Below are 72,089 nucleotides of genomic sequence, written 5' to 3'. Positions count from 1 at the left end.
AAATGTCAAACTGAATGTTATGACATTTATCTCTGACAACTGATACTGAATTATAGACTGGTTGGTCTTTCTGTTACAGTTCAGCATTTAGTACAGTCTGTTTTTCAGGAGAATAACAGACCTAGCATATGGCCTATGTTCTGGACGTCAAACTGAATGTTATGACATTCATTCCTGACAGCATATGCTAAAGTGTAGGATAGTTAGTTTTTCTGTTTCAGTATTTTTCTCAGGCTATTTTTCAGGAATCTAACAGCTGAGCTAAAATCCAGGAAACTAACAACTGAGCTACAATTAATGAACCTAACAAATAGCCTATTTGTTAGCACCCTAATATGTGGAAATTAGGTTAACTTGCTTAACCTTAATTTTAGGAAATACAAGTACAAGGCCCAAGTGCTGCAATATAAAAGGATGGTAATCCTACTTTCAGCAACTCAGGGGTTTTAAGCGTGAAGCATTCATTGTACCATCATACTTCACTACTGTATTTTTATTTGTGTCTTGTATTAGGTTGTACTTATGAGCCAAGCAATTATCACCTAGATGATTGCATTGGACTAGGGTGTTCATTGAGTTGTAAGTGTTGTGTCACTCTAAGCTTTTAAGCGTGAGTGTTGTGTATCTTGATTAAAGCTGTTAAGCACAATCAAGAGTTGTTTGAAGTATAACTTCACCATTTAACTTTAAACTAGTTAAAGGTTGTGTCCCAACCTGAAAAATACAGTGTGCGAAAAAACAACCGGCGAAAGAAAATGACAGAAGAGTCGCCACCGTGCGTTATTTATCCCAAGGGAGGGAAAGGAAACGCTCGAAGTAAACCTGAAAAGAGGAAAGGAAAAGACAAGGTCTCGCAACCAAATCTTGGGTTCGGGAGTCGGTTATGCGAAGGGAAGGTATTAGCACCCCTACACATCCGTAGTACTCTACGGGATCCACTTTTGTAGTTCTTGTCTAAAGGGTGTGAGTTTATCTTGTGTTGTTTACTAAAAAAGGGGGTTAAATGAAAATGACTCGCGCGGATGTCGCATCCACTGCATACGTATCTCATCTGAATATGAGAATCAGAGTCTTCGTAGCTCGGCTGACCTATGGGTTGTGGGGATGTGTGCTCGCTAAGACATCGCGTCTTATGCATACGTATCTCATCTGGAATGAGAATAAGAGCAAGCCGTAGTTCGGCTAACTACGGGGTTATGGATCGGGTTTTGGACGAACGACGTTACTATGCAATCTACCGGATGCTCGACCTTTGGAGACTTACTCACCTGTAGTAGAAGGAGTAAACGTGTGTTTAGGAGAAGAAAAATCAATGAAGGGTTAGGGTTTGGGATGCTCATGCAAAAAGAGTCCTGGACGAAGGAACCTGTAAAAAAAATACACAAAAACATTGCCTCCTATCGAGGTCTCCCAGCTAGGAAAGCAGTAAAATGCGGGAAAAATGTAAAAGTACCACGCGGATAAAGATCCGAAGTAACAACAATTAGAGGAATGGGAAACCCAGGGATCCTTCCAAGCTAAACACCATCAAAGAAAGTGAGTCAGTACAGGTAATCGGAATGAAACCTCCAGGCGGTATCCCACAAATAAAGTGGAACACCACGCAAGTTATCCCTGCAAAAGTCATGTGAGCCCTCACAAAAACTCAACAAACAGGTTAGAGACAAAAAAATAGGGTAATCAAGGGTTGCCCCCAAATCAAAATGTAACCACATGAATCATGCCATTAAAATTCACAAAAAAGACATGCATCAAAAGGGTATCAAATTCACCCATAATACCTCAAACATTCAGAGTATTCAAATTCAAAGCTCAAAGGTAATGGGAATAAGGGCAAACCTGATTGGAGAGCTTGATTGAAATTGAGTTGCACCCGTGAGGTTTACAAAATAATCTTTAGGGTTTATGTGAGGCAGAGGTGATTCTGTGCAGTTGAATTCCCTTCAGGGTTTGGAGGTTGCTCTGAACTTTGTTAGCTCTTCTCTCACTATCTTTTTCCTCCAATCAGGGTAATAGGAATAAAATGAAATTTTGTTTCACTGAAACTCTGAATTTATAACCTGATTTTTGTGGACCTGTGGGCTCAAATGAGAGAGGTCCAAGTCCAAGATTTTTTCTTTTATTTATTTATTTATTTATTTTATTTTTTTTCGTTTTTTTTTTCGTTTTTTTTTTAAAAAAAAAACACGTGGGCTTCGCCTAGCGAGCATGACAGCTCATGAACAAACCTTTGCTCCTTTAAGATTAACATTTTGACTGACGAATAGACCTCTGTTGGCAGTAACTCAAGTCTTTCCCTTGTGTTGACTGATCATCTAAATAGAGCCCACAAAGTGTCCTGGATGATGTTCAAGCTTCTTGGATCCGATTCCGATTGCCATGATGAAATGCAAATGCTAAATGACCTAAAAAATGAATGCATGCATGAGGTGTAAAGCGTATGCTTCCAGGAAAAATGAAGGGTAAATTTTGGGGTATTACAGCTGCCCCTATTCAATCAACTGGAGACCTGGAAAGAAGATAGCAGCGACTTTCGTGCTTTCGAGGTATCAAGGGATTGAATACAATAAAAGCCCGAAAATTTGCAACTGAAGTGAAGTGAAGTAACAATGCCTGTCAGAATCGACAAAGAGGTGGTCTTGAAAGAAGAATCCGTCTGGTACGGTGAGAGTCAGTCTGAATACCGAAAAAGAATGTTAACCTGGATACCAAAATAAATGGTAACACAGAAATAACCATGGCCTGAATGCCGCTCATCAGTCTGAATACCGAAAAAGAATGTTAACCTGGATACCAAAATAAATGGTAACACAGAAATAACCATGGCCTGAATGCCGCTCATCAGTCTGAATACTGGAAATGACTTCGATCTGAACATCGGGAGATATGAGATTATTAATATCAGTCTGAACACCGAGAGGCTGGCCTGAATGCCACAAGTTGCGTCGACCTGAACGTCGAAAACTTCTTCGATCTGAACATCGGAAAATTGGCCTGAATGCCACAAGTTGCATCGACCTAAACGTCGGAAACTTCTTCGATCTGAACGTCAGAAAATTGGCCTGAATGCCACAAGTTGCATCGACCTGAATGTCGGAAACTTCTTCTATCTGAACATCGGAAAACTGGCCTGAACGCCACAAGTTGCATCGACCTGAATGTCGGAAACTTCTTCGATCTGAACATCGGAAAACTGGCCTGAACGCCACTTCGGTCTGAATACCGGAAAAACTTCATGCCTGTCAGCATAGGCAGAAATAGGGAAAGATAATAGAGGTGGCGCATGGGCCAATGACACTTGCTGGGGATAACAAAGGTAAGTCATGAACAATCTTCAGTTTGAGTACTAGAAACAACTTCTGGCTTATCACTTGGGATACCGAGAATGTTTTTATGCTTACATGCGTATGTTTGAATTTTTCAATGGCGTAATGCTCCGTGAAAATGGAAATGCTACGCGATTTGGGAGGATGCAATGCAATATGATTCTACATGCAGGGATGCGAGATGCTGGGTAGAATGCCAAGCCAAGGCAAGGGGATCTGCTGGGGAAATGATCACCATCTTCTGGACCCTGGCAAGGCTGCTGGAGATACACAGCGCAAAGAATTCTGTGGGGAAATGACCCACCACACGGTGTTCTAGCAATGACGAAATACCGAGACTCTGATTGGGGAGAGAACGACACTGAAAACCTGCTGTTAGGGAAAGCGATAGTGGTTCTGGCAACCACGATCTGCGAGAGATGACTCAGCAGGGGAAACAAACACCGATACGGTACCGAGGTTCTGCTTCAAGGAAAGAAACCATGGATCTGGCATCGAACCCAGAGGAGCAGCCGCTTCTGTTGGGAAGATACAGTATGGCACTGTCAACTCCGCTGGGGGTATATAGTCTGACACTGTCAACTCTACTGGGGAGTGTATAATCTGAAACCACCGCTTGGGGGGAGGTACAGTGGTGAGAACCTGCTGGGGATTGAAGAATCCAACGCTCTGATTAGCTCTGGGATAAGATACCGAATTCGTTTGTTGGTGATATTCATTCACGATCATCTGCAGGGGATTTTAAGGAAATGCCCCGAGGGTACCTGTTCTGAATAGACGATCCAAAGCACTTAAAATTTACAGCAATTTTAAATGTTTATTAAGCATGTACCTGTAAAGCTCTTATGTGTCATGATGCAATGTTTATCAAAAATTTTGGACGTCATTTTTGCAAACAAAACAAAAAAATGAAAATGAAAACAGAGATATACTGAATAACATGATTTTATTGATTGAACGGCCTCTGAATAGGCATTTACATCAGGAAGCAATCCCTGGAAAGAGGTAATCGTACAAAAGATAAAATCAGAAATTAATCTAATGGCAATGTGAAATGGATTTCTATTGAGTTCCAATTCTGCTATGACTTGCTCGTCTTTAAGATCCTCCAGATGATCAGCTTTCTGAAAAGAGTGATTGGACTGTTTCCTATCCTTCAAAAGTTTCTAGTCATTGACACGACATGAGATTCAGAACTACTCAAATCGCAGTCATTCGTTTAATCCCTAACTTTTGCTTGGATCACCCTTATCGGGTTTTCAATCCACCGGGATACCCATTTTTGCCTAAGTTGACTTTTCAGGTTTTCAACTTACTGGGTGTACAATCTTTTCACTTTTAATCCCTAATTTTTGCCTGAACCTTTTTCATTTTCTTGGTTCGCCGAGATGCCCATTTTTGCCTGGACTACTCTTTTTATTGTCCAGCGGGTCTATTTCATGCGAAGTATTTTTTAACTGCGTCTGAGTTCATCGGGGAAGTGAAGTTTTCACCATCCATCATTGCAAGCATTAAGGCCCCACCATCAAAAACCTCGGTGACAATATACGGTCCATCATAGTTAGGAGTCCACTTGCCCCTGTGATCTGTCTGAGGAGGAAGGATCCTTTTCAACACTAAATCTCCAACTTGGAAACATCGAGGACGCACTTTCTGATCAAAGGCTCTCTTCATCCGACTTTGATACAACTGCCCATGACAAATGGATGCCATTCGCTTCTCTTCGATAAGACTCAACTCATTGAACTTTGTCCGAATCCATTCAGCTTCGTCTAACTTGACATCCAACAGGACTCTTAGAGAAGGAATCTCCATTTTAACAGGTAGGACTGCTTCCATACCATACACAAGGGAGTAAGGGGTTGCCCCGGTCGATGTACGTACTGAAGTACGGTACCCATGTAAGGAGAAGGGTAGCATCTCATGCCAATCTCTATACGTAACGACCATCTTCTGCAAAATCTTCTTTATGTTCTTATTTGCCGCTTCAACAACACCGTTCATCTTAGGGCGGTAAGGGGAAGAATTTTGATGCTGAATGTTGAAGTTCTGGCACAACTCCTTCATCATTTTGTTGTTGAGATTAGAACCATTATCAGTAATGATTCTTTCGGGAATCCCATAGCGACAAATGATTTCTTTCTTGATGAATCGGGCAACCACATGTCTGGTGACATTCACAAACGACGCTGCTTCGACCCACTTGGTGAAATAGTCGATGGCAACAAGGATGAAGCAATGCCCATTGGAGGCGGTCGGCTCAATCTTTCCAATCATATCAATGCCCCACATAGCAAAAGGCCACGGCGAAGACATCACATTCAAAGGATTCGGTGACACATGTACCTTATCAGCATAAATCTGGCATTTATGGCACTTCCGAGCATATTTGAAACAATCAGATTCCATGGTCATCCAGTAATAACCTGCTCTCAACAATTTCTTAGCCATTGCATGTCCGCCGGCATGAGTGTCGAAGGAGCCTTCATGAACTTCCTGCATTAACATGTCTGCTTCGTGTATGTCCACGCATCTGAGCAAAACCATGTCGAAATTCCTCTTATACAACACATCATCTTTGTTCAAGAAGAAACTTCCTGCCAATCTCCTCAAAGTCTTCCTATCATTGTTGGATGCCCCTGCAGGGTACTCTTGATTCTTTAGAAAGCGCTTGATGTCGTGATACCAGGGCTTGTCGTCAACTACCAGTTCAGCAGCAAACACATACACGGCCCTGTCGAGGCACATCACATCGATCCTGGGAGCGTGGTTCCACCGAATCACGTTGATCATGGAGGATAGAGTGGCAAGAGCATCTGCCATATGGTTCTCATCACGAGGTATGTGATACAGCTTTGCTGTTGTGAAGAAAGTCAATAGTCTTCTCGTGTAATCTCTGTAAGGGACCAGATTGGGCTGGAGAGTGTTCCAATCACCATTCACTTGATTGATTACCAGAGTTGAATCTCAAAAGATGTCCAAAGTCTTGATTCTCAAATCAATGGCTTGCTCAATACCCAAGATACAGGCTTCATACTCAGCTTCATTATTTGTGCACTCAAAAGTCAGATGAGCGGTGAAAGGCATGTGGGCACCTTTCGGAGTTGCAATGACAGCACCAATTCCACTTCCTCTGGCGTTGACGGCCCCATCAAACATTAAAGTCCACTTTTCTTCTGGATCAGGTCCCTCTTCAACAACTGGCTCTTCACAGTCTTTAATCTTGAGGAACATGATGTCTTCATCTGGAAAATCAAACTTCATCGACTCATAATCTTCAACCAGCTGTTGAGCAAGATAGTCTGACAGAATACTCCCCTTGATGGCTTTCTGGGAAGTATACTGAATGTCGTACTCTGTCAGTACCATTTGCCAACGAGCAACTCTTCCGGTGAGAGCTGGCTTCTCAAATATATACTTGACTGGATCCATTTTGGAGATCAGTAAGGTTGTGTGAGACAGCATGTATTGTCTCAATCGCTTAGTAGCCCATGCAAGTGCACAACATGTTTTTTCAAGCATTTAGTATCTCGACTCGCAATCTGTGAATTTCTTACTCAGGTAGTAGATGGCATGCTCTTTCCTACCTGTCTCGTCATGTTGGCCGAGAATACAACCCATAGAATTGTCTAGTACTGTCAAGTACATAATCAGCGGTCTCCCTGGGACCGGAGGCACAAGGATAGGAGGATTCTGCAAATACTCTTTTATCTTCTCGAACGCCCTTTGACAATCATCATTCCACCTGATAGCCTGATCTTTTCTCAACAATTTGAATATTGGCTCACACGTGGCTGTTAAGTGAGAGATGAACCTCGCAATGTAGTTCAACCTCCCTAAGAAACCACGGACTTGTTTCTCTGTTCTTGGCTCAGGCATTTCCTGTATCGCTTTCACTTTGGCCGGATCCACCTCAATCCCTTTTCCGCTAACAACAAAACCCAGTAGTTTTCCAGATCTCCCCCCAAAAATACACTTGTTCGGATTAAGTCTCAGCTTGAATTTCCTCAAACGCTCAAACAGTTTCTGCAAGTTCACCAAATGTTCTTCTTCTGTCTGAGATTTGGCAATCATATCATCAACATAAACCTCGATTTCATGATGAATCATATCATGGAACAGAGTCACCATCGCTCGCTGATATGTTGCTCCGACATTTTTCAGACCAAACGACATCACCTTGTAGCAGAAGGTGCCCCATGGGGTTATGAATGTTGTCTTCTCCATGTCTTATGGTGCCATCTTAATTTGATTATAGCCAGAAAAGCCATCCATGAAGGAGAATACCGAGAACTGAGCCGTGTTGTCCACCAAAACGTTAATGTGAGGTAAGGGGAAATCATCTTTAGGACTAGCTCTGTTCAGATCCCGGTAGTCAACACACATCCGTACCTTTCCATCCTTCTTAGGTACTGGAACGATATTTGCAACCCATGGCGGATAATTTGTGACTGCTAGAAACCCTGCATCCAACTGTTTTTGCACTTCTTCCTTTATCTTGACAGCCATCTCTGGTCTTGTTCTTCTGAGCTTCTGCTTGACCGGAGGACAACCTTCTTTGAGCGGCAAGCGATGTACCACGATGCCTATTATTACGCGAAAAACCAGCGGGAAAACAAGAACAACAGAGCGGCCACTGTGCGTTATTTATCCCAAAAGAGGGAAAGGAAACGCTCAGAGTAAACCTGGAAAAAGCATGGTCTCGCGACCAAAGAGAATGGGATCGGGAGTCGGTTATGCGAAGGGAAGGTATTAGCACCCCTACGCATCCGTCGTACTCGACGGGATCCACGCACAATAGGAAGGAAAATGGTTGCTAAAACACTGCTCATAAACACACAAACTGGCTGAAAGAGACACAAGAAAACAAACAAGACTGACTCGGCAGGATATCGCATCCTGGGCCTACTTAGTCTATCAGGCATAGACATCAGAGTCAAAGTAGTTTGAACTGGGGAAAACACATGCTCGCTAGGATATCGCATCCTATGCATACGTATCTTCTCGGACGAAGAAGAATCAGAGCATTCGTAGCTCGGCTAACACACACAAAACCACAAAGGCAAACGTGGAATCTGAATGCCAATCGCTGGACTTACATCAGCTTCCGAACCAAACACACCCACACTGGAAACTAGATGCCACTTGATGGACTTATACCGGACTCCAAGCACACAACAAGAGGATGTGGAATGCCAATCGCTGGGCTTACATCCATCTCCTGACACACACAACACAAAACAAAACAGGCGCCCGGAGAGATCTGCTCATCTCCTGCCTACGTACCTCATCTGGTATGAGGATCAGGGCGACGTAGTTCCCCTACGAAGGGACACAGGGCTAGCCTAACCAGATAACAAAGGGAGACACAACTAGGGAGACTAACTCGAGCCTAGATGTTATCATGCAAAATCATCCCTAAGTCAAGGTTTCTATCTAACTTGCACAGGGAGCAAGCCTATCTTAATCAGCTCAAATAGCAAAGCAAACAATCACAAATAGCACACACTATATACACACAAGTGGGGCTCAATCAAGGGGTTAGGCTGCAAGAGCAAGCCATCTGTATCTGGGTGATGTTAGCTCTTAACCTTGACATTGAGAGTCAAGGTGAAGCCAGATGAAAGGTGAGTGAAGATTAGACTTCACAGCTCTTATCCCTGGTCAGGGAGAGCTTCAGACAATGAAGTGTGGGTCCAGAAAGTGGGAACCCTTCTACACTTATGACACTGACTCAACTGATCTTGGGTTAATGTCCACAAGGCATCAACATGTGATGTGAGCCAAGGGACGACTCAACAGAATAACAGAAGGTGGACTACACACCTTTTGTGTCTGCCAATTGCCTTAACAAAGGTCTTTTCCTGCTTGGGGACAAAAATAAACAAGCACAAACATTGCCTCTTAAGGAGGACTTCAGACAGGTGCCTGGCTAGGTAACAAGCCAGGTCTTCCAGACTACATGAAGAAGAAGGTGCTATACCTCAATGCAATTGCTATCAAGCAAAGCAATGCAAGTTCTCAAAGAACTATTAGCAACTAATGTACCTGAAATCAATCAAATATAGTCAGTATACCAATCACAAAGTCAAAACAAGCAAATAAGAATCAACAGTCAACACTATCAATCACATGTGCAAAGCACAAGCCCAAAGCAAGTGAGCTAAGCATCCTACAAAATAGAACAAGTTAGTTCATAACAATCAACCAAACTCAATCAACTTGCATTAATCTCCTTAAAGCATTTGCTTCCTAACCTGAAAAGCAAACTCAAACATGAGAAACAAGACCACTAGGACAAGCCTAGGGTCAAAAGGAGGTGAAAAATTCAAAACAGCAAGTGAAAATTATCCAAAATCAAGATCAAACAATTAAGAATCCAACCCAAGTGGTTTCACATTCATATCATTCATCATTATCATTTCATGAAGGAAAAGGCACAAAACACGCAATCTAGAACCTCAAAGGACCAAACAGAATGATCACAACCAAATCAATACCAAAACATTTCAATAGATCCTCAAAAAATTCATGATCAAACAACATTCATGACATGTCAATCATGCCAAATTTCAGCTCATTTGGATCAAGGGAAGCAAGTCAATGAAATTCATAAAGTCTAGACAAGTTCATACAAGCTCATACAAAGCATCAAAACATGCATCCACTTCAACCAATCATAAAACAGCAATCAAACATGATAAATGAATGGGACTAAAACCATGGCAAACCTCAAGATGTCTAAAATACACATTCCAAATTTCAAATCCATCCGATTAATAACTAGAATTTCACAAATCAAATACAAACATGTCTCACAAATGGTCAACAATTGGTCAAGCAGGGGAAAAAATCTCAATCAAATAGAAAATGCACTCAACAAATCCAGAAAAATTCACATGTATTCTCAACATTCATAAGATCAATCATGTAAAAATCCAGCTCAATTCAAGTTCAATAAGAATAGAAAATAAAATCAAGAAGTTGCACAAAGCATGGCATGGCATAAAATGTAACACCTCCAAAGATTATATCATAACTCTCAATCTAGGAACTCAAAAATTACAAACCACATATCAAAATGACTAGGAATGAGTCTAGTTTAAGCACAAAAAATTTCATGAATTTCTAATGAAGCATCAAGATTTTATGATCAAAAGAGTGAGCATAGTGCACAAAAGCATACATGATCAAAACCATTAGACCAAATTAAGAAACAGCCGTGCACAACTTGTGTTATCATCTCTATAAAAAACTAGATGAAAAATGGAGATGAATGCAAAAATTTCCAACCAATTTGGATCAAGAATGAATTATTTATGATTTTTTGAAGTTTGATTATGAAATGAAATAAACATTTGAAAACAAAATGAAATGAAAATGAAATTAAATCTGAAAATGGCAAAAGCGTAATTATGAAGCAGCAAGAGTGAAACGCTGCGTTTCATTTTATGCAGTGGTAGCGTGTGATTGGTAGCCTGGCGCGGTAAACATGAATTTGAAAATGCAGCCAAGCAAAACGGATTAAAACACCTTCTGGACGTGTTCTTGAGCAAAACTCATACAGTTCATCACCAGAAATCACTCAAGAACAAACATGCATGAAAATTGGCAAACTATACATCATTAAACACGTCTCATCAAGCACAACAACAATCTCAACATGATTTAATCTAAATCTCAATATCCAGCACGAATCGATCAAAAGAAAATTTAACATCAAACATTCAAATCCAGATTTCTCACTCAAAACCTAATGAAATTCAAAACTACAAGTTGTATGCTACTCTGCAGTCCAAGATCTACATAAGCCATATGTTAATTTCAAGAATTAGAAGATTTGAAATCTCACCTTATGAATGTGCAGATGCTGCTATCGTGCTTTTCAAACCTCCAACTGCCAAAACAGATCGCCTATGGTGTTGTAGAAGATGAATGCAAGTGGTAGTTTAGCCCAACAATGCTCCAACTTCAAGAAATTTCAAACTGCCATGAACATGAGCTTGCTTCGACAGTGGTGATTCAGCATGGATTTTGCCACGATCTTGTGTAACAGATGCTCAATTTACCTGCAAATGATGAATGGAACAAAGAGGAAGCAAAAGGACTCAAAGAATTCGATGAAAAAGTGAAAAAAGATTGAGAGAGTTTTGAGAGGATTGAGATGATTTTTCTGTTTGGATCTGAAAGAATGAATGTGATTATGTGAAACAGTTACAATTAATGCTTTATATGATGTACTAATCCAATTTGTTAATCAAGATTAAGCAAATTCAAGTGGATTAGCAAAATGCAATTTCATGTAATTTGGCCAAAATGACCTTTTCCAAATGCAGCCAATGTAACAGTGCAAATGCAATTGAGACAAGTCACATTTTCTGTTTATGATGTTTTAGAAATGGTTTGGAGCAAAAATTACATGTATTTTTCAAAAACACTTTTTTCCCACCAAAATGCAAATTGGTTCACTTGAAAAATGTCATTTTGATGTGTTGATTTTTGATGAAATGTGATGATGCATCATGAAAGTACATGTCAAATGTGACTTTCCCAAAAAAGAATCACCCAATTTGGCCTTTCCATTCAAAAGTTATGCTACTTTGAATTTCAACATTTTCTGAAAATGATTTGATCATAACTTGCCAACCACACATGAGAAATGAATGTTCTTGGACTTTTTGGAAAGGTGAGAACAAGATCTTCAACTTTCATGTTTGACAAAATTCCATTTGAAGCTTGTATGATGATGTAAATTTGAGGAGAAGAACTTTCCATTTTTGGCAGTTTCCAATTACAGGTCACCTGCTATTTTTGGAAACTTTTGATCTGACTTTATTTTCTTCAACCTTGATCTTTGATATGTCAAATGAGACTTGTATGGACATGAATGAAGCCTTTCAAACCATCTCCCACCTTCAAATCCATAAAATCAGGCACAGTTGACCACAATTGACTTTCTAGGGTTTCAGATGAAATTCAGCTTGACTGTTGAGCTTTTGATCATCCAATCTTTGGCCAATCCACTTCAAAATGATCACATAATCATATGAACTTGATAAACCAACCCTAGGGCTTTGTTTCCTTGACCATTGCACTTGCTTGCTTGATTGACTGATCTCCTGATCATCTTGACCTAATCTTGTCTGAGGACTTGCACTTGGGCAAAGGACAATGCAATGCTATGCAGTGGACCATGTTATGTTAATGACCTAATGTGAAAATGTATGTACAAAAGGTAGGTGCAAATTTGAGGTGCTACAGCTGCCCCTATTCAATCAACTGGGAACCCGAAGGGATGAGAGCAACGACTGTTAGACTTTCAGGGTAAACAGGGATTGAATACCAAGAACCGTAGAAATTTGCACACTGCTGGAATCCACCAACATAGATGTCCACTATGATCTGATATTTATTACTGGGTATTTGATTTTTCTTCTTCCAAAGGGTAAAGTCACCTCCAGACATCACAACGCGATAAATGGGAAAGGGAATCACAACTAGATGCCAACGGACAACTAGGAAAAACTCAACGTTTACCACGACCAACAGAGAGGTAAATCTACTGGGGACGACCAGGACGGGATACAACCACATGTCAGCGGACATAGTGGGAAAAACTCAACGTTTACCAAAACCAACGGAGAGGTAACCAGACATCAACGGACGACGGATGAACTGGGAAGACTCGACCAGACGTCAACGGACGAACGGGAGAAGCTCGACGTTTATCGACACCAACGGAGAAGGAGAATCAACTGGGGACGACCAGGAAAACTCGACCAGACGTCAACGGACGAACGGGAGAAGCTCGACATTTATCGACACCAACGGAGAAGGAGAATCAACTGGGGACGACCAGGAAAACTCGACCAGACGTCAACGGACGAATGGGAGAAGCTCGACGTTTATCGACACCAACGGAGAAGGAGAATCAACTGGGGACGACCAGGAAAACTCGACCAGACGTCAACGGACGAAAGGGAGAAGCCACTTCACGGAGGAAGGGTACAACAATCTGAAACCAAATAGGACGTCACTGACGACTCTACTGGGGATTCTGGCTGGGAATCAACCAGACATTAACGAATGACTGGGAGTAGGGTATACAATCAAACGTCAACGGACGAATGAGAAAAACTCAACGTTTATCGAAACCAACGGAGAGGTAAATCCGCATGGGGAAGGGTCAACTAGACGTCATAAGACGAATAGGAAAAACTCGACGTTTATCGACACCAACGGAGAGGAGGACTCTGAGGGGAATCATCAGGCAATGCCAAATGATCTGTGGGGAGTAAGCAACTATACGTCATCGGACGCACAGGAAAAACTCGACGTTTATCGACACCAACGGAGAGGAGGATTCTTCTGGGGATAATGAACACAACCAAATCATCAACGGATGATCGGGAAAAACTCGACGTTTATCGACACCAACGGAGAGGAGGAAACTCTTCACTAGGGAAGAAAAACGACGTTACGAACATCGAAAGATGATGTTTACCGACATCAAAAGAAGACCAGACACTACGCATGACTGGGAAATCACCGAAAGATGGTGTTTACCGACACCAAGGAAGACCAGACACTTACGCATGACTGGGAAATCACCGAAAGATGGTGTTTACCGACACCAAAGAAGACCAGACACACGCGGGTGCTGATGACACTGATCAACATCACAAGATGACATCTACATATGTCGGGGCATGGCTGAACACTTGCAGGGGTCTCACTGGGGAGAAACTTCCTTTCACCAACGGATGAGGAAATAAACCTCTGTGGGGTATCAATCCTGAATGTTGTCAGGAGCAACTGTAGCAAACGTGCTGTACAAATGTTGAATAATAATCCGCCTCTGCCGGGGATCCGGTCTGATGGGTTTCAAACACATGGATGCATATGTTTGAATTTTTCTATGGCGTAATGCTCCATATGGAATGGAAATGCTACGCATTTGAGGATGCAATGATCACTATATGCAAAATGCAAAATGAACTCCGGCTGGGAAGCCAGACTGATCAGATACTCCGACTCCGCGGGGAGACTCTTATCGGGGGAAACTCTGCGGGGAGAGCACCGACTTCTCACTCATGATGGAGAAATAACACTGCTGGGGAGAGAATAGACTCTGTTGTGGAACATCTTTCTCAGGACCCAATCCACTCGGGGACTCCGCTTGGGGAAGCAATCAATACAATTCTGCTGAGGAATAAACAGGCGACTTTACTGGGGGAAGCCAACCAATCCACAAATAGGATAAACTCTGCTATGGGGGAATAAACGCTACTCCGCTGGGGACGACCCGATCCCATCCACCGGTAGGATAGACTCAGCTGGGGAATGCAAACATCATTCTGCTACGGAAAACTTATCCAATCCACAGGTAGGATAGCTGCTGGAGATATATTCGTTTAAACCCGCTCCACTCGGGGACTAGCTGGGGAAAATCTCTGTTGGGGATAAAACACCTCTCTGCTGAGGAAGAGCCAAAATTCTGGTGGGTAAAAACACACATCAGACCCTGTGTTGGGAAGAAACAATCACAACCCTGCTGGGAAACAAGCGCTCACGACCATGCTGGGGATGGCAATACTATTTCAAACCCGACTACTGGGGAACTACACTCCACTGACAAACTCCGCTGGGGAACTCCCCTGGGGAAAATACCCACTGGGAAATCTGCAAACACAGGCCCGCTAGGGATAGGCAATCCTTAGATCCGCTGGGAAAGAAGGCACTATCCACGAACACCTCTGCGGGGGAACATGGCTCTGATAGCTCCCAAACTTGATTGGAGAGAAAATATCTTCTGGGGAAACGTCCTCACAGATAACAACCTGCAAAACAGCACAACAACATGCCCCAGGGATACACGGACAAGATACGCTCGAGTGTCCTCAACATTCAAAATGATTTTCAAATGTTTTATCTTTCTGCAAGTTATTGTTAAGCCTTCATGTTTTTATATGCAATGTTTATAAAAAATTCGGACGTCTTTGCAAACAAAACAGTAAAATAAAAACAAGAGAGCTAATTATCTAAATAACGACTTTTATTGATTGAAAATGCGCCTGAAAAGGCGAATACATTGGGAAGCAATTCCTAGAAAGAGGTAATTGCGCACAAAAGGAAAAAATCTATCCTAATGGCAATGTGAACACGACATCCACTATTTCCCAATCCTGTTATAAATCATAGATCATCAGTTTTCCTCCCAACTTCCTTGCTTTCTGAGAAGAATGACTGGACCGATCACATCTTTGGAGATGGCAGACGACGGAGCGCAATGAAGTACAGAGAACTCGGACTGTAGTCTTCGCTATAATCCCTCTTTTGGCTGGATCGCCCTTTCGGGTTTTCAATCCACCGGGATACCCTTTTTTGCCTAAGCCGCCCTTGCGGGTTTTCGACTTACCGGGTGTACAATTCCTTTTCATTTTTATCCCTAATTTTTTCCCGAACCTTTTCTTTCTGTTTTTTTGGTTCGCCGGGATGCCCTTTTTTGCCTGGACTCTTTTATTCTTTTTGTCCAACGGGTCAATTTATGCGAAGTATTTTTTGACTACATCTGAGTTAACAGGGGACGGGAAATCTTCACCATTCATAGTTGTAAGCATCAAGGCTCCACCGGAGAAGACCTTCTTCACAACATATGGACCTTCATAATTAGGAGTCCACTTGCCCCTGTTATCTGTACCGGGAGGAAGGATCCTCTTCAGAACTAAATCACCGATCTGATAGCTCCGAGGATGCACTTTCTGATCAAAGGCTCGCTTCATCCTTCTCTGATATAACTGCCCGTGGCACACAGCCGCTAGCCGTCTCTCTTCAATAAGGCTTAACTCGTTAAACCTCGTTCGAATCCACTCGGCTTCGTCCAACTTGACATCTAACAAAACCCTCAGAGAAGGGATCTCCACTTCAACTGGTAGGACTGCTTCCATACCATACACAAGGGAGTACGGGGTTGCCCCGGTCGACGTACGTACTGAGATACGGTACCCATGCAAAGCAAAAGGCAACATCTCATGCCAATCCTTGTACGTAACAACCATCTTCTGCACAATCTTCTTGATATTCTTGTTAGCCGCCTCTACAACACCATTCATCTTCGGTCTGTAAGGAGAAGAATTGTGATGTTCAATCCTGAAATCTTTGCAAAGCTCTTTCATCATCTTGTTATTGAGATTCGAACCATTTTCAGTGATGATTCTCTCGGGAACTCCATAACGACAGATGATTTCTTTCTTGATGAACCGGGCAACCACTAGTTTGGTAACATTGGCATAGGAAGCTGCTTCCACCCATTTGGTGAAGTAATCAATCGCAACCAGGATGAAGCGATGTCCATTCGAAGCAGTAGGCTCAATCTTACCAATCATGTCAATGCCCCACATGGCGAACGGCCAAGGCGAGTTCATGACATTCAACGGGCTTGGTGGTACATGCACCTTATCAGCATAAATTTGACACTTATGGCACTTCCGAGCATACTTGAAGCAATCGGATTCCATAGTCATCCAGTAATAACCGGCTCTCAACAGTTTCTTCGACATTGCATGACCACCAGCATGGGTACCAAACGAACCTTCATGCACTTCTTGCATCAACATGTCTGCTTCGTGTCTATCCACGCATCTGAGCAAGACCATGTCAAAATTCCTCTTATACAGCACATCATCCTGATTCAAGTAAAAGCTTCCAGCTAGCCTTCTTAGGGTTTTCTTGTCATTCTTTGACGCACCTTCAGGATACTCCTGAGTCTTGAGGAAGTTCTTGATGTCATAGTACCATGGCTTCTCATCAATCACAACAGACTCGGCTGCGAACACATACGCAGGCCTCTCGAGTCGATTCACCGCAACATGTGGCACATGATTCCACCAATGAACTTTTATCATAGAGGATAAAGTAGCCAAGGCATCAGCCATTTGATTCTCATCCCGCGGGACATGATACAACTTCACCTTCTTGAAGAACGTCAGTATTCTTCTGGTGTAATCTCTATAGGGAATCAAATGCGGCTGGTTAGTATTCCAATCTCCATTGACCTGATTAATCACTAGAGCAGAATCTCCATAAATGTCAAGAGTTTTGATTCTCAAATTAATGGCCTCTTCTATCCCCATGATACAAGCCTCATACTCAGCTTCGTTGTTGGTGACATCAAAAGTCAATCTGGCAGAAAAGGGTATATGAGCACCTTTCGAATTGATCAACACTGCACCAACACCATTACCATTCACATTCACTGCCCCATCAAACATCAATGTCCACTTGTCATCAGGATCCGGTCCTTCCTCAACAAGAGGCTCTTCATAATCTTTCATCTTAAGATACATGATGTCTTCATCAGGGAATTCAAACATCATAGGCTGATAATCACCAATCGGTTGTTCGGCGAGATAGTCGGACAAAACACTACCTTTGATAGCCTTCTGCGACGTGTACTGGATATCATACTCTGTTAAGATCATCTGCCAACGGGCAACACGTCCGGTGAGAGCCGGCTTCTCAAAGATGTACTTCACTGGATCCATCTTAGAAATCAATAAGGTAGTATGGTTCAACATATACTGCCTCAGTCGGCGAGCAGCCCAGGCCAAAGCACAACAAGTTTTCTCAAGCTGTGAATATTTGATTTCACAGTCGGTAAACTTTTTGCTAAGGTAGTATATAGCATGCTCTTTTCGACCAGACTCGTCATGCTGTCCCAATACACACCCCATCGAAGTCTCGGTGACTGACAGGTACATTATCAGTGGTCTCCCTGGAACTGGAGGAATCAGGATTGGAGGTTTCTGTAAATACTCTTTTATCTTTTCAAAAGCCTTCTGATAGTCATCATTCCACCTGATTGCCTGATTCTTTCTTAACAATTTGAATATCGGTTCACACGTGGCAGTTAGGTGAGATACAAACCTTGCAATGTAGTTCAATCTCCCTAAAAACCCACGAACCTGCTTTTCTGTTTTCGGTTCAGGCATTTCTTGAATAGCTTTGACTTTTGCTGGATCAACCTCAATCCCTTTCTCACTGACAATAAAGCCTAACAGCTTCCCTGATCTCACCCCAAACGTACACTTGTTTGGATTCAGCCTTAGTTTGAACTTGACCAATCTGTCAAACAACTTCTGCAAATTAACCAGGTGCTCCTCTTCTGTCTGCGACTTCGCAATCATATCATCCACGTACACTTCAATCTCTTTGTGCATCATGTCATGAAAGAGAGTCGTCATTGCCCTCTGATAGGTAGCACCGGCATTCTTCAGCCCAAATGGCATCACCTTATAGCAGAACGTGCCCCAAGGTGTAATGAATGTCGTCTTTTCCATGTCCTTTGGCGCCATCTTAATCTGATTATAGCCCGAGAAACCATCCATGAAAGAGAATACCGAGGATTGAGCCATATTATCAACCAATACATCAATGTGAGGTAATGGGAAATCATCTTTCGGACTCGCCCTGTTCAGATCCCGGTAATCGACACACATTCTGACTTTGCCATCCTTCTTCGGCACGAGAACGATGTTGGCTACCCACGGTGGGTACGTTGTCACTGACAAGAAACCCGCATCGAACTGCTTCTGAACCTCTTCTTTGATTTTCACTGCCATATCAGGACTCGTTCTACGAAGCTTCTGCTTGACCGAAGGACAATCATCTCTGAGAGGTAGTCTATGAACCACAATATCAGTATCCAGCCCAGGCATATCTTGATAAGACCATACGAATATCTCCACATACTCTCTCAGCATCTCAATCAATCTGCTCTTGACCTCTGGCTTCAAAGCAACCCCGATCTTGATATCCCTTCTGGCGTCCTCAGTACCAAGATTAACAATCTCCAACTCCTCCTGATGAGGTTGGATGACCCTTTCCTCTTGCTTCAACAATCTAACCAATTCTTTCGGGAGTTCACTGTCTTCATCACTCTCCTCTTCAGCTTGGTAGATGGGATTGTCGAAATCATGATGAGCCATAACAGATTTGTTCATAGTGGATGCCATAAGGTCACTTCTGCATGTTTAATGCTTTGTTTTAGAAAAAGATTTCAATAAAGTCACAAAAACAAAAACATTGCCATTTTATATTTTTTGAAAGAGTGAAAAACAAAATAGAAAGACAGGGATCACAAAATTGTTTGCAAAATGTCCTTTATTCATGATAAAGATTGAAAACATGATGTGGCCCTACAATGAACCACTACGTCTTGGGCAGAACGTAGGGTTTTGTGCAGAATGAAAAAACAAAAGAAAATTACTCTGTTTGAAGAGTAACTTGGACTATATCCTCTGCAGTCCAATTGTTGATCTGCTCCCCTGGCGCACTCGGGCGAACCCAACAGTCGAGATCAATATCATTATCACTGTCTTCAACATCAGCTGCAAAGACGTCACCGTGATTCATCAGCCCAGCACTGGTGAAGGTACTCGGACCCGTCTGCACACTCTGCTCTGCTTGGAGAGGCTCATAGCCAATGCCAAATTTATCTTCTTTGACCGGCAAATCCACCATCTTGCCCCAGCCTTGATCAAACTCTCAGTCCTTTCACCACAAATGACCACATCAGAAAAGCTTCCGAATGGGCAACTCCCCATTCGGTCCATGAAAACACCCTGAAGTGTGCCAATAAACATATCTGTCAACTCCCTTTCCAGCATAGGGGGTTGAACTCTCGCAGCAAGTTCACGCCACCTCTGGGCGTACTCCTTGAAGCTTTCATTGTTTTTCTGACACAGACTCTGCTGCTGAGTCCGGCTCGGTGCCATATCCATGTTGTGCTTGTATTGTCTGAGGAAAGCTTCTCCCAGATCCCTCCAGCATCGGATCGAATCTCTCTTGAGCTCCATGTACCAATCCAAAGAAGCCCCAGATAGACTATCTTGGAAAAAATACATCCACATTTTCTCATCGTCTGTATACGCAGAGATCTTCCGATAGTATGCCTGCACGTGAGTGCGAGGGCAAGAAGTGTCGTTGTACTTGTCAAAAGTGGGCGCCTTGAACTTATGGGGAATTCTCAGACCTTCCACCAACCCCAAATTAGTCACGTCAAAACCAAGAGAGTTTTGACACTCCATTGCACAGATCTTTTCAGCCAGGGCATCGACCTTACGATCCCTATCTTCAACTCTGACAACATCCTCATCCTCACTCAGCAATGTGAACATGTCCTCCTGTCTGTCGACAATAGGAGCTGGATGACGAACCGGAGCCCGGGTAGCTCTGGCATTGACCTCTGCAGCAAGAGGTTGTCCATTGATTCTTATTCCTCTGAGTTCATCTCCCACAACATAGTCATGAACGGGAGCAGCAGCAACATTGATATTCTCAGGCTCAGGAATACCAGCAGGTGAACCACGGTTAGACGCCTGAATAACCGTCTCTTGTCTCTGAACCAAAGCGCGGAGCTCCTCCTGACCCTGAGCAACCCCTTGCATCATGGTCATGAACTGGGCCATGTTCGCCCTCATCTCAGCCAACTCATTCTGAACCTGATCCATGCTTCTTTGTTGATTGAGTCTGGTAGAATACCGGTGCGGTCTTCGATCAGCTATCCTGCCTGACACAGGAACCAGAGTGAGAAGTCCGAACTAGAACACTTGTTATGCAATATGATATAAGTATGAGTATGATGCTAATGCATATGATGCACATGATATGATCATTTCTCAGGCATTCAAAGAGCCTGATTCATCTTCAAAAGATGGCAACCTGCAGCAAGAACAACACAGGAGATACAGGAACAACATACAAAGAAAGCACTGAGTACAGAGAAACAACAATCTCATCTATAAATGAGCAACAGGATCATACAACACAGATCCAAATATCCAATCACAGTACAACAAATGAATCCCACCCAACAGGCCTAGGGGTGATTCTCAACACAAACATCAGAAAAATACAAGCTAAGACAAGCGGCTTCCCGGAATGAGCGTCTTCAAGTAGTGACACTGGTCTATCAACAGTTCACACTCTGAACATTCTGGCAAGGGAGTGATCTTCTCCTTCAACTGTCTTCTAAGCTCGACAACTTCTGACCCAAGTCGGTCTTCTGATGCAAGTCTCTGGTCGACTTCCCTCTTCAACTGGATATCTTTGTCTCTGAGTTGCTTCTCCAAGTCTCTGATCTTCTTCAGATAACCGGCCTCAACTCTCTGCAATCTCAAACACTCTCTGTGTTCTGCATCCAACAAATTCTCCATCTCTGAATAAGATCTCTTCTTGCTCCTCATCCCACCAACACCTGCACTCCGGGCATCTCTGAGTTGATGAGTCAGGTTCAACCTATCAGCTTTGGCTTGATACAACTCCATCTGGGCATCCTGCTCTTTCTCTTTCAGACGGCGATTCTCCATCAAGGCTTGCTTGTACTGCTCAGCAGGTACACTCTCAGCAAGAATCAAGGGTGGTTGCACTTGCAACGGATTCATCCTATCATAGGGCAACAGCAAAGTTTCCACTCTCTTCTTAACCCAATCAGTGAAATCAGGCATAGCAATGGCAAACTTCTTCCCTAAGACAGATCCATCCTTAACACCAATAGACCTCCAAGCTCTCCCAATCTGCTCCAATCTAACAGGGTCGCTTCGCTTCTCGAAATACGCACTCTCAGCTATCTCAGCTTCAAGTGGCCTTCCACTCATCATGAACCCTAACTGGCGAAGAGAAAGAACTGGGTTGTAATTGATGCAACCCCTGGTCCCCACAAGTGGCACGTTCCGGAATTCCCCACAACTCATAATAACATCCCGCACGTCCATCCGGTATGACTGCCATCTGATGTCATATGAAGTGAGATACATGACCCTCTGAGTCCACCTATAAGTGCTCTGAGCATCAACAAACGGTCCGCTGACTGGCAGGAGAGGCATGAACCATCTGAACAACAGTGGGAGACAGCACCTGATAGCTCCACCCTTACCATGCCTACTGTGAATAGCATAATAAGTGTCAGCTAACAGAGTAGGAACCGGATTCCTTCCGATGAAGATACTGACTACAGCATAATCAACAAAATTGGGCATACTCGGAAACAAGACGATCCCATAGATCATAACAGCAATCTGAGCATGAAAAGCTTCCCAATTCCCCTTATCTGCTTCTTCTCTAGCCACCCTCATCAGAAACTTCAACGGTAAACCCACAACGTCCCCACTGGTCTTCCAACCATCACTGACTTCCTTGACACCTAAACGGAGAGCTCTAGCAACAACCCTGAAATCAACTTCTTTTGGTACGTCCAAAAAAGGAACCTGATGCTGAATCGGGACACTCAACAGAATGGAGTACTCCTCGAGAGTAGGCGCCAACTGATAATCCTGAAAAGTGAAGCAACGAAGCTCAGGGTCATAGAACTGAAGGAGAGTCTGCAACGGCACCGGATCAACTACCATCTTCAACAGCGTCCAAATATCCCCATACCGATCCACAAACCCCTTCAGATGATCACTGGTCACAAGGCTACTCAACTCAATCAGCGACGTCAAAGGCTCACGGTGAAAGCTGTAGGAACAAGTCTTCCGCTTCGGCTCTAGGACTGTTGCCATCTCTATCAGTGAACAAACTCTGGAATGTACCTGAGAAATGATATGCATGCAGAGATTAGTTTTTTCTTTTCTTTTCTTTTTTCTCTTCAAATTTTTTTTATTGCGTTTCTTTTGAAAATAAACATGCTATGATGCAGATGATGCAGACAAGACTGGCAGGCTGTGCGTCTCAGAACACAGGATCGAAGCTTCGGTTTAAACTCAGAACAACAATTCATCTGAAACCCAAAGTCAACTGATAAACTGTGATCTGAACCCAATCTGAGAAAACCGAGTCACCAACAGGACCATAAGTCACCAACCGGTCACCAACTGTACCTGTTATAATGATCATTCCCTCCCCTCTCACGGGTGTCATCTAGGCCAGGGTAAGGTCGAGAGAAACGCAACATAAATAACCTTTCGCAGAATATCATCATATACACACCCGAAGTATGTAACGATAATATCCCACCAGGGTCTGAACTGCTCGTGATATCGATGTTCCGCTAAGTGGCGCATACCACCCGCTTTCCATGAATCACTCTATTCCTAGGTTTCCTAGATTGCACTCATAGCCTGGGTATTGGGCCTTTTACCTCGAGTAACTCCCACTCCCAAACAGAGAAACACAGCCAGCACAGCAGATGAATATGAATGAATGCAAACATTAATGCACACATAAATGCAAACAATAAACAATGAATGCAATAAATAACAGCACAAAGCAACCAAGACCCTAACCTAGAGAGCGCTAGGAGAGACTCGCTTAGGGAAGATGGACCAGCAAGAGGTCAACTTCTATATTCCCCAGCAGAGTCGCCAGCTGTCGCATTACGCGAAAAACCGGCGGGAAAACAAGAACAACAAAGCCGCCACCGTGCGTTATTTATCCCAAAAGAGGGAAAGGAAACGCTCAGAGTAAACCTGGAAAAAGCATGGTCTCGCGACCAAAGAGAATGGGATCGGGAGTCGGTTATGCGAAGGGAAGGTATTAGCACCCCTACGCATCCGTCGTACTCGACGGGATCCACGCACAATAGGAAGGAAAATGGTTGCTAAAACACTGCTCATAAACACACAAACTGGCTGAAAGAGACACAAGAAAACAAACAAGACTGACTCGGCAGGATATCGCATCCTGGGCCTACTTAGTCTATCAGGCATAGACATCAGAGTTAAAGTAGTTCAAACTGGGGATAACACATGCTCGCTAGGATATCGCATCCTATGCATACGTATCTTCTCGGACGAAGAAGAATCAGAGCATTCGTAGCTCGGCTAACACACACAAAACCACAAAGGCAAACGTGGAATCTGAATGCCAATCGCTAGACTTACATCAGCTTCCGAACCAAACACACCCACACTGGAAACCAGATGCCACTTGATGGACTTATACCGGACTCCAAGCACACAACAAGAGGATGTGGAATGCCAATCGCTAGGCTTACATCCATCTCCTGACACACACAACACAAAACAAAACAGGCGCCCGGAGAGATCTGCTCATCTCCTTCCTACGTACCTCATCTGGTATGAGGATCAGGGCGACGTAGTTCCCCTACGAAGGGACATAGGGCTAGCCTAACCAGATAACAAAGGGAGACACAACTAGGGAGACTAACTCGAGCCTAGATGTTATCATGCAAAATCATCCCTAAGTCAAGGTTTCTAGCTAACTTGCACAGGGAGCAAGCCTATCTTAATTAGCTCAAACAGCAAAGCAAACAATCACAAATAGCACACACTATATACACACAAGTGGGGCTCAATCAAGGGGTTAGGCTGCAAGAGCAAGCCATCTGTATCTGGGTGATGTTAGCTCTTAACCTTGACATTGAGAGTCAAGGTGAAGCCAGATGAAAGGTGAGTGAAGATTAGACTTCACAGCTCTTATCCCTGGTCAGGGAGAGCTTCAGACAATGAAGTGTGGGTCCAGAAAGTGGGAACCCTTTTACACTTATGACACTGACTCAACTGATCTTGGGTTAATGTCCACAAGGCATCAACATGTGATGTGAGCCAAGGGACGACTCAACAGAATAGCAGGAGGTGGACTACACACCTCTTGTGTCTGCCAATTGCCTTAACAAAGGTCTTTTCCTGCTTGGGGATAAAAATAAACAAGCACAAACATTGCCTCTTAAGGAGGACTTCAGACAGGTGTCTGGCTAGGTAACAAGCCAGGTCTTCCAGACTACATGAAGAAGAAGGTGTTATACCTCAATGCAATTGCTATCAAGCAAAGCAATGCAAGTTCTCAAAGAACTATTAGCAACTAATGTACCTGAAATCAATCAAATACAGTCAGTATACCAATCACAAAGTCAAAACAAGCAAATAAGAATCAACAGTCAACACTATCAATCACATGTGCAAAGCACAAGCCCAAAGCAAGTGAGCTAAGCATCCTACAAAATAGAACAAGTTAGTTCATAACAATCCACCAAACTCAATCAACTTGCATTAATCTCCTTAAAGCATTTGCTTCCTAACCTGAAAAGCAAACTCAAACATGAGAAACAAGACCACTAGGACAAGCCTAGGGTCAAAAGGAGGTGAAAAATTCAAAACAGCAAGTGAAAATTATCCAAAATCAAGATCAAACAATTAAGAATCCAACCCAAGTGGTTTCACATTCATATCATTCATCATTATCATTTCATGAAGGAAAAGGCACAAAACATGCAATCTAGAACCTCAAACAAATCATGATCAAACAGCACTCATAACATGTCAATCATACCAAATTTCAGCTCATTTGGATCAAGGGAAGCAAGTCAATGAAATTCATAAAGTCCAGACAAGTTCATACAAGCTCATACAAAGCATCAAAACATGCATCCACTTCAACCAATCATAAAACAGCAATCAAACATGATAAATGAATGGGACTAAAACCATGGCAAACCTCAAGATGTCTACAATATACATGCCAAATTTCAAATCCATCCAATTAATAACTAGAATTTCACAAATCAAATACAAACATGTCTCACAAATGGTCAACAATTGGTCAAGCAGGGGAAAAAATCTCAATCAAATAGAAAATTCACTCAACAAATCCAGAAAAATTCACATGTATTCTCAACATTCATAAGATCAATCATGTAAAAATTCAGCTCAATTCAAGTTCAATAAGAATAGAAAATAAAATCAAGAAGTTGCACAAAGCATGGCATGGCATAAAATGTAACACCTCCAAAGATTATATCATAACTCTCAATCCAGGAACTCAAAATTTACAAACCACATATCAAAATGACCAGGAATGAGTCTATTTGAAGCACAAAAAGTTTCATGAATTTCTAATGAAGCATCAAGATTTTATGATCAAAAGAGTGAGCATAGTGCACAAAAGCATACATGATCAAAACCATTAGACCAAATTAAGAAACAGTCGTGCACAACTTGTGTTATCATGTCTATAAAAAACTAGATGAAAAATGGAGATGAATGCAAAAATTCCCAACCAATTTGGATCAAGAATGAATTATTTATGATTTTTTGAAGTTTGATTATGAAATGAAATAAACATTTGAAAACAAAATGAAATGAAAATGAAATTAAATCTGAAAATGGCAAAAGCGTAATTATGAAGCAGCAAGAGTGAAACGCTGCGTTTCATTTTATGCAGTGGTAGCGTGTGATTGGTAGCCTGGCGCGGTAAACATGAATTTGGAAATGCAGCCAAGCAAAACGGATTAAAACACCTTCTGGACGTGTTCTTGAGCAAAACTCATACAGTTCATCACCAGAAATCACTCAAGAACAAACATGCATGAAAATTGGCAAACTATACATCATTAAACGTGTCTCATCAAGCACAACAACAATCTCAACATGATTTAATCTAAATCTCAATATCCAGCACGAATCGATCAAAAGAAAATTTAACATCAAACATTCAAATCCAGATTTCTCACTCAAAACCTAATGAAATTCAAAACTACAAGTTGTATGCTACTCTACAATCCAAGATCTACATAAGCCATATGTTAATTTCAAGAATTAGAAGATTTGAAATCTCACCTTATGAATGTGCAGATGTTGCTATCGTGCTTTTCAAACCTCCAACTACCAAAACAGATCGCCTATGGTGTTGTAGAAGATGAATGCAAGTGGTAGTTTAGCTCAACAATGCTCCAACTTCAAGAAATCTCAAACTGCCATGAACATGAGCTTGCTTCGACAGTGGTGATTCGGCATGGATTTTGCCACGATCTTGTGTAACAGATGCTCAATTTACCTGCAAATGATGAATGGAACAAAGAGGAAGCAAAAGGACTCAAAGAATTCGATGAAAAAGTGAAAAAAGATTGAGAGAGTTTTGAGAGGATTGAGATGATTTTTCTGTTTGGATTTGAAAGAATGAATGTGATTATGTGAAACAGTTACAATTAATGCTTTATATGATGTACTAATCCAATTTGTTAATCAAGATTAAGCAAATTCAAGTGGATTAGCAAAATGCAATTTCATGTAATTTGGCCAAAATGACCTTTTCCAAATGCAGCCAATGTAATAGTGCAAATGCAATTGAGACAAGTCACATTTTCTGTTTATGATGTGTTAGAAATGGTTTGGAGCAAAAATTACATGTATTTTTCAAAAACACTTTTTTCCCACCAAAATGCAAATTGGTTCACTTGAAAAATGCCATTTTGATGTGTTGATTTTTGATGAAATGTGATGATGCATCATGAAAGTACATGTCAAATGTGACTTGCCCAAAAAAGAATCACCCAATTTGGCCTTTCCATTCAAAAGTTATGCTACTTTGAATTTCAACATTTTCTGAAAATGATTTGATCATAACTTGCCAACCACACATGAGAAATGAATGTTCCTGGACTTTTTGGAAAGGTGAGAACAAGATCTTCAACTTTCATGTTGGACAAAATTCCATTTGAAGCTTGTATGATGATGTAAATTTGAGGATAAGAACTTTCCATTTTTGGCAGTTTCCAATTACAGGTCACCTGCTATTTTTGGAAACTTTAGATCTGACTTTATTTTCTTCAACCTTGATCTTTGATATGTCAAATGAGACTTGTATGGACATGAATGAAGCCTTTCAAACCATCTCCCACCTCAAATCCATAAAATCAGGCACAGTTGACCACAGTTGACTTTCTAGGGTTTCAGATGAAATTCAGCTTGACTGTTGAGCTTTTGATCATCCAATATTTAGCCAATCCACTTCAAAATGATCACATAATCATATGAACTTGATAAACCAACCCTAGGGATTTGTTTCCTTGACCATTGCACTTGCTTGCTTGATTGACTGATCTCCTGATCATCTTGACCTAATCTTGTCTGAGGACTTGCACTTGGGCAAAGGACAATGCAATGCTATGCAGTGGACCATGTTATGTTAATGACCAAATGTGAAAATGTATGTACAAAAGGTAGGTGCAAATTTGAGGTGCTACACCTATGTCAAGCCCTGGCATGTCCTGATAAGACCAAGCGAAGATGTCAACATACTCTTGCAGCAATTCAATCAACCCCTTCTTCACATTGTCTTCCAAAGAAGCCCCTATCTTGATTTCTCTCTTGGCGTCCTCGGTGCCGAGATTAATCACTTCAACAGACTCTTGATGCGGTTGAATGACCATTTCCTCTTGTTTTAATAACCTAGTAAGTTCTTCAGGGAGTTCACAGTCTTCATCACCCTCTTCTTCAGCTTGAAAGATTGGATTTTCAAAATCGAAGCGAGCCATAGCAGAACCCTTATCAATAGGATCCGGTGATGTGCATCTGCATGAGTGATGGTATGTGCTTATGAATGTGAACAAGGAATGAAAACTAAACAAAACATTGCCAAATATTTTTTGATTTTTGAAAACTGCAAAAATAGAAAGACAGTGAACAAAATATTTGAATGCAAAATAAGACGTCCTTTATTTATGATAAAAAAAAATGCAAGTGTCACATAGATGAGCCCTACAATGAGTCATTACGCCCTGGCGGAACGTAAGACTTGGATATGCATGAATAAACAAAGAAAATTACTCCTCCAGACAAGTGGCTTGGACAATCTCCTCAGAAGACCAATTGTTGAGAACTTCACCTGGGATCCTCGGACGCACCCAGTTATCAATGTCGCAATCACTATCCCCATCTTCAGTGTTGACCGCAGAGACTAATTTGACTTCTCCTTCAACCATGTTAACGTTGGCTCCACCATGATGGGGCATGGGATTGTTGACGACATTAGGAGCTGGTGCAAAGTTAACGGCCTTCGAATCAATGAGGTCCTGAACTACGTGCTTAAAAGCTTTGCAGTTCTCAATATTGTGGCCAGGTGCCCTAGAGTGGAAGCTACACCTAGCGTGGGCGTCATAACCCACCGGAAGCCTACCAACGGGAGGAGCCAGAGTGCGTAACTGCACAAGTTGTAGTTGTTGAAGACTAGAAAGCAACTGAGCGTACGACATTGGAAGAGTGTCGAAACGTTGGTCCATCGTCCTTGGCCTCGGTTGATAGGCGGGTCTGTTACCCGGTTGTTGTGGTTGGTACTGAGCTGGTTGACATTGTGGTTGTTGTTGTTGTAGTGGTGCTGTAGCTGGAATGGTCACAGCCGCAACATACGGTTGCTGATGATAGTTCTGAAAGTTATTCCTCCGGTTATCCCTGTTCTGATAAGAAGATATGGCACTTGCATCCCCTTCTCTCCTCTTCTGTCCCTGAATGAACGACTTCTTCACCCCTGATGAGGATCCACCTTCACTCTGGGTCTTGTATGTCCTCAGGTAATTCTCCACCCTCTCTCCGGTAGAGACTACATCAGCAAAATTGGAGGCATTGCAACCCACCAGGCGCTCCAAATAAGGTCCTGGCAGAGTGTTCATGAACATGTTAGCCATTTCCTTCTCCAACATAGGAGGTTGAACACGGGAAGCTGTTTCTCTCCAGTGTTGAGCGTATTCTCTGAAGCACTCATCGCTTTTAAGAGACAGATTTTGAAGTTGAGTTCTGTCCGGAGCCATGTCTGCATTATACTGATACTGCTTCACGAAAGCCTCAGCCAAATCCCTCCAGCAACGGATGTGGGCTCTGTCCAGCCTCATATACCATTTTGGGGATGCCCCAGCTAGGTTGTCTTGGAAAAAGTACATAAGCAAGTTTTCGTCATCGGAGTATGCAACCATTTTACGGAAATAGGTTTGCACATGGGTCTTCGGGCAAGAGTTGCCATTGTATTTGTCAAATATCGGGACCTTGAATTTCGGTGGCACTCTCACACCTGGGACCAGCCCCAAGTCAGCAACATCTACTCCCAGAGGATTCTGTCCTTCCACTGCCTTCAACCTCTCTTCCAATCTTCTAAACATGGGGTCCACACCATGACCCATACCAAAGTCTTCCTGCAGCAGGGGGAACTGATCGTCCTGATCATCATGAACGGGCTGTTAACCGGAGGTGACATGTAGGATTGGGATAGCCCCTGGTCCATTGGGTCCATTAGCCTCTCCAGCTGGAGGATCAGTCACCGTCTCTGGTTGAGTAGGGGGATTCCTCTGTATCATCTGCCTGAGCTCTTGCTGTCCCTGAGCCACCCCTTGAACCACATTCATGAATTGATTCATGCGGATTTTCATCTCGACGAACTCTGCCTGTAGGCTCTCCATTACTCTCTGTTGGTTTCTGAGGGTACCGTACCGGTGAATGCCTGGGTCAGCTATCCTGTCGATGGAACACCAAACAAACTGAGAACACTGTGGCGGTACCTGTTATACAAGACATGCTAATGAATATGTAAATACAATGACATGTTTATCAATTCCAAAGGTATTCTACCCCCTTGATTCCAGTCTCTCAATAGATAAATGATGTAAAAAAAAAGACTAAGCCGTTGATGAGAACCAAGAAAATTCCGACTAGAATCAAGTAGAAGATATAAACCCCACAGAAATGGATAAACATGTGTGAATGATTATGAATGCAAAATGATGTGATGCAAAATGATGTGAATGCAGTGCAGTGGCATGGGAATTAGGATCGTTGTATTTGCTTGAACATCTGTTAGGTTGCACTGTCTGGAGAGAAATTAAGAGCACACCAAACAAAGGTCATGGGATGGATCATGTTATCCTTAATATCAACCACCCATTTTGGTGGATTATGGTTTACACCTTATCAACACCCAAGTTTCATTGATATTAAGGATACCTGATCGGATCAACCATGAATCAAGGGTTTGTTGCAAGTCACGAGCATGGAGTTTAGGTTAAGAACCACCCAAAAGGAGTGTACTAAGGTTTAAACCTGCCAAACATGTTCTACAAAAGGTTCCCATAGTCATAATCCCATCTTTCGGATATTATCGGAGGAACGACTACTCGTATGCCAAAAATATTCTCAAGAGAGACTCTTATGAGTGTAGTATCGCGTAACAATCGTATCAAATCTTACACTTGAACGACTTTCGCACTACGTCCTACGAATAGGCCAAGATGGGTTAGGTAAACTAAGGTCCTAGGCTTCTAAGGTCTATATTGGAAAAAGTAATGTCTAACCACAACTTACTTGTGTGACATTATTGATCTCAACATGACCTCCGCCAAGTGAATGGGCTTGCAAGTCAACTTGTTAAGGAATAACTCCACACAAGTAGACAAGACTATGCCATTCTCCTATCCTAAGTGCACTCGAGTTCGGGTATAGAACTCATCTCACAAAGATCACCAAGCAGCCATAGCCAGCCAACAGATACAACAATGGTATGTACACAATGCAATAAGGTAAAGCAGGTAAATAAATAACTGTACAAAAGCATGAACACCCAATAAACAAACAAACTACAAAAGCTAGGAAGGACTCGCTTAAGGAAACCGGGTCCCCAGCAGAGTCGCCACCTGTCCCAACCTGAAAAATACAGTGTGCGAAAAAACAACCGGCGAAAGAAAATGACAGAAGAGTCGCCACCGTGCGTTATTTATCCCAAAGGAGGGAAAGGAAACGCTCGAAGTAAAACTGAAAAGAGGAAAGGAAAAGACAAGGTCTCGCAACCAAATCTTGGGTTTGGGAGTCGGTGATGCGAAGGGAAGGTATTAGCACCCCTACGCATCCGTAGTACTCTACGGGATCCACTTTTGTAGTTCTTGTCTAAAGGGTGTGAATTTATCTTGTGTTGTTTACTAAAAAAGGGGGTTAAATGAAAATGACTCGCGCGGATGTCGCATCCACTGCATACGTATCTCATCTGAATATGAGAATCAAAGTCTTCGTAGCTCGGCTGACCTATGGGTTGGGGGGATGTGTGCTCGCTAAGATCGCGTCTTATGCCTACGTATCTCATTTGGAATGAGAATCAAAGCAAGCCGTAGTTCGGCTAACTACGGGGTTATGGATTGAGTTTTGGACGAACGACGTTACTACGCAATCTATCGGATGCTCGACCTTTGGAGACTTACTCACCTGTAGTAGAAGGAGTAAACGTGTGTTTAGGAGAAGAAAAATCAATAAAGGGTTAGGGTTTGGGATGCTCATGCAAAAAGAGTCCTGGACGAAGGAACCTGTAAAAAAAAAGTACACAAAAACATTGCCTCCTATCGAGGTCTCCCAGCTAGGAAAGCAGTAAAATGCGGGAAAAATGTAAAAGTACCACGCGGCTAAAGATCCGAAGTAACATCAATTAGAGGAATGGGAAACCCAGGGATCCTTCCAAGCTAAACACCATCAAAGAAAGTGAGTCAGTACAGGTAATCAGAATGAAACCTTCAGGCGGTTTCCCACAAATAAAGTGGAACACCACGCAAGTTATCCCTGCAAAAGTCATGTGAGCCCTCACAAAAACTCAACAAATAGGTTAGAGACAAAAAAATAGGGTAATCAAGGGTTGCCCCCAAATCAAAATATAACCACATGAATCATGCCATTAAAATTCAAAAAAAAGACATGCATCAAAAAGGTATCAAATTCACCCATAATACCTCAAACATTCAGAGTATTCAAATTCAAAGCTCAAAGGTAATGGGAATAAAGGCAAACCTGATTGGAGAGCTTGATTGAAATTGAGTTGCACCCGTGAGGTTTACAAAATAATCTTTAGGGTTTATGTGAGGCAGAGGTGATTCTGTGCAGTTGAGTTCCCTTCAGGGTTTGGAGGTTGCTCTGAACTTTGTTAGCTCTTATCTCACTATCTTTTTCCTCCAGTCAGGGTAATAGGAATAAAATGAAATTTTGTTTCACTGAAACTCTGAATTTATAACCTGATTTTTGTGGACCTGTGGGCTCAAATGAGAGAGGTCCAAGTCCAAGATTTTTTCTTTTATTTATTTATTTTGTTTTTTTTCGTTTTTTTTTTCGTTTTTTTTTCTTTCTAAAAACACGTGGGCTTCGCCTAGCGAGCATGACAGCTCATGAACAAACCTTTGCTCCTTTAAGATTAACGTTTTGACTGACGAATAGACCTCTGTGTGCAGTAACTCAAGTCTTTCCCTTATGTTGACTGATCATCTAAATAGAGCCCACAAAGTGTCCTGGATGATGTTCAAGCTTCTTGGATCCGATTCCGATTGCCATGATGAAATGCAAATACTAAATGACCTAAAAAATGAATGCATGCATAAGGTGTAAAGCGTATGCTTCCAGGAAAAATGAAGGGTAAATTTTGGGGTATTACAGGTTGTAATCACTGTGGTGATTGAGGGTGAGTGAGTAGGAACTCTGGTCTTAGTTTAGATTGAAATTGCATTGGGTAGGTATTAAGTGATAGGATTAAACAATTGGTTTAAGGCCTAAATTAATACTGTTAATAGTGGATTTCCTCCCTGGCTTGGTAGCCCTCAGACGTAGGTGTGTTTGTCACCGAACTGGGTAAACAATTCTCTGTGTTATTTACTGTCCTTTACATTTACCTGTTGTATAGATTCCTGTCTGCGCAGAATTGGATGTCATAACATCCAGTGTGACATCGAAAGTCTGTTAACTAGAATTTCACCATTGCTTCTTGTTAACATGCCTATGCTGTTTGGGTCTGGGTTGATAGTGAGTCTGATGATGAACAGGGCTAGGATAACCATACAGCTTATAGCAGAAGGGCTTCAGGTGACCAAATTTCCCACAGTAATGGCATCTCCATCTTTGGTATTTTCCTTTCTGTTGTCTTCTCTTCTGGTGTTGTGACATATGATGTGACATCACATGTTTGCTTTTACTGTGGCTGCATTTTGGTTTGGCTTAAGGTTTGCAACCAGTGTAACTGCACTCAGGCTTAGATTCATTATACCCAATGCTATATTTGTCTCCTGTTATTTGTCCAGTTTGGAGAATCTTGTCTAGGGAGTCAGATCCATTGTTTAACATTCTTACATACTTGGTCATCTCTTCTAGTTTAGAATTCAAGAACATAGCTTCAGTTTTTAACTTGGAGATGGTTTTCACATGGTCTGCCTTCTCATTCCCCAGCTGTACTATCTTCTGGCTTTCAACTTGTTGACTTTCATCTATCTTGGCCTTCAGAACCACTGCTTCTGTTTTTAATTTGGAGATGGTTTCCAAGTGTTCTACCTTCTCATTCTCAAGTTGAGTTATTTCTTTCTTTTGGCTTTCAACCTGTTTACACAACTCTACACTTTTGTGACACAACTTTCTGTAGGTAGTGGCCAACTCTTCAAAGGTTACTTCATCATCACTTGAGTCTTCATCAGAACCCCATCTTCCAGTCAAGGCAGTTACTAGATTTGCAGATTCTTCTGTTTCACTCTTATCAGACCAAGTGGCAGGAAGACTCATCTTCTGCTTCTTGAGGTAGGTTCCACATCAATCCTAATGTGTCCATACCCATCGCATTCATAGCACTGAACTTCTTTTCCTTCTTTGGGCTTCTCATCTAACCTTGCTCTTCTTCCAGCATTGTTGGATTTACTGATGTCAGATGAGATGTTCTTGACATTTGCCTTAGATCTTACATCCATCTTTTTCAATAGTCTGTTGAACTGTCTTCCCAGCATTGCTACTTCATTGGCCAAATCTTCATCACCATCCTGACTATTTTCCTCTTCTGTGTTTGACACGAAAGCCATGCTTTTGGTTTTCTTTTCAGAACCATCATTCAATCCCATCTCAAATGTTTGGAGGGAACCAATTAGCTCATCAACCCTCATGTTGGAGATGTCTTAAGACTCTTCAATGCCATTCACCTTTATAGCAAATCTCTTAGGGAGTGACCTGAGTATTTTTCTTACCAATTTTTCATCTGACATCTTCTCTCCCAGGGCTCCTGAGGCATTAGCAATTTCAAGGATACTCATATGAAATTCATGAATATTCTCATCTTCTTTCATCCTTAAATTTTGAAACTTGGAGGTGAGCAACTGTAGTCAAGACATTTTTACTCTAGAGGTGCCTTCATGAGTGGTCTTGAGAATGTCCCAATCATCTTTAGCCACTTCACAGTTGTTTACCAACCTGAAAATATTCTCGTCTACTCCATTGAATATTGCATTCAATGCTTTAGAATTTCCAAGGGATAGATCATCCTTCTCCTTGGACCATTGTTCTTCAGGTTCCTTATCAGTTGTAGCCTCTCCTTCTTTAGTAATTACAGGATGTACCCAGCCTGTTAACACAACCTTCCAAGCCTTGTTATCAAGAGATTTTAAGAAAGCTACCATTCGAGGTTTCTAATAGTCATAGTTAGATCCATCCAAAATTGGTGGCCTGTGAACAGATCCTCCATCTCTCTCCATTGTACCAGAAAGTATTGTCCCTAGATCTCACCCAGAACCAGAGCAGGATGCCTGCTCTGATACCAATTGAAATTCTGGTATCATATATGAGATGTCGAAGGTAAAGTCACGACACTAATATCCGAGTAACGCAAACAGGATAAAGATAGAGAATAGTAATGCAAGAGACACAAGCAATTGTTAACCCAGTTCGGTCCAACTCACCAACATTTAGGGGCTACCAAGCCAGGAAGGAAATCCACTAAAATAGAATCAGTTCAAAGACTCTCCGTACACTTCAACAAGTTACAGTCTTTCTCACCTAATCTATACCCGTGCAATTTCTACCTAAGCACTCTTAGATATGAGAACCCACTCACTTCCCTACAATCACACTTGTGATTTTAAACAACAATCCTTGAGAAAAGAAAACACTTTTCAATAATATACACTTGATTTTACTTCACAGTTTCAATCAAGTAGACACACACTTGATCTTGCTTAACAGCTTTGATCAAGTAGACACACACTTGATCTTGCTTCACAGCTTTGATCAAGTAGACACACACTCTTGCTTACAAGCTTTGAGTGATAAATTACAATCACAAATCATACCAATTCAATCATCTATGGATGACTTGAATGGCTTACAAGTCTTACGATTAAACAAGACACAAACCCTAGCTCTCTCTCAGTATTTCGCTAAGTATTGGTTATGTTACAAATCAGGTTTTCCATGTCCTATTTATAGAAGCATTCAGTTGGACTTGGACATCTTGAAAACCCTAAATCTATTTTCCAATTAAATCTTTTCATAACAACTGGTTAGATCTCCGTGGAAAATAAGTAAATCAGGTTGTAATCAATGATTGAATGCGCCTACAAATCAGATCTTCAATCATACACAGATTGCCATTAAATGCGCAATCATAAAACACCAAACATTCACACTGAATGTTCTGTGTACAGGATGTCATGACATCGGGTCTGACATCCTGGAACAATCCTGCATAATTCCATAATTCCATTTATAATTTCCAGCAGGTACAAACATATCAGATGCCATGGCATTGTGTATGACATCCTGATACAATCCTGCATAATTATGTTTTGCATTAAACTCCAGCAGGTACACAAATATCTTATGTTAAGACCTCACATACAACATCTTGTGAACACTCTTTGTTTTACCAAAATTGCTGCCAACACTTGGAACCAACAAGTATTTCCCATCAAGTGCTAGATCTGAGAAAGAGGCTCAATTCCTCAGACTTTACCAAGGTAATATGACTATCTCTGAGTATGCTGACAAATTTGACTCACTAGCCAAATATTTCCGCTATTTTTGTGACCATGTGGATGAGAACTATAAGTGTGAGAGGTTTGAGCAAGGACTCAGATATGAGATTAAGGAATCTGTGGAGCCCTTGGAGATTCGTCAAGTCCAAGTGCTAGTGGAGAAATGTAAGAAGGTGGAGCAGATGAAGCAAGGACGTCCGAATAGATGGGTTGCTGGAGGACCGTCTAGACACTAGGTAGAATTTAAGAAATTCTCTTTATATTTGTTAATAATTTTATATCACCAAGCCTTTTTCAAACAGGGACATCAGGACCGCAATAATAAGGGAAAACAACAACAACCATACACCCGACCTTAAAGGGGTGGAAGAGACCAACCTCAAACACAGTTCAAGGGAGGTTAGAGGCCACAAATTTCAAGTAGTATTCGTTGCTACAACTGCAATAAGGAGAGAGTCTGCTATCTTTGCCAGTGATCGGGATATTTTTCTAGGGATTGTCGAGCACCAAGGAGAGATCATGTTTCATCTGTAGGAGAATTGCGATCCAAAATGCAGCAGATATTAAAATTTTCTCCTTTAGAGGTCCTTACGAATGGTCATGATCAGTGATAGAATATTTACCTCTTGTGACGATTGAAACCTTTGGTGCAGATATCTTGTGACGATCAAAACCTTTGATGCAGATCCACGGAGCGATCACGAACGTTGAATGATGACAACGTCTCTACTCAGTCCACACGAACGGATTCCTTCAATCTCAGTGCTAGCTGGTGTGAATAAAGGCTTTGAGTGTGTGTGTGTGTGTGTGTGTGTGAGAGAGAGAGAGAGAGAGAGAGAGAGAAAACGAAAATAATGCAACCGCAATGAATGCTTCTGCACAAGGGTTCTATTTATAGAACCACTTGTGTGGGCTTCAAGCTAAAAAGCCCACTTAAGTGTATTTTGGTCCATATCTTATAATATGCCCAAAATCACTTAAGCTCATGGTACCTTACCATATTTCGTATTCTACTTAAGTACACCGTACCTTTACGATGTTCTACAATTCATTTAAGGGCACTGTACCTTACGGTGTTCCTTAGTTACTCTATCTCTCATCAATCTGTCCTTTGTGTGTGACCCTGTAGGTTTTCGCGGCATTGGCAATTATATTAAATCATGTATTTAACATAATAAACAGTGAGCGGTATCTATTAACACATCACTGCTACCCAAGACACGAAAATGTCATGTGATCTAACAATTCCTTCTGTGATAATACTTATGTGTATAATTACCCTTTTGCCCTTATGTCTATATTGAACACAAGGCATAGGCCGTGTCATCCTTGTCCAGTTCAATATTGGGCCCATAGACATTTATCCTGTTATGCAGGATGGGCAAATTCCATCTAGGTCACTCATGTCCCTCAGCATGCTTCGTGGAGTACCCATCAACTGTCTTTATGGTTATCCAGTTACGGACAACGTTTGATCAACAATAAAGCACTCGACTCTACATCTAGGGTCCATAGTGGTTTCAGGTTGAAGAGTGGTATACACCATTATCACCATGAGAATAACTTATGACACTTTGCATAACTTTCTATATAGTAATCTCATAGCGGGTCAATCCGGTATAAATATTACTCTTAATATTCATACTTATGTTTAAGACTTGATAACTCCTTATCCATGATCCATGAGATGTGATCATCAGTCTATATACATAATAGTCTTAATGCTTTAATGTCATCCCACTTCACAATAAAGCTCGACTATGGATACTTTAAGAATAGTGTCCTTATGTTTAATGTGATCTCATGATTAAGTCATACTTGATACATTAAACAGACTAGCTATTCTAGGGACTTTATTAAACAAACGTAATAAAGAAAAAGCCTTTTATTATTAATAAATAATTCGATACAAGTACCAAAAGTATTGGCCTCTAGGGCTTACACCAACACCATCTACCAACAACAATAATGATGATATCCGCCCTACTGCTAAGGGACGTGTCTATCACATTGGAGGAGAGGAAGCTTCGAATTCCTCAGGATTAATCTAGGGTGAGTGTGAAATTGCATACAAACTATTTCCAATATTATTTGATTCTGGTGCTACTCATTCTTTCATATCTGTGGAGTGTGCAAATTATGTACAAATACTTGTTACTTCACTACCTTTTGATTTTGTGGTCACAATACCATCTTCTGAACCTATAATACTTAATGAAGCTTGCTTGCAATGCCCCTTAACTATTTTGGGCATGAAGTTCAAAGTCGACCTGATTTGCATTCCCCTAAAACATATGGGAGTGATCCTTGGGATGATCTGGTTATCTAGTCATCATGTTCTTTTGGATTGTGCTCAAAAGTCTGTAATCTTTCCAGACCCCGATGTTTCTCAATTTCTAAATGCCAACCGATTGAAAATTTCTTTGAAGGGAGGCATCCAGAAGTATGTGTTCTTAAATTCTGTCAGCATGAAACTAGAAGTGGAGATTAATGAGATATGAGTGGTAAGAGATTTTCCAGAAGTATTTCCATTAGATGTGTCGGGGTTACCTATAGTACGTGAGGTTGAATTTGCTATCGATGTGATCCCAAGAACTGCACCTATTCATATTGCTCCATATATATGAGATGCTAGAACTAAAAAGTCAACTTGAAGACCTACTATCAAAGAATTTTATCATACCAAGTGTCTCACCATGGGGAGCTCCTGTATTATTGGTGAAGAAGAAGGATGGGAAGTCGAGATTGTGTGTTGACTATCGGCAACTTAATAAAGTCACTATCGAGAATAGATACCCTTTACCACACATTGATGACTTGATGGACCAACTTAGAGGCGCTGTGATATTCTCGAAGATTTATCTGAAGTCAGGATACCACCAGATTCGAGTGAAGGAACAAGATATATCTAAGACAACATTTAGAACGCGATATGGGCATTATGAGTACTTGGTGATTCCTTTTGGAGTGACCAATGCACCAACGATTTTTATGGACTATATGAATCGTATCTTCCATCCTTTCTTAGACAAGTTTGTTGTGGTTTTCATTGATGATATCCTTATATACTCCAGGAGTAGAGAAGAACATGAGGAGCACTTACGCCTAGTCTTGCAAGTGTTAAAGGAGAAGCAGTTGTATGCTAACTTAGGGAAGTGTGAATTTTGGTTGGAGGAGGTGAAATTCTTAGGCCATGTAATCTCAAAGGAAGGTATTGCAGTTGACCCATCCAAGGTTGAAGCCATAGTTTCTTAGGAACAACCAAAAACAACCACTGAAATTAGAAGTTTTATGGGATTGGCAGGATATTACAGAAGATTCATTGAAGGATTTACCAAGATTGCAGCCCCATTGACACAGCTCACTCGAAAGAATCAAATTTTTGCATGGACGGGGGAGTACGAGAAGAGTTTCCACCTAATAAAGGAGAAATTAACTACATCACCTGTGTTAGTACTACCACAACCAGAAGAACCTTATGAAGTTTATTGTGATGCTTCATATCAAGGTTTGGGTTGTGTACTTATGCAGCATAAACAAGTTGTGGCTTATGCGTCGAGGCAACTGAAAATTCATGAGAAAAACTATCCCACTCATGATTTGGAGCTTGCTGCTATAGTATTTACACTTAAGATTTGGAGGCATTACTTATGCGGATGTAGTTTTGGAGTGTTCAGCGACCATAAGAGCTTAAAATATTTATTTGATCAGAAAGAGCTTAACGCTAGGCAGAGGCGACGAATGGAATTCATCAATGATTATGACTTCACTTTGCAATACCACCCAGGAAAAGCAAATGTAGTGGCAAATGCATTGAGTAGAAAATGAGTTCATCAGAAGCCAACTGGATTATTACATTCTCTAGATGTTCCATAGTGGAAGTGGGATAGCATTTCTATGGACTTTGTAGGGGTGTTACCGAAGACTAAGAGCAAGTTTGAGTCTATTGGGTGATCGTGGACAGGTTGACAAAATCAACTCACTTTATACCAGTGCGGATCAATTATAATGTAGCCAAGCTTGCAGAGATATATGTTGCATAGATTGTGAAGCTACACGAGGTACCTTCTAGCATTGTGTCAGATAGAGATCCGAAGTTTACTTCCCACTTTTGGGGATAATTACAGGAGGCTTTAGGGACGAAGCTAAGATTGAGTTCTACTTATCATCCTCATACAGATGGACAAACCAAGAGGACTATTCAGACCTTAGAAGACATGTTGAGGGCATGTGTCTTTGATGATCGAGGTAGTTGGGACAATTTGTTACCACTTATTGAATTCACTTATAATAACAGTTACCATTCAAGCATCGGTGTGGCACCATATGAGGCTTTATATGGACGCAAATGTCAGACCCCATTATGTTGGTATAAGGACGGTGAGAGCATGTTAGCAGACCCTGAATTAGTCCAACAAACAACGGAGAAGGTCAGGTTAATCCAAGAACGAATGAAAACAGCCCAGAGCAAACATAAGAGTTATGCAGATCAGTGAAGGAGGCCTCTAGAGTTTTAGGAAGGTGATCATGTATTTTTTAGGGTGACGCCTACAACTGGTGTAGGTAGAGCGTTGAAATCCAAGAAGCTTACCCCTAAGTTTATTGGGCCATATCAGATTCTTAAGCGGGTAGGTCCAGTGACGTATGAGATTGCTTTACCTCCAAATTTGGCCAACCTTCATCGGGTATTCCATGTGTCCCAGTTAAGAAAGTATATGGTTGATGCTTCACACGTTATCACACCAGATGACATTCAGTTGAAGGATAATATTTCGTTTGTGGTTCTTCCGATGAGTATTGGTGGTCGATCAAGGAGACTTTTGAGAGGCAAGGAAATCCCATTGGTTAAGATAATTTGGAACACGAAGACCGACGACACTACATGGGAGCGAGAGGATCAAATGCGAGAACTCTATCCAGATCTTTTTGCGACTGTCTAGTTTCGAGGACGAAACTATTTTAAGGGGGTAATAATTGTAGCACCCTCTATTTTTATTAATTAAGTAGAATCTCGTTTTTATTTAATTATTTTAGTGGCTAATTTTGTGTGACTATGGTAAATAAGTACACTACGCCAAAAACTGGAATAGACAGCGCACCTTAGAGGGCGCTTTATTACAAAAGCGCTCTCTAAAGTGAAGCGAAAAAATAAGGAGCAATAGACAGCGCACTTTAGAGGGCGCTTTTGTAATAAAGCGCCCTCTAAGGTGAAGCGAAAAAATAAGGAGGAGATAGAGGGACAACAATACATGGCGCTTTTTAGAAAGCGCCCTCTAAGGTTACCCTTAGATGGCGCTTTTAGAAAAAAGCGTTGTTATAAGTCCATGTGCATTTCCAGTTTATAAAGCACTTCTGGAAAGCCTTAGAGAGCGCTTTCATAAGCGCCCTCTTAGGCCCCCTTTAGATGGCGCTTTTTTTCCACAAGCGCCCTCTAAGGTCCCCTTTAGTAAACATTAAAATTATAACATACTGCGCGTTTTGTTATTTCACTCTCTGTTATTTTCGTTCTTTTTCACGTTAGGGTTCTCACTGCTACGATTTTCGCTACTTCTAAGGCGTTCTCCTTCCACCCCTGTTAGATCTACGACGTTTCCTCCTTCTACCAATCAAAGGTACACGATGCAGCTTATGAGTGTATTTATTCTAGCATACATTATTACTTGCACTATTGCTTTGTTTTAGCTTTGCCCCATTTCAGTTTTATGTTATTGTTGTCTATGCTACGTTTGTTTCGACCTGTAAAGTTTCAATATTCATAGTCATTTAAATAGTTTGGGTTTATTAGGCAATTGACGGTTGGTTTTTAAATTTCTGAATTTGATATCGCTATGAATCACATTCAAAGACTGTTGTTAGGGTTCGGTTATGGTTGCATTATAGAGACATTAGAAACCTTTGATTTCGCGGCTTAGATTGTAGTTTAACAACATTTTGTAAAACCCTAAAAAAGTTTCAAAGTTTTGACTATTCAGGCAGCAATATCTAAAACACCTTCTACCAATCAAAGGTACATTGTGCAGCTTATGAGTGTATTTATTCTAGCATACATAGCGTAGCTAGTAACTTAAGAAGTTTAGGTATGGATGTTATTTGATAGAGTAAATGGAGACATGAATGCCCTGCACAGAGACTAACTCAATAAAGCGAAATTGTTTTGTCTCATCCCATTTTTGGTTTCTCTTCTAAAATTGTTTTTTGTTTATTCTAATTAGTAATGGATAATACATGGATGTCTTCCAATCGATTGTCGAGAGAGTACGAGAATGGGGTATCAGAATTCGTTAAGTTTGCCGTTGTGCACGCCGAAGACCCCAATAGAATGATATGTTCTTGCTTGGGTTGCTGTTATGGGAAACGGGTTGACGTAGTTCAGTTGACATCGCATCTAATGAGGCATGGAATTGATCGAAGTTATACATGTTGGAATTTGCATGGTGAGAAAAGTAACGAGAATGTTGAACCGGGGGATAGTACGACCTATGCCTCAAACTATAGTGGCGCAGATACATACGATTGTGATCGAGTTGAAGAGATTGCAGAAGCACTTGAAGGAGATCTTAAGGATTGTCCCGAAATGTTTGAGAGGTTGGTAAGTGATGCAGAGAAACCTTTGTATGATGGTTGCACTAAATTCACAAGATTGTCTGCGGTATTAAAGTTGTACAACTTAAAGGCGGGCAATGGATGGTCGGATAAAAGTTTCACAGAGTTATTAGCCCTTTTGAAAGATATGCTTCCTGAGGATAATGTTCTTCCCAATCGAACATATGAGACCAAAAAGATGTTGTGCTCTATTGGCATGAGCTATGATAAGATACATGCATGTCCAAACGATTGTGTTTTGTTTCGAAATGAGTATGCATCGTTAAATGAGTGTTCTAAATGCGGTGTCTCGCGATATAAGAACAAGTTGTCTCCAGCAAAAGTCTTGTGGTATTTTCCTGTTATTCCGAGATTTAGACGCATGTTTCGTAGTGAAACTGATTCAAGACACTTGACCTGGCATGCAGATGAAAGAATTATAGATAGGAAGTATCGACATCCGGCAGATTCACCACAGTGGTTGAAAATTGATAATGATTATCCTGAATTTGGAGAAGAATCAAGAAACCTTCGCTTGGCATTATCTACTGATGGAATTAACCCACACGGTATCCAGAGTATCTCACACAGTACATGGCCTGTGATTATTATGATTTATAACCTACCTCCATGGCTATGTATGAAGCGTAAGTACATGATGTTGTCTATGTTGATTTCTGGACCTAAACAACCAGGGAATGACATAGACGTGTACTTGAAGCCCTTAATCGAAGATTTAAAGATTTTGTGGGAGACCGGTGTGGAGGTTTATGATGGATATAGGAAAGAAAGTTTCAACTTGAGGGCGATGTTGTTTGGCACAATTAATGATTTTCCAGCATACGGAAATCTATCAGGGTATAACATAAAAGGTCAATGTGCGTGTCCTATTTGTGAAGATAAAACAGATTGGAAGCGCTTGGAGTTTGGTCAGAAGAATGTCTTTCTCGGTCATCGGAGATTCTTAAATTCAAATCATCACTACCGTGGATGGAGAAAGGCGTTCAATGGAGAGACAGAACAAGGCAGAGCTCCACCTATATTGACGGGTGATCAAATTTTTGAAAAGGTGAAAGATTTGGATACTCAGTTTGGCAAGCCTTTTGCCCACACACTTGTCAAAAGTGGGTGGAAGAAGAGGTCAGTTTTTTTTGAATTGCCGTATTGGAAGTCCTTGTATGTGAGACATTTTCTTGATGTTATGCATATTGAAAAAAATGTATTTGAAAGTGTTATTGGCACGTTACTCAATATACAAGGAAAGTCTAAGGATGACCTTAAGGCATGAAAGGACTTGATAGCGATGGGAATAAGAACTGAATTAGGACCCTTGAAGAAAGGAAAACGAACATATCTACCGCCTGCTGCTTATACTCTATCTAGAAAGGAGAAAAAAACATTGTGTAAGTTTCTAAGTGAAGTTAAAGTTCCAGTAGGGTACTCTTCAGATATTAGAAGACTTGTGTCTATGAAAGACCTCAAGTTAAAGAGTTTAAAGACCCATGATTGCCATGTTATAATGGAACATTTTCTCCCAATAGGTATACGTTCTATTCTTCCAGAAAAAGTAAGAAGCTCTATAACTAAGTTGTGTTCTTTCTTCAAGTCAATTTGCAGTAAGGTGATCGATCCTGCGATCTTACCAATGTTGCAAAAAGAAATCGTTATTACTTTGTGTGAGCTTGAAATGTTTTTTCCTCCATCATTTTTTGACATAATGGTACATCTAGTTGTTCATCTTGTGAAAGAGACACAATTGTGTGGACCAACTTATATGAGATGGATGTACCCTGTTGAACGTTATATGAAAATATTAAAAGGGTACGTGAAGAACCAAAGTCGACCAGAAGGTTGTATGGTTGAAAGATACATTGTTGAAGAAGCGATTGAGTTTTGTACTGAATATTTGTCTAATGTTCAGTCAATCGGACTCCCCAAGTCTCAGCTTGTCGAAAAGAAAGAAGGAAAAAATCTAATTGGAAATAAAATCGTGGAAGTATCAAGGGTCGAACGGGATCAAGTGCATTTGTATGTTCTGCACAATGAGAATGAGGTTGAGCCGTATGTTGAAATTCACAAGGATGTTTTCCGAGGTTTAAATCCCAATAGAAATGAAAATTGGATAGTACGAGAGCACAATCGATGTTTTATACCTTGGTTCAAGGATCATATTTATTCAAAGTATTATTCAGATCCCGCTTCAATAACAGAAAGGTTGAGATGCTTAGCATATGGTCCAAGTTTCCATGTTTTTTCTTATAGCGCATACGCGATTAATGGATACACATTTTATACCAAAGAACAAGATGTTAAAAGTACTATGCAGAATAGTGGTGTCACCGTGGTAGCTGAAGCAATGCACATATCAAGTGTGAAGGACTTAAACCCCAAATTTGCAAATCTGTCGTATTTTGGTGTTATCGAGCGCATTTGGGTGTTTGATTATGAGAAGTTTCAGATTCCTATATTTGGTTGCAAGTGGGTTGAAAATAATAACGGCATTCGAATGGATAAGTCAGGATTTTTGCAAGTGGATCTTAATAGGGTGGGATACAAAGATGAGTCTTTTATTCTAGCCTCTCAAGCTAGACAAGTGTTCTATGTCAATGATCCGAAAAGTACGAAATGGTCTATAGTTCTTTTTTCCAACAAAGTAATTGATGAAAACACTGGAGATCAAGGTGATATTGATGTTGAGATTGAATCGTTTACCAGAAATGATCAAGATGAGAATATTATATCAAATGATTCATATATTAGAAATGATCATAATGAGGGTATTTGGATCAATCCAACCGTCCGTGTTGTTAAGAGACATGTAGAACATATTCCAACCAAGAAAAGAAAGAGAACTTAGTGAAAAAGGTACAGGTCAAATGATTTTAATTGTTTTCTTTATTACAGGTAAAATGGCTTTTATGATTTTAATTGTTTTTATATTTGTCATCTGATTTTAATTGTTTTCTTTATTACAGGTAAAATGGCTATTATGAAGTCAATCATTCGTGCAAGGGGCAAGGGATACTTGAAAGTATCAATTGATATTTGTTTAGATGGAGATGTTCCATTGTCGTCAAGCCTCATTCGCGTAGATGATGATGCTGGATATTTGAAAGTATCCCTCTACGACAATGGAACATGTCCATCTTAACAAATATCAATTCTATCTTCAAAAGATAAGGGACCAAAAATATAAGGGGATTACGCAGCAAATCGAGTCAGTTGCATAAAAAAAAGGTATAAACACAATTATATGATATTTATGCATAGAAAATGTTAATTCTTGATCTTATACTTCACCTAACTAATTTTATGATATTTTAGGTTCATGCTATTGATATTGAACAAAAAGAGGTTGTTGCTAAGAAGACTGCGGCTAGCAAAAAAAACATACATCTCAGAGATGCTTTTGCTACTAAGTTTTATTTCTTTTTAAGTTATGAATTGGTTGTATATTTAGAATCTTTAGAAGTTAAACGATTATATATCAGTGGATTGTTGTATATGTATGGATTGTTGTATATAAGGCTTGTTGAATGCAATGTGTGAAAAAGAGCTTCAAATTATACAGTTTTGGGTGTACTGCTTCAATATACAGGTTGTCTAAAATAAATAAATAAATATAGCGCTTTTTAAAAAAAAATAATTAAATAACCGCTCACTTTAGAGGGCGCTTGAAAGCGCCCTCTAAACCCTTTAAATTTCCACTTTAGAGGGCGCTTTCCAGTAAAAGCGCCCTCTAAACCCTTAAAAGTTTCCACTTTAGAGGGTGCTTTCCAGTAAAAGCGCCCTCTAAACCCTTAAAAGTTTCCACTTTAGAGGGCGCTTTCTTTAAAAAGCGCCCTCTAAAGTGGACCTTAAATGGCTTAAAGAGCCACTTTAGAGAGCGCTTTCACCAGGAAAAAAAGCGCTGTCTTTACCTATGCCAGCGCCAGATTAGAGGGCGCTTTAAAGCGCTGTTATAGGCCAAAAAAAGCGCCCTCTTTTCCCTTATTTGGCGTAGTGGTAATTAAAAGAAAATAGTCAAATGAAAATTAAATATATTAAAATTTAAGAATGTGTGTATTCAGGGGCGGCCCAATCAATTCAGAGGCCCTGTTCTAATTATCCTGTTGTGAAATTGTGTTCCTACATCAATAACAAAAAAAATATCAATTACATTAAATAAAAGAAATTATAAATTAATCATAAAAAAATATTAATAATTAAATCATGGAGAAAAGACTTTAATTAATATTCAATTATATTTTATTATGTTGTGTTCTTCTCTAATATAGTACCATAAAAAATTAATAATTATAAATTAAAAGCAAATTATAAATTAATAGTAAGAAAATAAATTACATTAATTAAATAAATTATAAATTAATCATAAAAAATATCAATACTAATACATACTAATTTTGCTTTGAAAGATTCCAAATTGCAGTTTAGTCTTATGAGAAAAAGTAGGTATAAAAATCGTCACCAACACCAAGAGTATTCTAGTTTTGAATTTTGATACTACTTAGTAGTATATACAGTATACTAGTATCCCATTTCACCATAAAATTTTATTTATTTATATATTATAATTTTATAAAGAACACAAGTTACCCTCATTTCCACCCTAAAATCTAAAATATAAAATCTAAAATCAGTATTGATATAGGAACTAAAATAAGATTTCACCCTAAAATTTAAAATAAATCTAAAATTACTATTTTTTCTACTTTCAAAATCAAATAATCACAATAAAAATAAATGAAAAGTAACTAATTGAATAAACTAACCTGATAAAAGAGATGATCGAAAAGGAAAAATAAGATTTTTTTTTCTGGTTTCAAACAGCTCTAACAGAGAAAGAGAGAAGAGAATAATGTTTGAGAGGAGAGAGAAGTGAGAACGTGTGAGAAAAGAGAAAAAAAACGTTTGATTTTCAAATATCCTATTTTTCACCATTTAATATTTTATTTATTATATGTGATACAAAAATTATTTTATTTATTAATTTTTTTATATTCACTAATAATAGTTAATTTGAGGCCCCACAAAAAGTCAGGCCTTGTACTACTGCACAGTTTGCACAGGAAAAGAACCGGCCATGTGTGTATTCCCTTTGTTATTATTTTATAAATTAATTTAAATGTATATATATTAACAAATTCTACATCGAATAAGATGAGTTGTTGTTTTATTTCAAATCACCTTTGAACAAATATATTAATTACTATAATGACAAGCATGTGCGTTCTTGCTATTTTATAAATTGAGTTAGACTAAAACTTAATAATACATAGATTATTATTATTATTATTATTATTATTATTATTATTATTATTATTATTATTATTATTATTATTATTATTATTATTTTGTTAGTATGTGGGATGAATACATAGGTGGAAGTAAGATTTATGCATTAGAGACTAGTAATGGGATACAGAAAGTTATTGTATTCACTTGGTTGAAAAGAATAGTTTATTTCAATTATTATAATTATTAATATTGTAAGTGGACAACTCACTCATGAACTCTCTTAAAACCTCATTCTATTGCCTTCTATCCATTAACCACGTTTCAGAAAAGAAAAAAAGATTTAATTCTTCCACAACCATACAAAAATAAAATCCAACGTTAACATTAAATTACTAGAGGTGTCTTTTCGTTTGCGGACAAGTCTCAGATTTTACTCGTACAATCAGATAGTAGAGTCTCTTAAAGTATTGTGATTTCAAAGAAAAATATCAAGGTAAGGGTTTTTTTCCATTCATCTATGCTACATATGACAATATTGTAGAATGATAGAAACACCTCTATCTATTAAAATTAAAATAGCTATAAAGAAAAAAATTAAACCTCAATATATAAATTTCCTTGATTCATGTATTCACAGTAGGATTATTGATTGTGCTAACATTAATTCATGTTTTGCTACCAGTATATTTCTATCTTACAATTAGTAATATACTATCAATAGTGTTTTTAATTAAATCATGAGTATTATTATTGACATAACTATCAATTGTGAGTTTATATTATCACTGGATATTTATATATTGTAGTATTAGTTTTAATTTATTGGTATGTTATATATTGTAGTATTATCGATGAGTTATATATTTTAGTTATAAATTTAATATTAGTAATGAAAGTTATGGTTAATATATGCTCTGATGCTGATAGGTTACGATAAAATATGTATGTGAGAAGTGCTTGACGGTTCATTATATATAAATATATAAATGCATATGTACATGTTAGTTCTACCTTATTTAGTTGTGTTAGAAACTGATGCACATTCATAGATATATAATTGTCATGTACAATATGCATATGAGTTAGTGTTTGATAAAGAATATAATATATGAACAGGCATCATATAAGATGTGTTAGTAGAGTCAATGCATTTTACCGTTATGATGTGTTCGACGCTTTTAGGCCTTTGTGGCAGGAGCATTTGTGGCAAGTCTGATGTTTTTTTGGGCCTTTGTGGCATAAGCCTTTGTGATAGTTTTTCCCATTGAAATGGATTTATTTATCCGGATCATTTGTGTCTCATATAGTAGTCTTGGTCACGTTACATTTCATATAGTATAAACAATTATATAAGAAGAATATATTAATTCTCTTTTAAGTGGTGAAGTCTTTGATATTGTTTTATGATATTTTCTTATGGTGAGCATGATTCAATGTGGATATGGAATTTGACCTTTACAATTAACATTTTAGGTACTCAAGGAGAAAGACATGGTTGAATGTATTGCTTGAGCGCGTACGGGGAAAACCTGGATTTTAAAGTTATCACTTTATTTAATTAATTAAGTTGTTGCGATACACTACTTTATTTCATTTACCTTAGCATCCGAACTCGTTTAGTAATGCAGATATTAATTTTCTTCTGTTAGGGATTTGCGAACTATTTCTAAATCTTATCAATTCTATTATTCTCTACAGTTAATTTCAATTATCGTCATAATTATTCCATTATATATATATATATATATATATATATATATATATATATATATATATATATATATATATATATATATATATATATATATATATATATATATATATATATATAATAAAAAAAACAACAACTGCATTTCTAATAACACTTTTAAATAATATCTTGGATAAAATCCGGGATGTTACAATAAGCATGACGAATTGATGTGGTAAATTGATGTTAATATGCTAAATATGTGTGGTAATTGATGTGTTTGACGTTATATGAGTAGGTGTGGTTACTCATGTTCAAAATTGAATTTGGTATAGGTCTAGGTTGAAAAAATGAGCTTAAGAGTGAAATTCCCGTGAAAGTTATGCAAAAAAGAAATTCAAATTGATTTGATTCAAAACAGAGGTTTACACTATGATTTTTGATTCGAATCATAGCCTTCCGGGTAGTCCCTGCCTGGTTTGATTCGAATCACAGTTGACACTTGATTCAAATCATGAAGGCAAATTGGGTCAAAATATTGTTTTGATCATAACCTGAGTTTCATGACTCTGTTTGAGGCACAATTTGAAGTGTTAGGTAGCTGACATGTAATAATACCTTATAATAATTATTTAGAGGTTAAAACATGTACATGAAAATATGAAAAGTATGCTTACTTGTGATAAGTCTTATGAGATAATTATTTAACAATCACGTAATCATGAACTGATGGTTGTTGTGTGTTGAGTTGTGATGTTGGGATGCTCTGAGTGGTTAACGAATGTTATAATGACGAGTATTGTTGAGAAATTGTACCATTATAATGATGATTATTATTTAGAAAATGTATGATTGTAATGATGAGTATTGTTGAGAAATAGTATGATTATAATGATGAGTATTGTTGAGAAAATGTATGATTATGATGATTGTGTCGGTGGAACCATTTGTTGTGGCCTTATATTTGCGGCTACTTTGCTGAGTTTTAGGTTCAAGAGGAACCAATGATGAGTAATAGTGATGGAGGTAGAGATGTATATTGTGTGTTTTGTTTTGCATTCATACATCATGTCCAGTGATGGGTAGGACTTCATTCCAGTGACGAGTATGACTTTGGTCCAGTGACGAGTAGATAGTTTAGTAATATACTTCTAACTTCCAACAACTTTGGTACCACATGCATGCTGAAGTAGAGGTGACGAGTATATTGCATTCATTCTTACACATGTGAATGTCTATGGTTTGTGAGTGATATTTGATTGTCTATAATGTATTTCAGATGAACATTATGTGTTAATATTCATGTTAGTTGTACTATCCTCAATGTTTATGCACCATTAACTTATATGAATTAATTATCACCCCTCTTTTATTTATTTTGTGGTGTTTTATACGTTATGGTACAAATACTAAGGTGGAGCGATAACTGCTATGAGTTGGAAGACAACATTGAGACTTTTCTTCATGTAATATATGAGTTAATTTTGTTACATTTTATGTTTTTCCGATTTTCCGAGATGTTTGAGTTATTATCATTGAATTTTTGATGTTGATACAAATAATTGATTATTTCAAATTTTGAAGTTTATTATATTACCTAATAAATATTTTGACGAGGAAAACGATTGATGACAACGTGTAACATCTTTTTGGATTAAAATATTCATGTAATTTTATTTAATTAAAAAGTCGGAAAAATTAGGGTGTTACACCTAGGGCTGGACAACGGGCCGGGTTGGGCGGTTTCGGGCCCAAAAGCCTCACCCATCCCAACCCGCGGTTAAGCCATATAAGCCCATTTTCGCCCATTTTTATAATCGGTTTGGACGGGTTGGGTTAGGACGGGTTGCGGGTTATGCAATCGGTTTAATCGGTTTTATTGGGTTGATATTATTTTGAGCCCAATAATACATTTTGATAATATTTTGAGCTACAAATTACTACAATTTAGATTCAAAATAAATTCAAAGTATTAAAAACTTCAATCCAAAATAACAACTGTTATGCTACTTCCACACAGACCTTAAAAAGAAATTAATAAATTACAACCACTTTATATCTGTATCATATACAAAAACTCAAAATACATGAGAAACAAGAGAACTTTTGAAAGTATATCAAACAGTTGACTGAAGGGACAATTTGGCTAAGGTGAAAGCCAATACTTTTACACCATTTGACATGTCTTCAATACTGGAAAATTCTTCAGGCTTATGGCTGTATCCTGCAAAAGCGACAACAACGAGAATATTGATTAAGTATTTCCTTTATAAAGGTGTTAGCAAAAATAATAGATTGAGTTGCATCTATTCAGACACGAGACTGATAGGTCGACACCCGTAATAATTTAAGAAAATAGAAGTAATTAAATGTAATAACATGTGTGGTTTTTGTGTAGGTGTAGGACACTACAAGGTTCAACTTGATTGTTGATTGAAAAAACAATTGGATAAGTGGTATCAGATTGATGCATAAAGCACAAAAAGAACAGTAAATACCTTTGTAGCATGGAATGAAGATCATGCCCATTGGAGACACCCTGAAATTACATAACATACATGAGCAACTGATAGTTTATATAAGCACAATTAAACCCGTTTGAACCTGTCTTCTTGCAAATACCTGGCCATGAACAAAGAGTCGTGATAGGCTCGACTAATCATTAACTTGCTCGTCAAGTTTAGCTCTTTTGTTGCAGTTTCCATTGCATTGATGACTGCTTCATCAGATGGAGCCGGTGGATCCTGATTGATGACATGAAACTCGGAGAGCTTGACACCTCGTGTTTTGGTTATTCTAATTGCTGTTTCATGGATTTTGTCAATAACTTGGTTTCTTCTTTCCTCATCGATGTCCCTAGTATCTGCAAAAGCACAAAACAACTGCATTGTAAATATTTATGTTACCAACTATAGTATACTAGTAACTGGAATCATCCAGAGGCAAGGGGAAAAATCTAAGCAATTCTCTGAAATAAAATAAACGAATAAACAACTCTTGTATGAATACCAGGTACGACTCAGGTTTCTTGTAAATACATACCAATTTCTATGTGCGATTTGCTAGGGATACTATTGATTGCTCCAGGATGCAGTTCAAGGATACCTTGTAAAATAAGAGGTTGTTTTAAATGAAGGTGCGCTTTTGTTTAATCAAATTGAGGTGCTACAATAATAACTTACCAACAGTGCCAACAGTATCAATAGATCCAGATTCCAAGACATGTTTCTCAACAGCCAACATTTGAGTAGAAAAAAATCATGTCATCTCTGCATGTTCACCTGAACTGGATCTCCACAACACCAGTTGTACGAACTCTTGCATACAAAACATCCTCCTGTATTAGTAAAACAGAGTGAGAATATTGAGATTTGTGACTTTATATCACCTTCAAAGTTGAGGGTCTGGTATATATATGAAAAAAACAATAATTTCTATTTTTGCAAACAACAAAAGAGTGATAGATTTTCAATACCTTTGTAGGAACGGAATTAGCATCAGACAACCTCTGCAAATTTTCCATGAAATATTTGGTACAATCAGGAACTTGGAGTTCATTACCACGGGCATATGTTTCCTACAGCAATATATTTGCACAAGCCATGCCTACTAAGTAAATTGATCACAAAAAATAACTATATACATGGATCAAGGTAGAGGACGTTCAATCGGCCACCTGAATGGCAGCATCCTCCCATAAAGTCTCTATTTCCTTTGCAAGATCCTTAGTGAGATGAGGATAATCCAGCCTGCTTCCAATTTCTGAAAGTTTTTCACCAATGTCCTGCCAAAAAAATGAACTCATAACAGAAACAACACCATCTGAGAAAACAAATGTGCAGCAACCAAAAGAGAATTAAGCACCCTTCAACAGCATTAAGAACCAAAAAAAATAGATTTGGCGTGAATGACTAAGCGAACCTGTAATGTGAATGGTTTTATTAAGTTCTGTTTCCTTAGCTTTCTGAACTGCAATTTCTTCCCTCATTTACGGGACAAAATATATATTATTTGACCATTGAGTAGTCACAAAATATAAGTCACATATGACTTCAAAAAACATAGTTGAACTGAAAAATTAAACAAGAAAAATATTAAGCTTTAAAAAGGAATAAAGTAATAAATAAATCAAATTAATAAAGTAAATATACCTCCATATTTTTCAAGCACAACCAGAAGGTTGTGGCTGAGACGGTAAAAATCCTCTTCTTGCTGTAGAAGAAATTTCTTCAAATTCTAAAATAATGAAATAAACATTTTTTTAGAAATATATAACAATTATGAAATAAAGATATAACATTTTTATAAATAATTTTACCTGCTATAATATCTTCAGAAAGCTCAAAATCTTCCATGAGGTTCAAGTCTTTGAAATAGGTAAAAGACGGCTTTAACCAATTCTGGGTGCAAATTAATGCCTCTGCCATTTCAGGTTTAACCATGAGGTTAACTAGTAATAGACAAATGCTTATCTTTCAAACCCTCATTTACCACCAAATTCAATATGTGAGCAGCGCACCTCATATGAAAACATTTTCCATCCCCCATCATCCATTCATAGTTGATATTTTTCTATGCAAATATGCTACAGCTACATCATTTGAAGTTGCATTATCAACAGTTATGGTAGACACATTCCTAATTCCCCAATCCCTTAACACCTCTTCAATCTTCCTACCTACCGTATCACCCTTGTGGTTTGGAATAACTGTGAAGCTTATAATTCTCTTTTGATAGTTCCATTCGTTATCCACAAAGTGTGCCGTAAGGGTTAAGTAGTTTTGATTTTGGATAGAAGTCCAACAATCAGTAGTAAGTGCTACTCTATTGCAGTCAGACTTAAAGAAGGCTTTTAGTTTTTGTTTCTCATCCAAGTGTAGCTGAAAACAGTCTCTAGCTACTGTACGCCTAGATGGGAGAGTAAACTGGGGCTGCATTACTTTAGAATAGTACTTAAAACCTTCCCCCTCAACTGCACTAAATGGTTGTTCATCTAGAACCACAAAAATTGACAAAGCTTTTCTACAAGCTTGCTTGTCAAATTTGGAGCTAACATGACCCAAACTAGATCCTTCTGCAGAGGGGTATGTCAGAATAGTTTGGGTGGGATCAATGGTTCTAGGCTTCTTTGCACATTTTAGAATGTGATGGTTCATGTTGGTGGTGCCATGAGTCCTAGGGTCACATAGGTATTTTTTGTGGCAGTGTTTACAAGCTGCAGTTGGTGTATCAACTAAGTCATCTGGTAATCTAATAAAGTGCTCCCAACAAGCAGATGATTTCCTAGAACCACTTGCACTAGCTTTCCTCTTCTTTGTAGGTTGGGTATTGTCGCATCGCGCGAAAAACCGGCGGGAAAAGAAAGAAACAACAGAGCCGCCACCGTGCGTTATTTATCCCAAAAGAGGGAAAGGAAACGCTCGAAGTAAACCTAGGAAAGAACATGGTCTCGCGACCAAAGAGGATGGGTTCGGGAGTCGGTTATGCAAAGGGAAGGTGTTAGGCACCCTACGCATCCGTAGTACTCTACGGGATCCACGCACAAAAGGAAAGAAAATGGTTGCTAAAACACTGCTCAAACTCACACACACTGGCTGAAAGAGACAAAAGAGACTGACTGAAACTGACTCGGCAGGATATCGCATCCTGGGCCTACTTAGTCTATCAGACATAGACATCAGAGTCGAAGTAGTTCGGACTGGGGAACGACACATGCTCGCTAGGATGTCGCATCCTATGCATACGTATCTTCTCGGACGAGAGAAGAATCAGAGCATTCGTAGCTCGGCTGACACGCACGCAAACAAAACAAAACACAGGCAAACGTGGAGCCCGACTGCCAATCACTGGACTTATGTCAGCATCCGAACCTAAACACACGCAAAGAGGCAAACGTGGAGCCCAAATGCCAATCACTGGACTTACATTGACATCCGAACCTAAACACACGCAAAGAGGCAAACGTGGAGCCCAAATGCCAATCACTGGACTTACATTGACATCCGAACCTAAACAACGCAACAGATAGATAGGGAGTCTGGGACTCAGCCTACAACTGTCAAACACAAACAAACAGACAGGCAGCAAATGCTAAGGAGTCAGGGACTCGAGCCTAGCAAAGGTCAGACAACACACACAAAAAGAAAAAAGGGCGCCCGGAGAGATCAGCTCAATCTCCTGCCTACATACTTCATCTGGTATGAAGATCAGGGCGATGTAGTTCCCCTACGCAGGGACAAGGATCTAGCCTAACCAGATAACAGAGGGAGACACAACACTAGGGAGACTACGACTCGAGCCTAGATGTTGTCATGCAAAGTCAACCCTAAGTTAAGGTTTCTAGCTAAATGGCACGAGGGCCAACCTATCCTAGACACGGCTTGCACAGGAAGCAAGGATCTCGATTGCAACGAGGGCAAGAGAAAGGGGAGGTCTCAATCGCAACGAGGGCGAGAGAAAAGAGAGATCTCAATCACACAGGGGTGAGAGAAAAGAGTTAGTGTTAGTGGTTAGTCAAACTCGGCAAGACATCGCGTCTCGTGCCTACGTATCTCACCTGAACGTGAGAATCAGAGTTGCCGTAGTTCGGCGGAACAGTTAAACGTGGCTCACACAAGGGTTAAGCCACACAGACTTGACTTGCACAGGAAGCAAGTCAAGCGCAAACCTATTGCACAAGGGCAAGCAAAACTAAAACCTAAAGAGGCAAACAAAGCAATCACAAACACATACAGCATAAAATAAACACACCAACAAGGGGGCTCAAACATCAAAGGTTAGGCACTAGGGCCAACTGGAATGGGGTAAGTGTGCTCTTAACCTTGCCATTGAGAGGCTAAGGTGAAGCAGATGAAAGGAGATGAGGGGTGTGCCTCATTGCTTCTATCCCTGGCCCGGGAGAGCATTTGACAAGAATGTGTGGGTTCAGAAAGTGGGAACCCTTCTACACATTTAAAACTGACTCAACTGTGCAATTGCACAAGATCTTGGGTTTTTATCTGAAGTGCATCAACACAGTGGTGTGAGCAAGACAGAAGACACACTGAATAGTGGGGGATAGATTGCATATCCCTACCTTCCACCAATTGCCTCTTCACTTAGGAGGTCTTTGACTCTGTACAGGGACAAAGTAAACATACACAAGCATTGCCTCTTAAGGAGGACTTCAGACAGTTTGCCCGGTCAAATAACAGACCGGGTCTCCAGACTACATGAAGAAGAAAGATTTATACCTCAAAGCAATTGCTAAAAAGCAAAGCAAGCAACTAAAGCAACTAAAGGGTACCTGAGAAAAACCAAACAAATCAGTATGCAATTAAACAGTTAAAAGCAAAAGGAATGGATAAATAATCAACCACAGAAGGTCAACTGTGCAAAGCAAGACTCCAACACATGAGTCAAACCATCTACAAAACAAAGATTAGTTCATATGTAAACAAATCCAATCACATTTGCATGATCTCAATGGCAATGGTGCTTAACCTGAAACAGAAACTCAATAGTAAGCACAATAGACCACTAGGGCTAGCCTAGGGTCAAGGATGAAAGAAAAAGTCAAGGCAGCAAGGAAAAGTCAACTCAAAGTCAAAGTCAACCAATTAGAAAGCAAACACAATTGGGCCCACATTCAAATCATGCATTATGATCATTTCATGAACATTTGAAGTCAAAATAAGGCAAAGGGAAGCACACAAAAGTCAACAGAATGACTTGCATCAAAAGTCAACCCAAACAATTTCAAAAATCATCAAATAAATCACACTCAATCCTAACATCTAACATGGTAGACATGTAAAATTTCATGGCATTTGGATGAGAGGAAGGCAGTTAAGTAAATTCATGAAGTCAAATCAAATTCAAGTAAGCATGGTGAAAGTCAACAAGCATGGGTCAACTTCAAAAAATCATATCAATTTGAAAACAGAAGATAAATGAATGAGATTAACACCAATGCAAAGCTTGAAATGTCTAGTTATCACATATGAAATTTCATGATCATACAATAAGATTTGAGAATTTCACAAAAGATTTGGCAAGGCATAGCACAAAAAGTCAACAAATGACCACATATGGAAGAAAATTCTCAATCAAATGGAAAACAGCATGATTAATTCCAGGAAAATTCATACATCAATTAGACATACAAGGGATCATTCATGCAAAATTTGAAGTGATTTGGATAAGAGGAAGCATGTGAACAAAAATTGTGAAAATGCATGATCATGGTATGACACCAAATGCAACACATGACTTCAAAAAATCATAACTCTCAATCCACAAATGATAAATGCACAAACTTTATACCAAAATGAAGGTCAATGTGTCTAGTTTCATCACAAAAAATTTCAAAGGCATTGGATGCAAAATGACAATTTCACAAAAGGAATGGCTCAATGTATCATTTATGCACACATGTGAAGAAAATAATTATCAATTAAAAACTAACCAATGGAAAATTAATCAAAATTCACATTTAAATACTAGACTCATTTGTGAACATGTGGAAAAAATTTCAGGATTTTTGGATGAAATGTGAAGGAGAAATAAATTGTGGAAGTTAAGTGAAATAATTGATGAAGCATGAAACAATAGGCATGGCAAATGGTCAAATAAAGTCAACCGATGGCAGACTTGTAAATATCTCTTCATTAATCAAAACGGTGTGTTTTGGGGGGCGACCAGGAAATGTTCCCATTGGTCCAAATCCAATGGAACAGTGGACACGGCCAAAAGCTCAAAAGCTGGGTTCTAAAACCCTAAGATTTAACAGCATATGCAATGGCAACTTCAAACTCATGTTCAGTCAACATCCAAACAGAATCAATCAACAAACACACAATCAGCACAGCATTCAAGCATCATCCCCAAGCTCAATATCAATTGAAATTCGAACAAACCAACAACTAACATGGCAATGGCAACAACAGCAGCAAACAATCAACATCATGTAATCATCATTCACATAGATTTTCTGGAAATTCATGCAGCATTGGGGTCTCACATGGCAACAGCATTCATTCCTCATCATCCATCATTAAATCGACAAACACATGAACAGCATCAAGAAACCAAAATGGTCATGCAGCATCAACATCATGCAGTATTAACCAACAAGCATATTCATGAGATTCAAAACAGCAGTGGTCATGGTAGCAATGGTATCATGTGTTCATCAACAACCAAACAAAACAAATCACAGCATGGCATTGGAAATGTTCATACAGCAAGCAGGGTATGTTCATTGTTTAATAGCAGGGCGCATTCATGTAATAAACAAAACTCAATCAAGTATCATACAATCATCATGGGTCATGGGATCACAAGCAGAAATAATGGCCAACATATATGCACATGTACATGGTTCCTGGAAGATATGCTGGGGTTTATGAACAGCAGCATGTACATATTAAGCATCCTCATCATTCGATCAACAAAGCAAATAACAGCATAGCATTTCATCAATTTCACAATTCGATATCAACATGTGACATCCAAATAGCATGGCAGTGGGAATCACAAACAACATGCCAAAACAAACAAAATGAGAAATTCTGGGCAGCTCAAATTTTAGAAACAGCAGCCAGGCATTTGTAATCAACAATATTCATCAACACACAGGCAACTCCAAATAGGCACAATCAACAGCATTCAAATGCAATTCATGAGGGTTTTCTAAACTGCAGTAAGGTTCAGCAATAGCAGCATGGTATTGGTATCATGTTCTCATAGCAAGCAATTAACAGCATGGTATTATCAACATCAGTTTCATGTTTAAGGTTCATCAACATTAAACACGTTTCAAACACAAAACACAACAATGTCATGGCCTTAATGAACGACAAGCAACATCAACCAATAACCATGTAAACATTACTCATGTGAAAATCTGGACAAGGAAGTTTTGCAAAACAGCAGTATGATATCATCATCATGTCAAACAAAACAACAGCACACAATAGCATATAAACAGCAAGCAGTATTTCATTATCAATGTTCATCATGAACAACAGCATCCACAATAAACATTCACACAATAGTCATGCCAAACTATCCTCATGCAACAATAACCACAACAAAACAATCATTAACCATAGGAAATTCTGGTCATGGTCATGTTTAAACAAACAGCAAAGCATCATAACAGCAGTAGCAACATTCATCATAACAGCAGGGTTTTAGCATAGCAGCATGGTATAATTAGCATGGCATAATGTGTTCATCAAAATCATCATTAATTGAAGTTCCAACCAACAAGCAACCAAACAACAGCATGGCTAACCCGTTCAGCTCATAAGCAACATCACACAATAACAGCCAGCATACTCATGTTGTCACCAACATCAAACAAAATGACTCGACCAAACCACACAAACAACATTGTATTGGTATAGCAACATCATTCAACAACACACCAATACAACATCCAATCGAAAATCTGGACAGGATAGGTAGTTTAACAGCAGTATACACCATTCAGCATGCAAAATCACCAAAAATCAACATGCCCAGAAATCAACCATATGCATATCAATAGTTTCATCAAACTACATACAAGCATCATATGGCAAGGGTTTTCATGAAATCACAACCATGTGAGCAAATCGAAGGAAAATAACTTCAAGCATAAAAAATGAAAACCATGTTTCTCTCAGCATATCCAACCATTTCAAGCAAATGAACACTCATTAGAATCAACATTATGTAATCTATCTAAAGCATATCATAGCATAAAGAAAGAAGAGATCGAGATTTTTACTTGGTTATGAAGAAATGGATGAAACAGTGGTATTTTGAGGTTGCTATACTTGAAAAGATGACCCTTGTGCTGTGCAATGCTGAATACTTGAAGAAGGTAGGTTCAAAAATGCTTGGAACACTCAGTAGCTCCAACTGCCATTATTGTGTGCTTTGAAGAACAGGATATGAAGCTACCATTACGGTTGATGTTCTTTTCTTGAAAAGAGCTCCAAATGGTGCTCAGATGAAGGAACAAAGTGGAAAGGCTTAAGGGTTTTCGAGGGTTTTGCAGAATTTTCCTTTTTGCCAAAAAATGCAATATGAGAGTGAGAGGAGAGAGTGTTTTCTGGTTGTGTGGCTGCTGCAAAACTTCTAGGGTTTACAAAATGTCAGAAAATGTCCTTATATTGTCTGTTTTATCTTTACTAATCAAATGCTAAACTGGTTTAGTCTTGGTGGAGTGATTTGCATTTTGCTAAGTGGAAGAATGTGGAATTGGAGGGTGCAATGCTGTACGAGCTGGGCCTGAAAAACAGCAGAAAAAAGACATCCAATTTGCTGTTTTATGTCTGTACTTGAATTGCTAATCATGCCTTGCTTTCATGCTTCCATTTGCTAAGAAATACCATATTTACATTTTGGCCAAAGTAGTGGTAGGATGGTGGTATGACTATGGTTTATGGCTTTGAGCAAGTCACAAATAATATATGGAACATTTCCCAATTAGCCAAATTAAGAAAAAGTCAAAAACTCAAAAAGTCAAACTTGAGTCAAACTTGATTTTAAATGAAAAAGGTCCAAAAATGCCATTTTGAATGGTAAGGTTTTAGGTCATGAAATTTATATTTTTGGAAAGAGGATGAAAAATGTGGTTTGTAGGAAAAAACCCCACCAAATTTGGCCTTATGGTTTGGGAGATATGGCTTGTTGAAGTTCAAAAATTGGTGAAAATGATTTGATCATATCTTGACAACCACACATGGGATTTTGATGTTCTTGGACTTTTTGAAAATGGGAAGACAAGATCTTCAACTTTCATGTTGGGCAAAAATTCATTTGGAGCTTTTATCATGATGCAAGTTGAAGATCAAGAAGTTTCCATTTTTGGCAGTTGAAATTACAGGTCCAGTTTCTATTTTGGGAAATTTTCTGATTGGCTTAAAATTCTTTCATGATGTTGATTGCCATGACACATAAGACCTATTAGGACATGAATAAGCTTCTTCAAACCATTTTTATCCATCAAATCCAAAGAATCAACCACAGTTGACCAACTTTGACTTTCTAGGGTTTTGGGCTTGACTGTGCACTTCTGATGAATTCCAAACCCTAGTTCCTTGAAATCTTGACTTCAAATGATGTCCCAAGGCATATGAACTCTTGATGATTGATCATGGTGCCCAAATTCCAAAAGAATGACCACCATCCACTGTTTTGATTTGACTGTTGATTATCTAGGGTTTTCTGCTTGTCTATGCATTGACTGATGACATCTGAGCCTTCAACCCTTGACTTGAACACTTCAAATAGACCTCCAAGTCATGTGAACTTGATGGACAAACCCTAGGGCTTTGATTCCTTGAGAAACATCCTTGCTTGACTGGTTGACTGATCTCCTGATCAGTTTGACCTAATTTCTGACTTGCTTGCTCTTGAGGCAACTGAGGACAATGCAAATGCTATGCAATGTATCATGATATGCTATGACCTAATATGAAATGGTATGTACAATGATGGGTGCAAATTTGAGGTGCTACAGCTGCCCCTATTCAATCAGCTGGGAACCCGAACGGATGATAGCAATGGCTGTCAGACTTTCAGGGTAAACAGGGATTGAATACAAAAGAACCGTAGAAATTTGCACCGACTGGATATAATACAGGAATGCCTGTCAGGATCGGCAAGGAAACAGTCTTGAAAGAACAGTCCGCCTGGAACGGAAAAGAAATCGGCCTGAACACCGAAACAGAAACGTCGACCTGGATACCAAAATAAATGGCAACACAGGGATAACCAATGCCTGAGCGTCGTAAGTACATCGACCTGATCGTCGGAAACTTCTTCGGTCTGAACACCGGAAAAAACATAAGTACATCGACCTGATCATCGGAAACTTCTTCGGTCTGAATACCCGGAAAAACAAGTGCATCAACCTGATCGTCGGAAACTTGTTCGGTCTGAATACCCGGAAAAACAAGTGCATCAACCTGATCGTCGGAAACTTGTTCGGTCTGAATACCGGGAAAACAAGTGCATCAACCTGATTGTCGGAAACTTCTTCGGTCTGAATACCGGAAAAACAAGTGCATCAACCTGATCGTCGGAAACTTCTTCGGTCTGAATACCCGGAAAAACAAGTGCATCAACCTGATCGTCGGAAACTTCTTCGGTCTGAATACCGGAAAAACAAGTGCACCAACCTGATCGTCGGAAACTTCTTCGGTCTGAATACCGGGAAAACATATAAGTCATATTGTCTATAGTCGTCAAAACGTAGATAATACACTCGCATGTAAGATTATCCATAACCAATTTGTAGGTTGTTAAATGAAAAAATCGACCGAAAAAGACAGGCATCAGTACCAGGACTAGGTATACAAAGATGACCAATCCAAAGAGGATAAAGTTGCTAACTCGGAGCAAACATCCAAAAGGAAGATGAAGACCCAATGGGGACAATATTGCTTGATCAAGGCAAGTATCCAGAGGGGAAAGAATATCAATATCACGGAGAGGGGATTACATCTACCGGTTTGTAGGCAGAAAACCACGGAAAAGTAACCAGTCATCATCGGGATGAGCACAAAGGGTTAATTCCAACAAGGGGAGGAATGTGGGATTTTACAACTACCAGCTAGCGGGTAGAAAACCACAAAGATAGGACTTACAGCTACCGGTTTGTAGGTAGAGGCCAACAAACAATATCCGCCAGGGGATGAAAGTGGGATTTTACAACTACCAGCTTGTGGGTAGAAAACCACAAAGATAGGACTTACAACTACCGGGTCGTAGGTAGAAGCCAACAAACAATATCCGCCAGGGGATGAAAGTGGGATTTTACAACTACCAGCTTGTGGGTAGAAAACCACAAAGATAGGACTTACAACTACCGGGTCGTAGGTAGAAGCCAACAAATTCCGCTGAGGATAAGATGAATGAGTGCCGGTTAGTGAGCGACTATTCATTTATGCCCCAGGGAAGCACAAGAGACAGCCAATAGGAAGCCAATTCAGGATCGATCCAAAAGGCAGACTGAAACAAGACTCATCCTAATGAGGAAAGAACTCAATAGGGACAAACCATCCCGTGTAGGGAGGGAACGGAAGCAACCGTCATCCACGAGGAAGTATCTCAGTGGGGAAATGGCAGGAAAGGGTAGACACTTTCTGCTTAAGGGGTAGGCTCTACATGGAGAGATCAGACACACCCACATTTGCTTGAGGAAAATCTACTGGAGAGATTTGTATTACCAAATAGCCGAATGCGATCATCAACAGACGCACGGCAACAGCTGTAACATGAGTACCCGACTGATATGATTATGCATGTATGCATTATGCATGATGAATGTATGATGAATGTTGACAAACAGACATGTTCAACACGCGGGTCCAGGAATCAACCATCCGGCACCACTCTTCCGGAGGGAAAACCAAAGTTACCGGAGAGCAAAGAAAATCCACTGGGGACTGGGATATCAGGGAACACTTATCCTGCAGGGGAGGAAGAGCCACAAGAGGCTTCCGGAGGGATCGTCGGTCACAACCGGAGAACAGAGTTCAACACACTGGCGGACGCGCCACAACAACTCGTGCTGGAAATCAGAGATACCAAGGAGCAACCAGATCTCTGATGAGGATAGATAGGCATTGAGAAAGCTCATCATGCCAACAACTCCGCTCGGGGATCCATCTGAGGACATGATGGAGTACCGGGATGTCAATCCTCCGGATACTGAATCTACAAAGAAAAACACCCATGCTGGTGGAGAGGAAGACTGGCCTGCTGGAGAGGCGAAAGTTGAAGTCTTCAGTAAACACTTTGCTTGGGGAGCTGCCCCACAATAATGTCCGAAACAGCAAACTTGCTGGGGATGCCCCACAATAGGGCTAACAGGGATTTGGAGGAAGAATCTGTACTGCCGGGAACATGAAGATGAACAACTTCAAACAACACTGCATCGGGCAAATTCACTGAGGAGAGACCATACGAGGTTCTGCAGGACAAAGATACAGTCATGCTCGAGATACGAACAATTGTCTTACCTGTGGGTAATCATACCACCCTCGGGAGAGCACTGCGGGTCTCCTAAGTATCCTTCCATCATTGTGACGGTTCACTTTGTTTAAGAACAATTTTTGTGAAAATTTGTTTATTTTGAAAACAATGATACTTTATCAATTAAAACATGCAAAACGTTTGTTGAGTTGAAACAAATAAGAGTGCAAATAATTGGGTAAAAGCTCAAATTGACGTGATGGAATGGTAGTCTGCAAAGGGCGAGACTCCATAGATCTGTACAAGTTTGAAATCGGTGATATATAATGGAGAGGGCTACATTGAACATAATGACCTTTCCTCTACCATTCTGAATTTTCGATGTATTCAAAGCTTCAGTCGACGACGAATCGAGAATCCCTGACGGATGACAGATGTACAGCACAGTCTTGTCAAGATGCAGTTACTTGCCAAATCCCTAATTTTTGCCTAGATTGCCCCAGTGTGAGGTGTTCAATCTAGCGGGATGCACATTCTCTTTTTTTCAATGTCTCTAACTTTTGCCTGGATCGCCCTTTCGGGTTTTCAATCCACCGAGACGCTCCTTTTTGCCTAAGTCGCCCTTTGGGGTGTTCGACTTAGCGAGCTATATTGCTTTTTTCTTTTAGGCGAAGTATTTCTTGACTGCATCAGAATTCACAGGACGAGTGAACTTCTTCATCCATTGTTGTAAGTGTTAAAGCATTGCCTGAAGAGGCTCTCTTGAAAACATATGGACGTTCCTAGCTTAGAGTCCACTTGCCCCTGGAATCGGGTGTGAAAGACAAGACTTTCTTGAGCACAAGGTCCCTTAGAACACACGAGGCTTGATCTTCTTGTCGAATGCTTTCTTCATTCTCTGCTGATATAACTTGACCATGACACATGGCAGTTGATCTTTTCGTTCTTTCCGTCGAATTCAGCATTAGTCAACTTGGGACTTTGAGGGTGCTATCTTTCTTTTGTTTTTTTTTTCTTTTGATTTTGCTTTTGATTTTGCTTTCTTTTGATTTCTTTTGATTTTGCTTTCTTTTGATTTCTTTTGATTTCTTTTGATTTGGTTTTGCACCCTCCTCTTTCTTTTTTCTTTTTTTTTCTTCTTTTTTTTGATAATGCCCCAGTTGGCTGTTCTGCTGATTCTCGAGATGCAGCTGAGTGATCTTCTTTTCTTGCTCAAGAAGTCGGGAAATCTCGTCAGGAATCCCTTCAACATCATCTTCGTCCGCTTCGAATACAGGGAATTCAAAATTGGGAGATGACGTCCGATCATTACGTTCAATGGGTTTGAGAAACAACCTGCATAAAGATTTTGATATGAAAAGCTCTTTGAAAAACAAACAAGACAATCGTTATGCAGATGAAAAGATTGCTTTTATTCTTGTTTTTTAAGGTTTTTTGTGATCACCAATTTCATGCAAAAGTGAAAAAGGAAAACAATTGGAAAAACAAATGTTTAACATGAGTTTATTTGAATGAAAATATCATTGCACAAAATGTTGCCAACAATGCCATCTCTTCTCCTTTTGGCATGGGAGAAGGGTTTTTAAACAAAGCGATTATTACAAAGACTTATGAACAACTGTAAGAAAGCCCACAGTGACCCAATTGTGATAGATCCCATCGGGGACGACAACTGTCAGTATCTCTTGCATCAGCAGCTTCTGGTTTCTGAACAACCCTTCTGAAGAAAAAGTCGGCGCCAGCCCAGGACTTGTTATCTTCAAGCTTGATTAGCATTGGGACCTAAGTCCTCCAAGATCAGAATACCTGACCTCACAAGGTCTTGAACCTTCATCTTCAGCTGGAAACAACTATCCACGTCATGACCAGGAGCACCCGAATGATACACACAATGCTGTTCAGGCCTATACCACCACCGAGGGTTGACGGGTATGGGCGGCGGGTCTCTGGGAGTATTCAAGTTCCGCTCTATCAAAGTGGGATACAGTTCGGCGTAGGACATGGGGATTGGATCAAAAGTGATCTTCTTCCTCTCGTTACTTGTACCAGCTTGATTACCATTGTGAGGCTGGGAAGCCTGCTGCTGAGGATGACGTTGTGGACGCTGATGCTGTTGAGCTGGTCTTCTCTGTTGCTGTTGAGTTTGAGTTGCGGGGATAGTCACAGCAGCTGCCTGGCGATACTGTCCTCTGTTCACACTCCTCCGACGGTGCACAGCATTTGTTTCATCCTCTCCCCTTTTGGGTGCCCCAGAGGATGTCTTCTTAGAACCGGAAGGACTTGAAGAGTCAGGATGGCGAACCGGAGCGCGGGTTGCTCTGACATTAACAGTCTCTGCAGCAAGAGGCTGTTCACTGATTCTGATCCTCCTCAATTCATCAACCACGGCATAATCATTGACGAGAATAGCGACAGCAGCATTCTCATGAACGGGTACATCCACTGGTGGAGCACGGTGGACTGGTGGAATCACAGCTTCCAGTCTCTGGGCTAAGGCACGCAGCTCCTCTTGCCCCTGAACAACTCCTTCCATCGTTGTCATGAACTGGGCCATGTTTGCCCTCATCTCAGCCAACTCTGCTTGAACCTGATCCATAATCTTCTGATGATTGAGTCTGGTTGAGTGGCGATGCGGTCAGCGGTCAGCAATCCTGTCTCAGCCAAGAACCGAAGTGAGAAGTCTTGTCCCCAAACATGTCTGCAATGCAAGGATGATATGTGCATGATATGCATGATGCGAATGCTATTTTATCATGAATGATCCTGAAAAGGATATGCATATGCGAGTTAACTTTTTTCATGCATTATTATTTTTTGAAAATAAACATGCTATGATGCAAATGATGCAACATGACTGGTCAAGCTGTGCGTCTCAAGGCACAGGGTCAATGCTTCGGCTTGAACCCTGATCACAAACATCTGAAACCCAAAGTCAATCTGATCAACTGGCGTCTGAACCCAAATCTGGAGAACCGAGTCACCATAAATCCGACTTGTGGAGTTCCGAAATAAACGGAACTGGAGATTGCATTACTATCATCACAGGATCATCCACTGAACGGATGACAGCCAGCTCCTCTGAACAGGTACTCTCAAATTCAACCCGGGGATCCGAAATAAACGGAACCCGCTGATAAACCACGGACAGAACTCCGGCGTCCCAGAAATAAATGTCCATAATTCACAGTCACCGTCAGTACCGAGAGTCACCAACTGTACCTGTTAAAATGATCAATCCCCCCCACTCACGGGTGTAGTCTAGGCCAGGGTAAAGGCTGAGAGAAACACAGCATAAATAACCTTTCGCAGAATACCATCATATACACACCCGAAGTATGTAACGACGATACCCCACCAGGGTCTGAACTGCTCGTGATATCAATGTTCCGCTAAGTGGCGCCATACCACCCGCTTCCCATGAATCACTCTATTCCTAGGTATCCTAGATTTCACTCATGGTCTGGGTATTGGACCTTTTACCTCAAGTAACTCCCACCCCACACAGAGAAAATAGACAGCCAGCCAGCAATGAATAATGAATATGAAATGCAAACATCAATGCACACAATCAATGCAAACGATAAATGTACATATATACAATGAATGCAATAAAATACAACAAGCGGAAAGCAACCAAAACCCTAATCCTAGAGAGCGCTAGGAGAGACTCGCTCAGGGAAGATGGACCAGCATAGGTCAACTTCTCTAGGTCCCCAGCAGAGTCGCCAGCTGTCGCATCGCGCGAAAAACCGGCGGGAAAAGAAAGAAACAACAGAGCCGCCACCGTGCGTTATTTATCCCAAAAGAGGGAAAGGAAACGCTCGAAGTAAACCTAGGAAAGAACATGGTCTCGCGACCAAAGAGGATGGGTTCGGGAGTCGGTTATGCAAAGGGAAGGTGTTAGGCACCCTACGCATCCGTAGTACTCTACGGGATCCACGCACAAAAGGAAAGAAAATGGTTGCTAAAACACTGCTCAAACTCACACACACTGGCTGAAAGAGACAAAAGAGACTGACTGAAACTGACTCGGCAGGATATCGCATCCTGGGCCTACTTAGTCTATCAGACATAGACATCAGAGTCGAAGTAGTTCGGACTGGGGAACGACACATGCTCGCTAGGATGTCGCATCCTATGCATACGTATCTTCTCGGACGAGAGAAGAATCAGAGCATTCGTAGCTCGGCTGACACGCACGCAAACAAAACAAAACACAGGCAAACGTGGAGCCCGACTGCCAATCACTGGACTTATGTCAGCATCCGAACCTAAACACACGCAAAGAGGCAAACGTGGAGCCCAAATGCCAATCACTGGACTTACATTGACATCCGAACCTAAACACACGCAAAGAGGCAAACGTGGAGCCCAAATGCCAATCACTGGACTTACATTGACATCCGAACCTAAACAACGCAACAGATAGATAGGGAGTCTGGGACTCAGCCTACAACTGTCAAACACAAACAAACAGACAGGCAGCAAATGCTAAGGAGTCAGGGACTCGAGCCTAGCAAAGGTCAGACAACACACACAAAAAGAAAAAAGGGCGCCCGGAGAGATCAGCTCAATCTCCTGCCTACATACTTCATCTGGTATGAAGATCAGGGCGATGTAGTTCCCCTACGCAGGGACAAGGATCTAGCCTAACCAGATAACAGAGGGAGACACAACACTAGGGAGACTACGACTCGAGCCTAGATGTTGTCATGCAAAGTCAACCCTAAGTTAAGGTTTCTAGCTAAATGGCACGAGGGCCAACCTATCCTAGACACGGCTTGCACAGGAAGCAAGGATCTCGATTGCAACGAGGGCAAGAGAAAGGGGAGGTCTCAATCGCAACGAGGGCGAGAGAAAAGAGAGATCTCAATCACACAGGGGTGAGAGAAAAGAGTTAGTGTTAGTGGTTAGTCAAACTCGGCAAGACATCGCGTCTCGTGCCTACGTATCTCACCTGAACGTGAGAATCAGAGTTGCCGTAGTTCGGCGGAACAGTTAAACGTGGCTCACACAAGGGTTAAGCCACACAGACTTGACTTGCACAGGAAGCAAGTCAAGCGCAAACCTATTGCACAAGGGCAAGCAAAACTAAAACCTAAAGAGGCAAACAAAGCAATCACAAACACATACAGCATAAAATAAACACACCAACAAGGGGGCTCAAACATCAAAGGTTAGGCACTAGGGCCAACTGGAATGGGGTAAGTGTGCTCTTAACCTTGCCATTGAGAGGCTAAGGTGAAGCAGATGAAAGGAGATGAGGGGTGTGCCTCATTGCTTCTATCCCTGGCCCGGGAGAGCATTTGACAAGAATGTGTGGGTTCAGAAAGTGGGAACCCTTCTACACATTTAAAACTGACTCAACTGTGCAATTGCACAAGATCTTGGGTTTTTATCTGAAGTGCATCAACACAGTGGTGTGAGCAAGACAGAAGACACACTGAATAGTGGGGGATAGATTGCATATCCCTACCTTCCACCAATTGCCTCTTCACTTAGGAGGTCTTTGACTCTGTACAGGGACAAAGTAAACATACACAAGCATTGCCTCTTAAGGAGGACTTCAGACAGTTTGCCCGGTCAAATAACAGACCGGGTCTCCAGACTACATGAAGAAGAAAGATTTATACCTCAAAGCAATTGCTAAAAAGCAAAGCAAGCAACTAAAGCAACTAAAGGGTACCTGAGAAAAACCAAACAAATCAGTATGCAATTAAACAGTTAAAAGCAAAAGGAATGGATAAATAATCAACCACAGAAGGTCAACTGTGCAAAGCAAGACTCCAACACATGAGTCAAACCATCTACAAAACAAAGATTAGTTCATATGTAAACAAATCCAATCACATTTGCATGATCTCAATGGCAATGGTGCTTAACCTGAAACAGAAACTCAATAGTAAGCACAATAGACCACTAGGGCTAGCCTAGGGTCAAGGATGAAAGAAAAAGTCAAGGCAGCAAGGAAAAGTCAACTCAAAGTCAAAGTCAACCAATTAGAAAGCAAACACAATTGGGCCCACATTCAAATCATGCATTATGATCATTTCATGAACATTTGAAGTCAAAATAAGGCAAAGGGAAGCACACAAAAGTCAACAGAATGACTTGCATCAAAAGTCAACCCAAACAATTTCAAAAATCATCAAATAAATCACACTCAATCCTAACATCTAACATGGTAGACATGTAAAATTTCATGGCATTTGGATGAGAGGAAGGCAGTTAAGTAAATTCATGAAGTCAAATCAAATTCAAGTAAGCATGGTGAAAGTCAACAAGCATGGGTCAACTTCAAAAAATCATATCAATTTGAAAACAGAAGATAAATGAATGAGATTAACACCAATGCAAAGCTTGAAATGTCTAGTTATCACATATGAAATTTCATGATCATACAATAAGATTTGAGAATTTCACAAAAGATTTGGCAAGGCATAGCACAAAAAGTCAACAAATGACCACATATGGAAGAAAATTCTCAATCAAATGGAAAACAGCATGATTAATTCCAGGAAAATTCATACATCAATTAGACATACAAGGGATCATTCATGCAAAATTTGAAGTGATTTGGATAAGAGGAAGCATGTGAACAAAAATTGTGAAAATGCATGATCATGGTATGACACCAAATGCAACACATGACTTCAAAAAATCATAACTCTCAATCCACAAATGATAAATGCACAAACTTTATACCAAAATGAAGGTCAATGTGTCTAGTTTCATCACAAAAAATTTCAAAGGCATTGGATGCAAAATGACAATT

At 40.1% G+C, this 72,089-nt stretch overlaps 1 protein-coding gene across 1 annotated transcript; it reads right to left on the bottom strand.

Moving 5' to 3' along the window:
• Window positions 1-52,447: 52,447 nt before the first annotated feature.
• Window positions 52,448-53,683, bottom strand: LOC127104965 (ureidoglycolate hydrolase). The gene is made up of 5 exons (XM_051042103.1): window positions 53,542-53,683; window positions 53,402-53,464; window positions 52,982-53,222; window positions 52,858-52,898; window positions 52,448-52,583 (listed from the first exon to the last, which is right to left on the bottom strand). Exons 1-5 carry the CDS (start codon window positions 53,600-53,602, stop codon window positions 52,477-52,479), a joined length of 513 nt encoding a protein of 170 aa, XP_050898060.1. The 5' UTR covers window positions 53,603-53,683; the 3' UTR covers window positions 52,448-52,476.
• Between the last annotated feature and the right edge of the window lie 18,406 nt (window positions 53,684-72,089).

The sequence above is a fragment of the Lathyrus oleraceus genome, chromosome 7 (genome assembly GCF_024323335.1).
Source record: "Lathyrus oleraceus cultivar Zhongwan6 chromosome 7, CAAS_Psat_ZW6_1.0, whole genome shotgun sequence".
NCBI lineage: Eukaryota > Viridiplantae > Streptophyta > Magnoliopsida > Fabales > Fabaceae > Lathyrus > Lathyrus oleraceus.
The sequence above is the reverse complement of the archived record's forward strand: the minus strand, read 5'-3'. Positions and strand labels throughout refer to the sequence as shown.

Bases quoted from the DNA above. Each gene is read 5' to 3' on its own strand.
- LOC127104965 (XM_051042103.1), bottom strand. From the start codon at position 53,602: ATGTTGGCTGTTGAGAAACATGTCTTGGAATCTGGATCTATTGATACT. The intron at 53,223-53,401 runs GTATGTATTTAC...GTGCTTTTGCAG, and splicing joins CAAATCGCACATAGAAATTG to ATACTAGGGACATCGATGAG. The intron at 52,899-52,981 runs GTATTTGCAAGA...ATGTAATTTCAG, and splicing joins GACTCTTTGTTCATGGCCAG to GGTGTCTCCAATGGGCATGA.